This window comes from Urocitellus parryii, chromosome 10 (assembly GCF_045843805.1).
Source record: "Urocitellus parryii isolate mUroPar1 chromosome 10, mUroPar1.hap1, whole genome shotgun sequence".
NCBI lineage: Eukaryota > Metazoa > Chordata > Mammalia > Rodentia > Sciuridae > Urocitellus > Urocitellus parryii.
In genome coordinates, this window is record NC_135540.1 from 46916380 (window position 1) to 46988468 (window position 72089).

General features: G+C 35.1%; 2 protein-coding genes across 6 annotated transcripts; both read right to left on the minus strand.

The window, feature by feature from the left end:
- Nucleotides 1–1996: 1996 nt before the first annotated feature.
- Nucleotides 1997–47733, minus strand: Dnajb14 (DnaJ heat shock protein family (Hsp40) member B14). Of its 5 annotated transcripts, none has more exons than XM_026398128.2 (8): nt 47478–47733; nt 32856–33027; nt 25244–25389; nt 13803–13988; nt 11840–11934; nt 10816–10925; nt 9709–9881; nt 1997–6569 (listed from the first exon to the last, which is right to left on the minus strand). In XM_026398128.2, the coding sequence occupies exons 1-8, from the start codon at nt 47608–47610 to the stop codon at nt 6445–6447; spliced, it is 1140 nt and encodes a 379-aa protein (XP_026253913.1). In that variant the 5' UTR covers nt 47611–47733; the 3' UTR covers nt 1997–6444. The 5 variants fall into 5 exon arrangements, with proteins under 5 accessions (XP_026253913.1, XP_077659548.1, XP_077659549.1 ...); XM_077803422.1 differs by lacking the exon at nt 47478–47733 and adding an exon at nt 35111–35191; XM_077803423.1 differs by lacking the exons at nt 1997–6569; nt 9709–9881; nt 10816–10925; ... (1 more) ...; nt 13803–13988; nt 25244–25389 and adding an exon at nt 26159–26231.
- Nucleotides 47734–49078: 1345 nt separating this feature from the next.
- On the minus strand, nt 49079–51286 carry H2az1 (H2A.Z variant histone 1). Its single transcript, XM_026398112.2, has 5 exons — nt 51142–51286; nt 50637–50714; nt 50244–50357; nt 49773–49902; nt 49079–49520 (listed from the first exon to the last, which is right to left on the minus strand). Exons 1-5 carry the CDS (start codon nt 51142–51144, stop codon nt 49459–49461), a joined length of 387 nt encoding a protein of 128 aa, XP_026253897.1. The 5' UTR covers nt 51145–51286; the 3' UTR covers nt 49079–49458.
- Between the last annotated feature and the right edge of the window lie 20803 nt (nt 51287–72089).

A 72089-nucleotide genomic window follows, 5' to 3' on the forward strand; every position in this document is an offset into this window, starting at 1 on the left:
GGGCCTAATGTATCAGTGTTTTACTTGTGAACACATTCTAATGAGGATCCTCTACTGTAACCAAATTGATTACCTCAAACTTCCATTACTTTCTCATGCTTATGCCTAGACTGTTAGGCTGCAGAAAATTCATACAACTGTCAACAACCCACAGAAATCCTCTTTTTTGCTAGCCAAATTATCAAACTCAGTGCCTCACACATGCAAGGCAAACGCTCTACCACTGAACCACAACCCCAGCTCAAAACTGGAGATTTTTAAGGGAGGAGTTACATGATCAGATTGGACTTTTAGAATATCATTTTAGTTACCATTGAAGACTGGGGGCAAAAGTGAATGTAAGGCAGGTAGAAGGTTTTTGTCAAAGGAGAGATGATAGTAACTTGGACCAGATCATCCAAATCATCTTCACTGTCCGCTTCTGCTCATCACTTTCCCCCTCCCCCACTTCACATGCTTTCAAGAAACCTTAGGCATACCATTTCATAACCACTACAAACCTACCAGCATTTAAATTTATCCTCTGTGCATTAACTTTTTGAAAGAATGCTGGTGCTCTCTTAGAAAAGTTAATTCTTACATCTTTCAAAGGAGTCTATATATCCTCTGACATACCAAGTTCTTAATGTTATTACCCTCTTTTTCTCTATCTTCATTTTCAATTTTGACTTGCCATTTTCCAGTAGAATAAAAAAAAATTGCATGGTAATGAAAAAATAAGAGTCTTCTGGAGAAACCACATTCTCTTCCAGTTACATCATTCTTCTCTACTCTCTTATATAGCCAAATGTTTGGAAAAATTTAGCCTGGTTCTTAATTGATGTCACCATATTATCCAAAATCCAATCAAAGAGTTATGTTGATCTATTTCCTAAATACCTCTAAAAATTATTCAATTATATTTACTCCTTCTCTGGTCCAAGTTACGATCATCTCTCTTTTGACAAAACCTTCTAGCTGCCTTACAATCACTTTTGCCCTCCAGTCTTGTAACTAAAATGATATTCTAAAAGCCTCAATCTGATCATGTAAACTCCTCCCATAAAAACCTCAAGTTTTGAGCTGGGGTTGTGGTTCAGTGGTAGAGCGTTTGCCTTGCATGTGTGAGGCACTGATTTTTATCCTCAGCATCACATAAAAATAAATAAATAAAGGTATTGTGTCCATCTACAACTAAAAAAAAAATCAAAGTTTTTGAGATAGTGTTATCACCATGGCTGGTCTTAATGAAAATCCAGTCCCTTATTTTAATTCTCTCTCTTACCCGGGAATCCTTATGTTATAATCATGTATTTGTTTTCACTTCTGAAGTTTCTATGACTTTACCAGCTTAGTATACACTCCGCCTGAAATACTTCTCTAGCATTCACCTCACTCCTACTTACTTCACATTTTGTGTCAGTTGAAGCTCACTTCCTCAGAAGAACTTTTCCTGATACTCCCAGAATAGTTTAGGTCATGCATGCTGGCATTTTATCTTGTAATTTTGTATCACATTTATCAAAATTATAACTATTTACTTGACACTTATTTTCTTTGCTACGTATAAATCTCATGAGAGTCTTTGTCCAGTCTTTCATATGAGTCATGTCCAATGATTAATTCCTTGCACCCAGCTGATTACCTGGGATATAGCAGGCATTCATAATTTATGGCTGAATAAAATAATGAGCATATTATGAGGCTGAGACAGGAGGATCATGAGTTTAAAGCCAGCCTCAGCAACTTAGTGAGGTCCCAAGCAATTCAGTGAGACAGACCCTGTCTCTAAATAAAAGACAAAAAAGAGCTGGGGATGTGACTCAGTGATTTAGTGACCCTGGGTTCAATCCCCAGTACAAAAAAAAAAAAAAGTATAAAACATAATAAAAATGAATCTTTACAGTGAGAACAAACCTTTTTATTAATATATTGAGATAAACTACAGAGACTAAAAGACAAAAAATTCATCATAAATCATTCAGTAGAACATTCATTAAAAATCAAATGCATTTTAACAGTTCTCACACAGAAAATTTTATTTTATAGAAGTCTGATATAACATTAAATATTTTACAAATCAGACATTTCATCTAATTATATAATCTTGAATGCACTACAAATAAAGTAATATCTCCTTTACCAATTTCACTTCACTCAACTTACATAAGGCTTCCATTAAAAATTCCATCAAACCTTGAAAATTACCTGTAGCTTTTTAAAACAAACTAAAACTAAACTTTAAATAAGAAAGTCTTATGTAGCAATCTAAAAATCAAAACAAAGCAAAAAAGGTAAGAAGCATTTCTTAATATAAATTACAAAATATCAATTACATTTCTTATTATAGTCATCCAATCTCACAAACAATTCATTTTCAAAGCAATGATTAAAATACTCCAAAGTCACTGAAAATGTTTACTATTTTAATGGTGCTCTTAAATGACAAAGTAGAATATCAGAACATATAGAATCTTGTGAAGTAAATGAGACCCGTATTCATGCCAGCTGTCCATCTGCTATGCAGTTACTAGACATCTTGGCAACTAATCATCCCAATTTTTAATCACTGACTAAATTAAGATACTTTAAGAAACACTTCTTACCTTTATATATTTCCAGATTGCTAGATTTAGAAAGATAGAATTATATTTGAAGTATGGGCCTTACAGTAGGAATTTGCATTAAAATATGAAAAAGATCAACTGAAAGAATTTACACCAATGAAATTCTGTGGACTGATTTTCAAATTTAGAAATATGAATATCCACTGCTAATGGAAGCCCTGCTATGTGCAAATGTAGTGTGGTATATATATTATTAAACAATCACACATCTGAGGTATTAGCTGGAAGAAAATATATATATACTTATACAGGTACACATCCACAGAATATTCACAAATCTATTGGCCCCAACACCAGCAGATAATCAAATTAAATGAAAAGGAATCACATACCAACAAGAAAAAGGAATTTACTTTTAAAAAATGTGGTTACATAATCCTTAATATAAGGAGTATGTTTTGAGGAATTATCTATTTAATAGTCATGAACCAAAAAGGAAGCCTAAATTCTAGGACTGTGTTGCCTGCCAGATTATTAAAGGGGCATGCAAGAATGAAAAGCCTCATTTTAGCCATAACTGAAAATCTGAATTCAGGAAAATTTGAAAGTTATTGCCAGACTGCTCCTTTCTCTTTCATTAATTGACAGAGAATTTTATGTATTTTTGATGAGGCAGTAGCCCAACACAGCCAAAAGACAAGGTTTTCAGCTATTTAGTGAAGATTAAAATTCAGATTTGTTATTCATTTCACTAGTTGTTCAGATGAGAAAAAATGTTATGAATTCCCTTTCAGTTTGCTTCACTTGGATGAAGATGGGTAAGTAATACAGGTAGTAGTGAACCCAAGCTTCACATGCAGAAGCTAAGTAAATGTACACATTCTTCTCTTTTTAACCATTTGGTCCCTTGTAATAATACTTGTTTAACTGGAAAGATGGTTCCTTTGGTCCTCAGGTCATTGAGAAATATTTCATTGCCTTCACAAGGTATGAGTTTTTTTTTTTTAAATCAAACATAAGAATACAATAAGTAATATTAAATATCTGCAATTTAAATCATTACAGATCATCAGAAGGGAAATCAAATAATCATTTCTTTTTATTTTACATACTAGTGTAAAAGATTGAACAGGAAGAAAAATTAATCATGAAAGTGCAATTAAAGGTAAAGACTAGCATTCCATAGTCCTGTTCCTATGAACACCTGAGCTGACACAAAAGTAAAGTCCTTTAATGTGTTAACATAAAATGCCTTAAAGATTTTACTTTTCTCTACAAAACCTTTATAAATCATAAAGAAACATGTAACAATTATGAAACAAATAATTAAAAATTCCAATATAATCTGTTCCCCAAATCAGTTATATTCACTTAGATTATTAGATAAATAACTGGAAATTTCTCATTATTGAGAATTCAGTTGTCTTATTTGATCAAAGTAAGTTCTAAAACTTACAAATGACTAAAGACTAGCACCGATCTGAGAACTAAGGAAGCCAAAAAGAAGAGGAATGATACTATTTCCTTTTCCTCAAACCCTCACAAGGACAGTAGTGCATAAAAAGGAATAAAAAATGTTTGCTGCCAAACTTCCAAAATGTCAGCTAAAGAAGCTAGTTAATAAGCAAAATCAAAGGGCTTTTAGGTGATGATTAAAATGATCAAATCAAATTATTTTAAAGCTCTAGCTAAAAAAAGATGGCAGAATACTGGGAGTTTTATCATAAAGGAATAAGAAACATGAAAATCTGAAATCTCAAGATATCTAAAATTTTGGTTTTAAAGATTAACCCAAAATTTTAAGTACTTATTAGGTCTTTATACCATGATATAGGTAATATTAGGGACTCAATCTTTACTTACATACCTTATATGTAGCTTAAATTGTCAGGCACTCTATAATCATTTTCCACAGTTGATTTGAAAATTTAATTTTTAAACACATTTCCCCTAACAGATTATCAAATAGAATGTAGCAATAAACCTGAAATATAATACTGTCTGAAAGTCATGTATAACTTTATGATGTAAAACTTAATTTGATAACTTCACCTATCCCCTCAAAGCAGGGATTTAAGGAAATAAATTAGTCAATAAGAAGTATCAATTACAATAGTGTAAATTTTACATTAACACTGGAAAAATAAAGGTGAAATTTTTTTCATTAAAATTTTTATAAATGTCTGATACATATGAGCTTTCAAAGGTACTTAGGATGACTTTTTTTCTTTACTCATTCTACATGCTCAAAAAATACTTAAAATTATATATATATATTTTTAAAGCACTGTTTTTGTTTTTTTTTAAAGGTCACATCTTTTAAGCAAGTTGTGTAAGTTGTCCAGGTTTCCTAGGACAGCATGTTTAGTTTAATGTACTGATTTAATTAGGCATTATCTATTGATTCACCTGGAAAAGGGGAAACAAGAACATTTTTAAGAGAATATCATTTTAGTGATTTTATTTAACAAATGTCATAAATCAAACATACCCAGAAAAAAAGAAATCCTTAAATAAAAGAACAAAGCCACTCATTCTAGTATTCTCTCACTCACAAAAAAACTACCCAAAACTGTTCATGTTCCCTTAACTGAGTACGAAAAAGCATCAAAATATTATACCAAGACTAGAAATCAAAATAGTTTCATATTCAATATATAGGCACCAAAAACTTCAATTTCCAGCTGTTTTTTCTCTAACTTGTATTATGGATTTAATTACAAGGAGCTTATTCCTACATAATTAATTACTCAATGGTTAGAGTAGATTTTAGCTCAGAATTTCTTAAGGATGACTTGCTATAAATCACTATTCTACCTGCTACTGTATTTCTGCCCACTGTTGCATGTGGCCATAAAGATCATGCTCTGATCAAATAAGTGAATTGTGATCTACTTACATGTTTCAGAGTTGGCAATAGGGTTAAAAGGCACAAGGCTATAATTTGGTAGTAATTTTTCTTACTACTTATTTGTAGAATTCACTGACTTTTGGATCCTGCATTTTTAAATGATTACTAAGAAACTTAAGTTTCCATAGGGGGAAAATTAGGTGAGTTCTCTCCATAAATTTTAGCAGCCTTCAAAGACATACAAACGAACAGTTGGGGCCTTTTAATTACTGGACTTGCAAATGGCATAACTGCAATTTACTGTTGAAGACCCTTTTAATTTAATATTTATAGCCATTTCCTCATATTTTCTTTAAAATCTATCAGCACAGCATTTCATTTCTATGCATGGATTAGCAATTCAGAAAACTAAATAGCAAACTGATACATTATACCAGTTCATTTATCTCAATACATATTTTGGAATATAATGGCAATATTAAAAATATCAGTTCCCTCTAAGCTGATAATGCTATATAAGATTTTACATAAAGTTAAATAGTTTTTGTTTTCTTTCTTTCTGAAAAAGTTTCATTGTTTAAACTCCACATACTCAACACCTGACAGGGAAAAGTTGTGTCATATAACATTTATTCCTCCAACTTAAAGGAAGTGTCTTATGGAGCTAAACACTAAAAGAATTTAAATAAAAGGCAATAATCTGTATGTACACAAAATGATCATTCCATAAATATTTACATGAGGGAAAAGGTAGAGAATCACTAAAACTGAATTGCTACAGGTATGAGAATCCTTTCTCAAGACATATTTAGTTAGGAATCATATAAGTTTTTAAGATGAAAATAATTGCAGAAACATAAATATTAATTTTAGTTGTAATTTCTTACTATTTAAAGGAACCAATAGGTCATAAACAGCCCAAGATTTCAGGAACCAACTATTCAGTTCAGTTTTTAATATCAAATCTTTTTCTTCAGCTCTCATGATGAAATTAAATTTACAGAAGAGATAAAGAGCACGCTGAAAGGTATAAATAAAAATTCCAGTTCATCCTCCTTTATAAAGGCTAGTCAGCCGCTCCAGTTCTTTACAGTTGTCCATGCTCAAGGCATCTGCCTTCCTTCGGAGTCGATCATCGCGGTATACTTTTGCTGCATACTGCATATCTGTTTCTGTTAACAAAGAAAATATTTTGCTAATTAAATAAACAATTCACATCAATTGCATAAATTCAAATCATGCTTCATAGAAACCTTCAATACACTTCTATTAGCTTTTTTTAAAAATAAATACAAGTTCTATTTTTAAAAGCCATTTTAGTAGATAAAATTTTCTCTAAGAAATGACAATTTTACCTAAAGACTAGCATGTAAAAGAAAAGAAACAAGAATAGAAACCTTGTCAACTCATGTCAGAACACTTTACCCTCACTCCTAAACCCAAGTATTTTTTTTTTAAATCCTGCTCTGAAGCATCATCTTTGCCTTTTATCCCCAAAATATCATATGCTATTCAATACTAATGATTGTTCTTGCTGTGATGTTTTTGTTACGGTTTCGGATAATCTTAAAATTTAAGTAAAAAAACTAAAATCTTGCTCTTAGTTTACTCAAACAAATATATAATGTTACTGATGCAACAGAGGAAAAATGCTATTGTTACATGAGCATAATACTGATAGACAACATAAGCACTTCTGAGGTTTCCTCCAGTGAGTGAGTAGCACAGTTACTAACAGGAAATACATGGACTACAAATGAAAATTATCAGTTAAGTTACTCTCAGTCCTTCCATTGTTTATTAATACTGCTAAAGGATGGGAGAACTTAGAGCTATGTTAATTTTTTAAAAAAATAAGTCACTTTGTAGAAAAAAGTGGCCAAGTAGAGGCTACCTGGTCAGAACCACATTTCAAATATACTCACTGGTAAAAGTGTAGTATTTCATATGTAATAATCTCCAGAAACAAACTTTATTCAATCAACTGGGCTAAGAATTATTGTTCAAATAATATTACTCTATACCTTTTACTTACACATAATAATGTACTTATAAAAGTCATTTGCTGATAACTCTTCCCAAAACTTAAGAATTGTTAAACCAAAGTTTACATTGCTAATGAATGACAGAGTCTAGATTCAAATACAAATCTCCAACTTCTATACTAACATTCTTTTCATCAGAACATTTCAAATTATTGCTTGTATAAAACATATATTTTTCAATTTATATATTAGAGAAGTGACTCTGAAACAGCGGGAAAAAACTGGCAAAAGAATATCTGTTGGCCAAAATGGTTTTGATGACTTAATTTATAAAACTACTTTCAGGGCTGAGTGTAGCCCAGTGGTACAGAACTTCCCTAAATGTATTAGGCCCTGAATTTGATCCCCAGTACTTCAATGAAACAACAACAACAAAAAGATAATTCCTTCTAATCAATGAAGGAGCATTCAATTAATGAACTGAGCTCTTCCCATTTTCATCATCATTCAAAGCCCCAAACTTACAAATGTACTGAATTTCAGTTTTATTTTGAAAAAATCTCAAACCAACACAAAAGAATAGTACAGCAAATATCTGATACTATCATATTGGACCAATTTTTCAGAGTTTTAATCTTTCTCTCTACGATAAAGGCTTTAATCTTTCTCTCTACGATAAAGGCTGTTGTTAACTGTTCTTGTGGCCTTTTTGCAGAACTACTGAGAATATAATGCCGATATTATACAATATTTCATTCTTACACTTCAGCATTTTTCTGCCTAAACCAGAGCATTCTCTTATATAGATACAATATAATTATCAAATTCAGGACTTTAACTGATACACTACCATTATCTAATATATTATCCATACTCAAATATTACCAGTTGTACCAATAATGTCCTTTTTAGGTACCTCTCCCCAACTAGGATCCAATCTCTCTAGTGATGTCTTTTAGCTGTGATGTCTCTCTAGTCTTCTTAAGCTTCAAAGAGCTCTGTCTTTTCTGTTTGTTTGTTTGTTTGTTTGTTTTTCCTGAGTGCTGGGGTGGAACTCAGGGGCATTTTATCACTGAGTACATCCCTATTCCTTTTTATTTATAGTTTGAGACAGGGTCTTGCTAAATTGCTGAGGCTGGCCTCCAACTTAAAATACTCCTGCCTCAGCCACCATGCCCAGCACAAAGAGCTTTGTCTTTTATTTCATTGACAGTTTTTAATAAGAAAGCTGCTTTGTATTTGAATAGCATTAAAAACATTGAATTAAACTTCCAGTAGAAAATTTAACAAACACATATAAATGCATACCATATAACTGCAGACAACTTGGTTAATGGACAGAATATGGGCTGAAGGATCCTATTAATACTGATCCTGCCAGAGTGCTAACAGATTAAACTAGATTAAGTCAAGCAAAAACACTTAGAATACTATGAAATAAACAATAATAGGGGCTGAGGATGTGGCTCAAGCCGTAGCGCGCTTGCCTGGCATGCGTGCGGCCCGGGTTCGATCCTCAGCACCACATTCAAACAATGATGTTGTGTCTGCCGAAAACTAAAAAAGTAAATATTAAAAAATTCTCAAAAAAAAAACCAATAATAAAATATTGAATACCTATGGGTAACAAGACATTATGCTGAGTGCTTACTATAGATTATCTGTTCTCAAAAAGGTTAACTGAAATTTAAATAATTTGGTATATATAATATTGTTAGAGCCAGTTATTTTGTGAGGCAATCCCAGAACTGGCACTTTAATTACGATATTCACTTTTTTGACCAAATATTTATTGATAACAACAATAACACAAGTACCACTAAGTCCTTACTATTAACCAATTACTGGGTTACTGGATAACCACATGTATATAAAACACAATACAGTCATCCCTCAGTATCCATGTTACATTGGCTCTAGGGCCCCCCCAGATATCCAGATATAAAATGGCACAGTGTTTGAATAAAACCTATGCACATCCTCCTTTATACTGATATTAGGCATTATAAGCACACTACTTATAATGCCTAATATGATAGAAATGCTGTCATTAGTTAGTTATATTGAATTGTTTGGAGAATAACAAGAAATAAAGGCTATACAAGTTTAGGATAGACAGTTTTACCCTTGAATATTTTGATGGATGACTGATTAAATCCACAGATAAGAAACCCTCCACAATAAGGTACTGACTATATTTCATCTAAGTACTGAGCACAGATAAGGTCCCAGGTAATTCCAGAACATTCCTTGAATAGGGAAATCTACAGTGATCAATTCCAAAGACTGAATAAGTTTAAAAATATTAAACATTTCACAAACTTACTTTGCTGTCTTTCTTTCCAGCAATTATTTCGAATATTAGTCACATAATCTTCTTCTACACTCTTTTCTACTTTTTGTAATAACATTCCTTTATATTCATTTTTAAAGTCCTTGTTGACATAGTAAACAACGCCCAGATTTTCTGTTTGCATTTTAATGGTTTGCCCTGATCCACTGTAAAAGAGATGATGATTGTTATTTTAATTAAAATTAGACATACTAATATACTACTATAAAATGAGGTAATAAAAATTATTAAAAAGTTAATATTAGTAATATTATACATTTTCTCAAATTACTTAAAACTGATTTCATGTTATAAAAAAGTAGCCACACTTTTTTTTTTTTTGGTACTGGAGATTGAACTCAGGGGCACTCAACCACTGAGCCACATCCCCAGCCCTTTTTATTGTTTGTTTTGAGACAGGATCTCACTAAGTTGCTTAAGGCCTAGCTAAGTTTCTAAAGCTAGCCTTGAACTTCTGATCCTCCTCCCTCAGCCTCTCCAGTCACTGGGATTACAGGCATACACCACCATGCCCAGCAAGTAACCACACTTTTAATGTAATATGCTCTAATAAAGTCCTCTCAATTTTTAGTTAATAAAAGTCTTGTACGTAAGAAATGATAAGTTATTTTAAGATCAATCTTGATTCTAATACTGTAGAATCACTGCCAATATGATTCCTTTATACTCAGTATTTTATATTAAAGTTGTCTAGAATTGATGTTGTATTAAATTTCCCTTATGTACTGACCTCTTAAAATCATTTTCCCCTTAATGACACAAATCTATATAAGATCAATTATTATATTTTTATCTTTATGGTATTCTTGATTTTCAGTTTTTGTCCCTAATACCAACATATTTCCTACCACATTAAATTCAAGTTCAAATATATAGAGCACTGTCCTTATTTACAAGTGGAACAGAAACGTAAATGACATCATACAAATTTATCACATATATAGCTATTTTAAAAATCAGATATTTTAATATTTAATACACTTGTAATAACAGATTTGGCACTTTAAAAGAGCAAAGGAAGGCCCTTTAAAGGAAGGGGGATAAGACAGCAACAATAATTTTTTATAAAACTTTACTTACGATCTGGGATATAAGGAATAAGGAGGATTGGAGACCATCAATTGGCTTAATAATGACACAAGGATCAATACGATAATGGGCATCAGCTGGATAAACACAGAAAAACCTCCCTATAAAAAACCATAAAAGAATAACAAATTATAATATAACTGTAGTGGCCAATTATCCAATAGTTGTTATACATAATTAAGAGGAAGAAAGGACATTTGAGATCATTCAGTATAATACTTTCAAATCTGCTGATTAGATTCTTGAAATTGTAACTTTCCAGGAACATCATCAAGAGATAGTGATTTGAAAAACACTAACAGAATCTGATCTCACTTTATAGATAACAAAGTCCTTATCTCTCTCACACACATACAATAGAGATTACCAATGTGCTAAGGATTGCAAAATATTTTACCCTGGATGTGGGGGTTAAGGATAGAAATTGATGAGTGGCAGAGCTGGGGCATAGGCATTTCAGTTTCTGTTCTAGTGCCCTTTCTGTTTACCTTTCCAACTTGTGACCTAATTGTTATAGGCAATTAGGCATAACTGCATTACAGAGTAAAGCAAAGTTCCTTCTAATTTAAGTATTTTTCAGGATGAATTCTAAATTTATTAGAACCAATAACAAATAGTTATCTTCAAAACATGTATGTTACATTTGTATCCTCTTTAGAATCACAGAACACCAATCTGAAGGGGTTATATTGCCTTAACAACCAATATCATTACCTCCACCCCTGTTCCTACAATATCACAAAAGGACTGGGGACATAGCTCAGGTGGTACAGTGCTTGCCTCACATGCACAAGCCCCTGGGTTCAATCCCCAGCACCACAAACAAACAAACAAAAAACACATGAAAAAATATCACAAAGGGATTTTCTAGTCTCTATTGAACACTTTTGGTTGAAAAAAATATATTACTTCCTAAAACATCTTGCCCTATATTTTAGATAACTCTAATTGCTTTTCCTAAGCTGAAATTTGCTGAATGAATATTTTTTGATTTTTAATCATATCATAAACATACGTCTCCTCTCTCTTCTTCTCTTTCATGTCCACTATGTCGATGCTGATGTTGATGACTATAACCAGCTCGGCCATTTGAAAATGAATGTACACTACCTAGAAAATTAAAACCAAGGTTAAATTAGGGAGAGCAAATATGATAAAAAAAATTACATTGTCCTTTACATATATTAATTAATAGGTGTTTATCTTGAGCAATGAATGCTTACTGCCCTCTTTTCTTGTGAGTGAGGTATGGATAGAAACAGGAATAATTCTTTCCCAACTCTGCCTCCTTTAAAGTAAGGCTGAAGTTTCTTACTTATGAAATATATTCTACATATCTAGAAAACTTTTATTATATAGTTGGTTATTTTTACAAATCTTGGATCCTTACTCAGAAACTTTGATTTCTGTATTTAAATGAATCACAAACACCTCTAGAAATCAAAATATAGCACTCTGAATATTTTTTTAAAAAAGCTATTTAATATTCCATAGAATGTGTGACATAACTTACTCAAAAATTTTCTTGCTGACAGATATCAAATTGTTTTTAAATACGGCGATGAACCAAAATTGGCTATTACTGACAAATTTGGCAAATTAAGCTATGTTGTAACTAGCAAGGAACTGCAAATTAACTACCAAAAACATTCACAAAGGCCTGAAAGATTTCTGATTGTTCACAGCATATTTTCAGTCAAAATTATTAGTTTTAATAATTTTTCAGTAAAAGAAATTATGTATTCAAATATGTCAAAATAAGTTACATTCTTAATTAATGTATATTTATACATCCTCTTTTCTTCAAGGACACTTTGCAAAAATGTCCTATCAATAATGATAATCTTTCTCACTAATATTCAGAAGACCACCATGCCAAATTATACTGCTTGTTCATAAAAGATTATCCTGTTTTTGAATAGGATGTTTAACTCAACACATTAAGTAAATGCTGTAAATAAGCCTGGAGCTATAATTTTAACTATCTTAGAGGAGATACTCTCAGGGCTGGGGATATAGCTCAGCTGGTAGAGTGCTTGCCTCCTAGGATTCAAACCCCAGTACCACACACACACAAAAAAGAGATACTCTCAAAGAAAATTAATTTCCACATAAAAACTCATAATAAATGTAAGCAGAGTTCACTATTACTTATGTTAGCACTGTAAAATCTATTCATTTAGTGGTCACTACAATATTTCATTTTGATAGCCTAGTTTAAGTTATTATTTCTATCCTAATGTTAAAACAAACAAACATGAGTCAGGCATAGTGGTACACACTTATAATCTCATCTACTGGGGAGGCTGAACAGGAGGTTCCCAGTTTTGAGGTCAGTCTGGGCAATTTAGTGAGACCTCATCTCAGGAAAAAAAAAAAAAGAGGAAAAAGAAAAGAAAAAGGCAGGAGGAAGAGTGTAGCTCAGTGGTAGAGTACTTGCCTATCATTCACAAGGCCCTGAGTTCAATGCCCAGTACTGGGGGTGGATGGGGAGGAGGCAGCAAACACTTTTATGTATAAAATGTGATACAACTTTCTACTATTTCATTGGAAATACCTCAATATATACATCCAAATTAGCAAATTTATAATTTCCTTAATAAAATATTTAGAAAGTTCTCCAGAGAACCACTGCCAAATAGTTATCCAGGCTATAGGATACATCTCATAACTATAACAACACTTACCTGAGACACTGCCACTAGATTTCCTGCTTCCACCCACTTCCTTCACCTTTAGATAAAATACTTTAAAATACTCTTCAACTAATTTTTTTTAATTCAAATATGTTCTAGGAAAAAGAGAGGCTATAGTAAAAGTAGTTATCCTAACATTTTTCTCCTACCTTCATGGAAAGCCATCACAGGAGTCTAGCACTATGAGAAATGCAGGGGAGAAAGCAGATAAATTTCTAAATAGCCTAATAGGAAGGATCTCTTCTTCATAAAATGTAGTATTTATAATTAATATTAATTTACCTGAAGGAAATCCACCACCAAAAAATATATTAAACAAGTCTTCTGGAGTTATATCAGCTTCACAACCTCTATGGAAATTAAATCTGCCATTGTTTTGGTGATTACATGCTTGGTCTTCACTGCCCGTGAGATCATACTGTTTTCGTTTTTCTGGATTGCTTAAAACAGCATAAGCATTTCCAATCTCTGAAAAAGGAATGAGTAAAAGTTGGTAAGCGAAGTTCTTATTTTATAAAAGACTGACCCATAAGCTACTGTCACCTTAAAAAAATTACTTTCGTGGACTGTGACTGTGGATCAGTGGAATAGTGCTCGCCTAGCATGAGTGAGGCACTGGGATCAATCCTCAGCACCACATAAAAATAAAATAAAGATACTGTGCTCACCTATAACTAAAAAATAAATATTAAAAACAATTACTTGAGCTGGGTGCGGTGGTGCATGCCTGTAATTTCAGTGGCTTGGGCAGCTGAGGCAGGAAGATCACGAGTTCAAAGCAACTTAGCAAGGCGCTAAGCAACTCAGTGAGACCATGTCTCTAAATAAAATACAAAAAACAGCTGGGGATGTTGCTCAGTGGTTAAGTGCCTCTGAGTTCAATCCCTGGAAACCCTCTAAAAATTTTCACTTGAAACTAATGAAGATTATAAAATACTAACTTTATAATTTGACAAGTATAACATTAAATTATTAAAATTAATTTTTAAAATATTTTACATTGTTTGAAATTACATATATTATTATCTTTCTTTTTTATTGTCATCTCTCAATACAACTTTTCATACTTGCCAGGCAAGTCTCCCTACTGCTTTGTAAAAAAAGGAATGACCATCTACCTTTCCTAATAATTAGAAATATCCTATTCCTAATATTTCCTAATATTCTCTAAAATCTTGTCTCTTCCTTTCTGAGTGCCCTACTAGCCATTCATCAAGATTGTTTAAGACAATAATAGCAGCAGTATTTATCATTTATGATGTAGCTATTAATTCTGCACCCCTACCTTACTGCATTATCCTTTAACAACTCCACTTTACAGATGAGAACTTTGGGTCTCAAAATGGTAAATTTGCTCAAGGCCAAATTCTTCTCAGCACAATGATATACTTTCACTACTCTATGAAACCTATACCACAAACATTTATTTTACAGTACTGCCCAGAATGAGCTATTCTTTCACTCTATTTCTGAATGATTTATCTTCCTTAAGACAGTAAACTCTGTAAGATAGGGCCTGAGTCTGTTTTTACTGCAATGTTCCAGGATCCACATACAGTCTAAATTAATTTTTGAATAATACACATAGTCCTCAGTTTTCCTATCTCATTTTGGTAATTCGTATTTATTTGTAGAGGTTTCTATGTCCCATCTCCTAATCTCAAGTCCAACAAGCAATGGTACATTAGTTATGAAAATGTATTCTTGTAGCAATTAATAAAAGTTATAATGCTACTTTCCTCTTCTCATTCTGACACTAATCATTTCATAAATGCAGCTTAATTCTTTAACTACACTATATGCCACTTGCATTAAATATGGAATATTAAAAAAATACTTTTGTGATCTATGTGGTGGCTGCTTTAGGTATTCAAAGAAAACTGATGCTCATTAGGTAGTTGGTTCGAGATAATTACAAATTACACCGAAATTAGTTACACACATATAGTCTGGAACTTTTCCTGATATGGCTTCCTAAAACTGGGATACAGAGATGATAGCTTTCAAGAGATCTGTGAACCTTGCCTGATGAAAAATTAGGTGGAAGGCCATCTACCTGAGGAGATGCTCTCAAATATCCTTCAAATCCTCAAAGAGATCTGTGACTTAGAAATGTAGCCACCACTTGTAATGTTATTTCAATGGAAACCATAATAAGAAAGCAAAATAATGTACTTACGAACAATACACAGTATTAACCCATATCTAAAAAATGAAGTGTATCTACCCATCTCTGCTAAAGTTGTACTTCCAGTAATGGTATCAGTTTTAGGATTTAACATCAATAAACTAAATTTCATAATGCTATTACTTTTGAAACTATTAATATGTAGGTAACCCAATTCTATTTTTAAAACTTCTCTTTTTAAAAAATTATTTCTAAACATTAAGATATTTAAAAGATATTTGTGAAAGTCATAATCTACACATAATTGTATCCATAAAAAATTTGCTTTATACACTGTGACCAAAGTAATTTTCTATTCATTTATTTTGTGCTATAGGCATAATCAAAAGTTTTTTTTAACAGTTCCTTATTATCTAAAGAATTAAATCCAACATTTATTTGGTGTTCAAAAGCCTTACAAAATACATTTCTACCTCACTGTCATTAATTATACCAAATGGAATAATATATAAATGGGACTGTATCATAACAATTATGTAAATAGAGCAAAACTTTTTGGAATTGTTTTTTTCAGTCAGCATACTTCTCTAGAGATTGAACTAGGATGTTCTATGTCAGTAACTTCATTCCTTTTTATTAATATAATATTTTATGGTATGAACACAGCACTGTTTGCTCAGCCATTCATCCACTGAATAACATCTGGGTTGTTTCTAGTTTTTAGCTATTGCAAATAAAATTGCTAATATACCTTTAAACGTAGGTTTATGTATACACAAATTTTTATTTCTCATTTCTGATGGTTGTTTCTTATGAAACTTCAAATCTGTTGTACAGAATGTGTCATTTTACATCCCATCAACAATGTATGAGCAATCTATTTTCTGCATACATAGAAGCATTTGGAATTGCCATTATTTTTTTTTACTTCAGCCATTACAATAAGTATACAGTGATACCTCATTTTGGTTTTACTTTGCATTTCTCTAACAGATAATGAGTGATGTTGAAAATCTTTTCATACACTTCTTTACTATGTGTATATTAGGTGAAATGTCTCCATCTCTTTTGTCCATTTTCTAGTTGAAGAATATTATTTTATTTTTGAGTGTTGGGAGTTCTTTATATATATTCAAGATACTAGAACTTCGGCAGGTATGTGCTTGGTAATTATTTTCTCTTACTTGTAGACTGTCTTTTCATCTTCTTAGTAGAGCAAACTCTTTAAAAATTCTCAAGTCCAACTGATCAACTGTTCCTTTTAAGAATTCTGCTTTTGGTGTCATCTTAAGAATTATCACTGGTCAGCCCTGGATCCTAAAGATCTATCCCCATAATTTTTTTTTTTTTGCTAAAAGTTAAAAAGTGTTGTTTTATATTTACCTTTGTGATCCACTTTGAGAAACATTTTTTGCATAAATTATGGTTTCAGTCAAGGTTATTTATTTATTTGCCTATGGATATGCAACTATTCTAAAATCAATTCTTTAAAAGGCTATTTTTCTTCCATTAAATTGCTCTTGCACCTTTGTCAAAAACCAGGATATATTTTTATGGATCTACTTCTGGACACTCTATCCTGTTCTATTAATCTATATGTCTATTTTCTTCCAGTACCACACAATTTTGGTTACTATAGATGGACCGTAAGTCCTAAAATCAGGTTCACTGATTAGTCCCACTCTTGTTCTTTCAATAAATCATTTTAGCTCTTCTGAGTCTCTATTTAAATTTTAGAATAAATATTGCTAACTGCAAAAAGGATTAAGACAGAAATTGTGATAAATCTGCATACCAACTTGGAGAAATCTGGCATGTTTTCTATGTTCAATTTTCCAATCCAGGTACATGATATTTTGCTTCATTTATTTAGGTCTTCTCTGATTTCTTTCATGAATATCATGTAGCTTTCACCATAAGTTTTACTAAATTTTCAGACAAGCATTTACTTTTTAATTAGTGATTGTGAATGTTAATGAATTTTAAATTTCAGTGTCTCCAAGTTGCTAGTATATAGAAATACAATTGATTTTTATGTTTATTTTGAATTCTACAATCTTATGAAATTCACTCTTTTTTTTTTTTTTTTTTGGTACTGGGGATTGAACCCAAGGCCTTAATGCATGCACTCTACCAACTGAGCTATATCCGCAGCCCTGAAATTCACTTTTATTAGGGGGATTTTCTGTAGATTTCTTGTAAATAGTTACAATTTTCTCTCTTACTATATCTAATCTGTAATCCTCTTATTTCTTCTTCATATCTTAATGCAATGGCTAGAAATCCCTACACTAAATTGAATATGCATAGTAAGAGGGCACATTTTTCCATCACTAAATATGTCAGCTGTAGATGTTCAGGAATTAGTCTTTATTAAATTGAGGTAGCCCCCTTCTATTCCTACTTTTCTGACAGTTTTTGTCATGAATGGGTGCTGAAATTTTTAAATAATTTTACTGCAACGAATGATATAATTGTAGGGTTTTTCCTTCCTTCTTTAGCCCATTTACACGGCGATTTTATTAATTTTTAAAATTTATATATAATAGCAAAATGCATTACAATTCTTATTACAAATTTAGAGCTCAATTTTTCATCTCTGGTTGTATACATAGTATACTCACACCAATTCGTGTCTTCATACATGTACTTGGGATAATAATGATCATCACATTCCACCATCATTAATTACCCCATGCTTCCTCCCTTCCCCTCCCACCCCTCTGCTATTATTACTATTATCATTATTATTTTGGTGGTACTGGGGATTGAACCCAAGGTCTTACACATTTTAGGTAAGCACTCTACCACTTAGCTACATTCCTACCTGCTAAATTACATTAATGTTCGTATAGTGAACAAAATTTGCAACCTTAGAACAAACCCCACTTGATGTTGTAGTGTATAGTTCTTTTTTAATATTGCAGTATTTTAATAAGCATATTTGGGCTTATTGTATAAATGAGATTAGTCTGTAAATTTCTTCTTTTGTAGTGTCTTTGACAGGTTTTGATAGCAAAGTAAAATATTTTGTCAAATGAATTGAGAAATATTTTCTCCTATATTCTGAGAGAAAATATGTAGAATTACTTTTAATTATTCTCTAAAAATTAGGTAGAATTTTCTAATAAAAGCATCTGAGCCTAAAGATTTCTTTTTTAGAAGACTTATAAATTTAATTTACTGAAAAGTTCTATAGGATTATTCACATTTTCTATTTCAGTTGTTATTATTTTTTATTCTTTATAGAATTGATCCACCATATCTAACATGCAAGTTTGTATATGTAGAAGTATATTACTCTTATTATCCTTTAGATGTCTGCTGAGTTTGTGGCGATATTCATGTTTCTTACAGCATTTCTGATGGTGGTCACTTCTAGCCTCTTTTTTTCTGTCAGTATGTCAATTTTATTGATCTTTTCAAGAAATTACCTTTTACACTACTGGTTTTCACTATAGTTATTTTGTTTCCAATTTTATTGATTCCCATTCTTACTTCCTTTCTTTTTCTTGCTTTGGGTTTATTTTGCTTTTATTTTTTTTAATTCTGTGAGGTAGAAAAAAAGAATATTGATTTGAGACTGTTCATCTTTTCTAATATATACATTTAGCATTTTCTAACATATAAATTTTGCATATAAATTTCCTCTTAGCATTGCTTTAGCTGATCCTCTCAAATTCTGGTATTTGTATTTTTATTTAGTTCAATTTATTTAGTTCAATTTCCCTTTGAGACTTCCTCTTTGATCTACAAGTTATTTAGAAGTACACTGTTCAGTTTTCAAATGACTAGACATCTTCTTATTTTGTTAACTGACTTTTCTTTGATTCCACTGTGGACATACAATGTGTTTGTGATTTCAATATTTTATCAGTTAAGATTTATTTTCTTCTTCTTTTTTCTTTTGTTAAATAAATGTATGGGACTGAACCAGGGGCACCTTACCCCTGAGCTACATCCCCAGCCTTTTTTGTTTTTCACTTTGAGATAAGGTCTTGCTAAGTTGCTCGTGGTGTCAACTAAGGTACTAAACCTGACCTCAAATTTGTGATCCTTTTTCCTCAGCCTTCCAAGTTGCTAGCATTGCAGGTATTCACTACTGTACCTGGCTGTGAAGGTTTAATATGACCCAGGAAATGGTGTATGTTGGTCTATATTCCATGGGTACCTGAAAAGATTATGTAGTCTGATACTGTTGGATAGTGTTCTGTAAATACCGATTAGATGCTGTTGGGCGATGGTCATGTTTAGTTATTCTATAGCCTTACTGATCACTGTCTAATTGTTCTATCAACTATTGATAGAAAGGGGTTGAAGTCTCCAACTGTAACTGTGAATTTGTCTATTTGTCCTTCTAGTTCTATGAGTTTTGGCTTTACATATTTTGCAGCTTCGTTTCTTAGTGCATACACATTCATATTGTAATGTCTTTTTGGTATGTTCATGCTTTTATCATCATATAATGTACACCTCTGGTAATTTTTTTACTCTATAAAAACTCCTTAATATCCACAGTGCATATACTATAATCCCAGCTAATTGGAGGCTGTGGCAAGAGGACTGCAAGTTGGAGGCCAGCCTGCGCAACTTAGGGAGACCCTGTCTCAAAATAAAAATAAAAGGGATAAGGATGCAGCTCAGTGGCAAAACACTCTTATACTGAGGGGGAAAAAAAAAAAGAATATACTAACTTCTACTTTAATATTTACATATCTTTTTCAATTTCTTTACTATTATGAACAAAGAGATTTTGTAACAGACAATATTTAGTGACCTTGTGTTTTCTTAATTCACCCTGCTATTTTTTTTTTTTTTTTGGTTGTGTTAGGGATTGAACCCATGTACATGAAGGCAAGCACTTTACCAACTGAGCTATATCCCAGCCCACTAATTTATCTTTTAATAGGTACATTTAGATTATTTACATTTAAGGAAATTACTGGTAATTAGGCTTTATGTCTGTCACTTTTTGGTTTTTCTTCTCTGTTTTCTTTTTCCTTAGTTCCTGTGAGTTACCATTTTTTAGAATTCCATTTTGATTTGTCTCTAGTGTTTTCTGAGTGTTTTTCTTCTAAACAGCTCTTTAATGGTTGCTCTGGGCATTATACACATAACATAATGATTTTATTACTTAGAAGTATAGAACCCTTATTTCTCTTCACTTCATCTTTTCCCCTTTGTAACACAATTGTCTTATATATCTTGTTTACATTTATTTTACACACTTTTATCTGTCTATGAGGCTGTGTCTTTTTTTTCCCCAGTGTATTCTTTGTTGTTCAGATTGGATAATTTCCATTTTTCCATTTTCTAGCTCATCAGTTCTTTCCTCTATCCATCCTATTGTGGTTATTTCAATTATTGATAGTTTTTATTTAATTGTAATATTCCATTTTCTTCTTTGTTGAGATTATTTATTTTTTGCTTGTTTCTGGCTTATTTGTAATTATTCAGTGAAATGTTACTTTGAAATCCTTACTGGGGGGGCTGGGGTTGTGGCTCAGAGGTAGAGTACTCGCCTACCATGCATGAGGCACCGTGTTCGATCCTCAGCACCACATAAAAATAAAAGATATTGTGTCCACCTATAACTAAAAAATAAATGTTTAAAAAAAATCCTTACTTAGCAGTTATAACTTTTCTGTCATCTTCATGTAGGTATCTCTTGATTAACTTTTTCTTGAGATCCTGGTTCTTGGAATGACAAGTGGCTTTCAGTTGAAATATTTATATTGGCTATTATGAGATTCCGGGTCTTAATTTAAACTTTGTGTTTTAACTGTATTCCTCTGACAGCACTCTGGGAGAGTATGGGGGAACATGATCTCATTACTTTCAGGTAGAAATAGTAGTTCAGGCTTCCCTCTTGGACTCTGATGACAATCCAAGCAGGGCATGGGGGAACCCCTCATTACTGCTGAGTGGAGATGGAATTTCCAGTTTCCCATGAAGACTCTACTTATGTCTACCTGATTAGGAAGAGAAAGGCTGCCTCATTACTGCTCTCTATGTACTTCAGTGATACCATAAGTATATGGCTTTGTTACCTCTAGATGGTGGGGAAAGTCCTAGCAATCCACTAGGCCACATCTAATACCACCCCAATGGGAAGGACAATGATCACCATTGAATCTCTAGGTAAGGGCAGAAGTCCTGAATCCCCTAAGTTATCTCTACTAACACTGTGAGGAAAGAATGGGAAGAGTGAAAAAGGTGGGAAATTTTCTTACTGCCTAGCACAGGTGAAATTCCAAGTTCTCAACTCATTTGTCTGTCACCACCCCTGCAGGGGGAGTGGGTGTTAGAGCATCTCATTACAGCATGGAGATGGTGGGTGGTCTGGGATCTCTACTTAGCTTTGGTCATTATGGATTAGATTAGGGTCAGATTTGTCTGCTATGGAGTTACTATTATTTTTCTTTCTTGGCTGTACCTTTCCTGGTAATTTGGCGGAACAACAACAACTTTTACGGGGCTTTTTTTGGTCTATGCTCATTGGTGTTTGGGGGTTACCTGATCCTCCAACACCCAACCTGGAATACAAGGGACAAAAAAGAAATAAGCACCCAAGCAGTTCACTGCCATGTTATTTTTTCTAGATATTATTAAGCTCAAGACCTAATACAAGCAACAGCACCTGATTCATAAATATTTTTCAAGAAAGCACTTAAGCAATTAATGCCCTGTTACTGAGTTCACATAGATGCTAATAGGCAGAGGTACTATTCAAATAATCTCTGAAATACTTGAGAGTCAGAGATAATATAAACTGGTTGTCTTTTTGTTTGTGTTGACAGTGCTGAAGATCGAACTCAGGGTTTTGCACATGCTAAGCAAGCATTCTATTACCGAGCTATGTCCCAAGCCTGAGCATGTTTTAATGGCATCTATGTCAGCGAGAAAGGTAATATAAAAAAAACTGAATACATTTAGATATATTGTGAAAATCACTCTATATGTAAATAAAATCGTTGCTGCTTTTGAAAACTTACAATCCTAACTGGAATGATCAAACAGCCACATATAGTACACTTACCTTGAGAAATCTTTTATTTTCAAAGCTTCACAAAAACATACAAATGAAACATCTATCTATTTTAATTCCCTAAATCAATTACTTCTTCCTGTTCTTGGAGAAGACGCAAATCAAGTGGTTTACGTTTTTTATAAAATAATCTTTCCAAAAGCTATCAATCTACACTTTAACTTTCATATAAAAGAAATGCATATTGCCTCTACTTAGAGATAGAACAGTTTGGGCTGGGGATGTGGCTCAAGCGGTAGCGCGCTCGCCTGGCATGCATGCGGCCCGGGTTCGATCCTCAGCACCACGTACAAACAAAGATGTTGTGACCGCCGAAAACTAAAAAATAAATATTAAAAAAAAAAGAGATAGAACAGTTCGATATTCCAACACCAAGTTAACATCAAATGAAGTAAGATGATTCAGAAAATAATGACAAAAATCCTTTGTGCTAAATTAACGAAACCTGTCATTTCTGTATGATGATACTAGCTGAATGATGTTCAAACTATATCTGCTAACCCAAGCATGGATTACAACTTGGGTTTTCTATCTAGTTTCTACTTATCAGCCAATTCCCAATTCTGATCCTCTTTGGGACTAATAAATTGGCATGCTGGCTTACAGATAATCTCTTGTGTACTGAATAATGTAAACCTCTCCCCTAGAGATAAAGCACCTTTCAGCATGTTGATAAGTTTCTCATTTTGCAAAAAAGAGCATTAAAACTCTGAAAGACACCACTCCTAAGCACAACCACCTTTGCAAAATCCCGTTGAACTGGATGTAGTAGTACATGACTGTAATCCCTACTACTGAGAAGGCTAAAGCAGGAGGATTGCCAAGTTCAAGGCCAACCTCAACAACTTAGTGTCTAGTGTGCTTTAGGCCCTGGGTTTCATTCCCAATACTGTAAAACACAAATTAAAAACAAACAAACAAAAACAGCCCACTGAAAATCTAGGTGGCTTCGTGGAATGACATTTATGCAGCTCATCTCTTTAAAATGTAACTCCAGTTGTAGAAATATAGGTGCATACACTTAGTATTAGTCAAAGACCATAATGCTAATATGACTTCAATTTAGAAGTGGGAGAAATAAAATATTTAATGTTCTTAACATTAATGAAGAATTAATACTGATATCACCTAGCAGATCACAAACATGCAAATAATCCATTGTCAAATATTTTTAAGATTTTAAAATTAAATGCTCTTATAATGTGGAACTTTTAAATTGGGGGTAACATGCTAATAAATTATTTAAAGATGCCAGTGATTTCTCTGGTTAACTTCTATATATGTGATATATATTTTGTTTACTAAAATTTAAAATTCTTTGTAAAAATTATGCACCTTCAATAAAACAAATTAAATATTTATTCTACTTGAAAATTTTACCAAAAATTTCCCAACTTTTTGTACTGTTGAATGAGAAAGTAACCCAAGTGCTATTATCTGTGTTATTGCTATTTAATAACATAAGGTCTATATTTGCAAGACAGAAAATAACAGCCCTATTTTCTGGATCCATTCTTTAGGTAACTGACAGAAGTATGATTGTTAATGTTTCTGAATAAAGGAACTTTTCCTGCACTTTCAACATGCCACTTTTAATTGAAGGAAACAAACCAAGAAGGCTCTCCCTGTCACTGTGGTATTTTACTTTCACCAGCACCACTTTGGCAGTGCTTTTATTGGAACTCATTAGTAATTCCCAAATGTATTTTCTTGGCAACTTCCTCCAAGAAATAAAACTATTTTGTAAACAATTTTAATAGTATTTTTAAAACACTAAAAAAAAGACTACCTCCTTTCTATTATTATAACGCCCCATCATTTTATTGAAAACATAATACACCTATTCTAACACCTCAAATTCACACAAAAAATCACAAATTTAAGCATTTTCACTATAAATTATTAGTGAACTACAAATAAGTTGTAACAAAACACAAAATTATAAAATAGTGCTGACACTATTTACCAAATTGACCCAAAAACAAAAAAGAACCTGAAAGAATACTGAAAATAAAATAAAGAAAAAATGAATTGTAGGAAGGAGAAAAGAAACCAGTTTTTAAAAAGTAGAAGAAAATCACATCAGAACTACATACAAAGACTGCAAAAGTGGCCGGGTTTAATAGAAATATAAGAATACTAGAGAGAGAGCTATTCTAACCAACACCTGAATTCTAGACAGTCTATAGCAAAAACTCAAAACTACATTTTGCTTTTAGTTGACTTTAGAACCAGATGGCAATATGCTAAAAGTGCATGCAAAATTATCACTCTACTTATTCACAGTAAACTAGAAAGCATGCATGGATACCTAAAAAAGTTACTTTGGACTATGTCAAAACTGGCACGTAGCTTTTGTGAAGCCAAATCTGCATTTGTTTGACTCTACATGAAATAAGTTGATACTAAAGTTTTAAAGGGTTTGCAGACCCATGCTTATGCTGATTTCTAAACGCACCAGTCTAAAAGCAGAATTTAATATTCTGAAACACTGTCAAGTAAAATCTAAAAAAGCTTAGTAAAGTTGCTTTAAAAAGTTTACTTTACTTTTAAAAGCATCTGTTGCTCCAGGTGCATGGTTTTTGTCTGGATGAAACTTCAAAGCAAGCTTTCTATAAGCTTTTTTCAAATCTTCATCACCAGCATCTTTTGTAACTCCAAGTACTTCATAGTAATTTTTACATTTGTTAATGCTGTAAACAAGAAAGTGTATTACAATGTAAATTTCAAGGAAGAATGTCAATATAATATCTCTAATTTTCAATTTATTAAAATAGTATAAAGAACTATCTGTGAATTGTTTTCTCAAAATCTAATGATGGCTTATCCCTTTAAGGGTTGGTTTGCTTCATTCTCTTGACTGGTCATAGACCATTCCTCCAATCTCTTTTCAGTCTAAGGAGAATGATCCATGAGAATGTCCTTAGTGCAATTTATCACAACTAAAGAGAAGTAAAGCAAAGAACATAACTGTAGATGAAGGACAGCACATTCATTGTAACTAAAATGGAAGAGTAAGAACAATTTATAGTACATTTCGATGGATTAAAAAAAATTCCAAAACTGCCCAAAAGTATGTCAAAGCTAAAAATAAATATACATTACATTCCAAGAATTTTGTTATTGCATAATGTAGATCTAATGAAGTATCAGTGCAACAGTTTAGGTATGTAAATCAAAGAAGTATCCTATGGTTTATTCCTGAAGGTACATTAATTCAGCATGATTATGCTAATGAGAATTTATCTGAAACTCTATGAAGAAGACACTGGGTCTTTTGTAGATAAAATACAACAAGGGACTAAAAAATGTTTGTTACACTTCATTTCCACTGTGATGAGCACACTCCTAAAGATGATTTACATAGTGTATACCTGAAAGATGAAATAGACTTAAGCCTATACTTAAAGTACATTAATAGCTGAAAAAGAAAACTCTGAATGGAGTAAGACTGTTAAGTACCTTGGTATGCCAGCATTATCACACATCCGGAGTTGTAGATCAGTGGTAGAGTGTACACAGCATGTGTGAGGCTCTGAGTTCAATCGCCAACATCAAAAGAGACATGGTACAGTTTCAAAATTTTTTGTACTTTGCAACTTTAGTTGTGTTCTATGTATGTATGTCTTGACAGTAGTAGTAATGGGTAAAATAATCTGAGGCATAATTGGTCACAGGTAACAAAAGAACTTAAAAGACTGACTCAGAAAAGACACAAGGCTCATCTTTTTAATTAACTACTAAATTTACTTGCCATCACAGTGCTTGTTAATGGAAGGTTCTCAGATATTTTTTTTTAAGTGAAGGTGCCTTAGCTCTCCTTTAATAATGAAAGCATTCATTCTCTGTTATATGAACTGAGGTGTTGGCAAGGGGCAGGAGGAGGATGAGTGGGAAAAGGCATTATATATAAGAGTATAGAAATGTCTAAAATTTTTATAATCACACCAACAAGAATCTGTTATACCACCTTCTTTATAAAATTAATAAAAATTAAAATTCTATTTTTTTCTACTTTAGATACTTAAAATATAAACACAAGTCAGTTTTACTTCAAAAACACAACACTTCTTCTATTCAGTCAATCATACTTAATTGAATAGCAACTATGCCCCAATGTTCTAGGCACTTGAAATACATTAGTAAACAAAACAGAAATCCTCACCTCTGGAGACTCATTTTCTTAGATATGTTTAGCAACTATTTAACAGGAAATAAAGAGGGGAGGGTGGCACTCACCCTAATATCTATATTCATGGTTACCTAATACCTATGTCCATAAAGCTTGAAAAATTATTTTAAAACCTGACTTGAATTTATTTTAGAGGCAAAAATCTAACCCAAAATTAATGTGATGCATAATTCAGTCTTCATTTATCCAATTTGGGTGAAGAGTTGCATGTTTTGCTGTCAAAGTGTTGCTACTTGTATATGGTATATGGGCTGCTGCTCCAGATCCTGCTGTTATATAATGTCTATAATTATCATTAATTTTCTAAAAGATGAATAATTCTAAGTTCCAAACTATTTGGTCACAAAGATTTCATATAAAGAATTAAAGGAGTTTTATTGTGCTGATTATTTTATACAAATTACTTCATTTATTATTACTATTCCTATTTTTAAAAAATATTTTATTTTTTTTTAGTTGTAGTTGGGATATAATACCTTTATTTTATTTATTTTTATGTGGTGCTGAGGATTGAACCCAAGGCCTCTCACGTGCTAGGCGAGTGCTCTACCGCTGAGCCACAACCCCAGCCCCTACTATTCCTATTTTGCCAATGAGGAAATCAAGGCTTTGAATGGTTGAATAAGTTGTCTAAAGTCACACAGCCAAATAATAGATGAGCATAAGGATTTATTTCTTTAACAAAAATTTACTGACCATTTACTTTTAGCTAGACACTGTTTCAGATGCTACAATGGTGAATAAACCAGTCCAAAAAAAAAAAAAAAGTCTCTAGTCTCATTAACATTAGAAATGGGAGAGGATAAGCAAGAAAATAAATACATAAGTAAAATATAAAGTACATCATATTGTGATAAACATTTGGAGAAAAATTAAGGGGTAAAGAGTAATATAAAACAAAGGGGTAAACTTGCTATGGTATTTTATTGTTGGTACTGGGGATTGAACCCAGGGGTGCTTTACCACTGAGCAACATCCCCCAGACCTTTGTTTCTATTTTGAGATAGGGCCTCACTCAGTTGCTTAGGTCCTGGCTAAATTGCTAAGGCTGGCTTTGAACTTGTGATCCTCCTACTTCAGCCTCTGGAGTAGCTGGGATTACAGGCATGTACTGCCAAACCGGCTAACCTTGCAATTTTAAAGAGGGTAATTGAAGAAGCCTCATTTTGATTCTGTTTGTTTGATTTTAAAATCTTGCTGTCTCAGAACCAGAATAAAAAAGACAAAAGAGCCCCTTCAGACTCCACAGTGACTCTCCTCTCCCTTTCCACTTCCTTCTTATAATCATTACTCAAGCAGACTCTCTTCCCTCCTAGATATTTACAAATTTTCTTTCTTGATGGCCGGAATGCTCCATCTCTGCCTTTGTTTTGGCAATTTATTACTGAATCCAGGGCCTCAGGAATGTCAGGCAAGCACTCAGCTACTGAGCTACATTCCCAGTCCTTTTTATTTTGAGACAGGGTCTCACTTTATTGCCTGAACTAGCCTCAAACTTGCAATTCTCCTGTCTCACCCAGCCCTACTTTTTTCTTGTTTAGTTTCTACAACTTCTTCAGACCTCAGTTTAATTCTTTTTTCCCAAGATACTGATAAACACTGAATAAACCTAAATACTTAGGTTTGGTGCCTCTCTTAAATACTTCCAAAGCCCTCTAAATTTAGTTTTATCCCAACAATTACCACAATGTATTGCCTGTTTACTTTTCTGACTACTCTTCTAGAATAGAGGCTCTTTTAAAGGCAGCGATTATGTCTTGTTCTCTATATGTGTTGGATGATTGGACAGACAGGATGGATGGAGGGATGGAAAGATGCTCAGATGGAATGGATGGGTAAAAAGAACAGAAATGGTGATGAATGCTATAGTGAAATGTAGCTGCCAACAGAGTCAATTTGGAATAGAGAAGAAGCAGTTAAAAGCAGACTGTGCAATAAGAAATAGAGCTAAGAATACAGCAGAACTACCCGAATGCAGAAAAGATAGTGATAAACACTGAAAAATCCTAAAGCCATTACAATTTGACTTGAATATATAACTATATTCCAGATTAACACTCTAAAATTGTTTTGTTGATAGTTCCTGAGCATAAAAGGTTAAGCAATGGAAAAAGCCAACTGGGGAGAGGGTTGATAGATTGTATAGGAAAAAATAGGATATAATTCTCAATGTTCTAGATATACCTCATAAACCTAAGACTTGACAAGAGAGAAAGTCTAGACAGGAAAAACAATTATTTCACTAATTCTTAGCTGTATCCAGCTCCACCATATCTTTCCTGCTGTTAATTTTTCATGACATATTGGAAGAAAAATTCTTGAGAAGCCAGAACAAAGATGTAAAGTCGCTAATGGACGAGATGACAACTATGTATTTCAAAACTATGTATTTCATTCACCTATTTTTTCACATCTGAATAAGAATTACCATTCACATATCTACTTTCTTAGTGTTGTTCATCATGATCTTTCTCACCATCTATATGTATTTGTCACAATTTTTACAGTCTGCTCCTTTCTGAAAGATTAGAACCTTCTTCAACCTTACCAAAGAATAAAAAATAAATTAAAAAGGGGTAACTCACACATGCATGCTCTGTCTTTTGCCACATGATGCCCCGTGCTGCTTTGGGACTACGCCAGCAAGAAGGCCATCAATAGATACAGCCTCTCAACCTTGAACCAGAACCATAAACCAAAATAAACCTCTTTTCTTTATAACATAAAAAAAGTGAAACACAGGGACAACCCATTACCTATTTTGGAAGGGAATATTGCACAAGGCCAAAAAGATCTGCATGGAGATTAATAATGAGAAAAGTATGTCCAGTCCAGCCTTTATGTGAGTGAGAAAGGAGGGTCATCTTTCAATTCTCTTTTTTTATGTGTTATACCTGATTATTTAAATAGGCTCCAAATTTAACTGGTGTTGGAGGAAATACTTATTTCTGAGACAAAGGATTATTTCTTTTACAAGTTTAGCAAAATGACTTATTTTCTTTTCATTTAAAGAAACAGAGCTTAAGCCAAATCTTAAAATTCAAATCCCTATAATTCTACTAAATTAAGAGTTGTACAGAAATGTTCTTAGATAAATATAATAGCTCTATTAATGATTTCATGCTAATCTTATACTTTTAAATAAAGATGGGTCTTTTTCAATTATATATTAATAGCTTGTTCAAATAAGATCCATGATACTTTCCTCAATTATTTTTTAATATTTTGACTCAAAAACAACAAATACAGGTTAATTTCACAGTATACTAGTTAACTAAGTTATAAAATTTTTCTTCAATCTTACTATAAGGTAGCTCTTACTTATGCAATGAATACAGTATTATTGCATGGCTTTTCCCTATTGAGTCAAATTGTCACTGAGCAACTTATTTGCACAATCGTACTCACCAACAAGGTAACATGCTTTTGTGAGAAAAATCCCCTGTGTATAGGTAAAACAAAACACAAAACCATACAGCATGTGTTTGCTTTTCTGTTCCTCACTAAAGCAATGCTTATGAAAACTAACACAATGAATAAGTACTATATGATTCAGAAAAACAACTTTTTTTTTCTTTATAAATTTTTAAAATTTGTTTTAATTGGTTATACAAAACAGTAGAAAGCATTTATGCACTTTGATATATCATACATTAATGGGGTATAATTTCTCATTTTTCTGATGGTACATGTTATAGAATCACATTGATCATGCAGTCATATATGTACATAAGGTAATAATATCTGTTTCATTCTACTATCCTTCCTATCCCCAAATCCCCTCCCCTCCCTTCACTCCCCTAGCAAAGCAACTCTTAAGTAAGATACTGACTTAAATATTTTGAGTAAGCCTGGGATGCTCCTAAAAGAATGTTCCAACCACATCAGTCCTAAAGGGAAAAAATACATATTTGTTAAATAAAAGAATATAATAAAATTACTGAGTTAGAGAGTAAATCTCTAATACAGATATAATACTAAACTAATTTTACTACCTATGAGGAATTCATGGCCTCAAAGTGTCTGCACCTTCAATGATAAATCAGCAGTCTTTCCATTCCCTTTGCTTTCTTCTTTGCATACATCTCATACTTCTACTACACCGTTCAAGCTTTCAACCTCTCTCTTCTAACTCTTAGAAAACAGAATAGAAGCCATCAGACAAAAACTCCCTCAATATTTTAAGTCTGTCTTCCAACTCTGACAACACACAGAGTATATCTACACCCACCATCATCTTTTATTCTTCTAATCTCAGGATGTACCTAGACACACCTAAAACCAAGACCTTTGGATTTAGGAGAAACATACACATATAAAATCAATCAATTCTGAAACAAAGGTATAAAATATCTCTTCTTTATTTATTTCTATCACACCTTGGGCTACTCTCACCCTCTGACATTAGGGTAGAAGAGATGAAGAAATAAAGATTTTTAAAACTAACAACAAATTTAGAAGATTATTTATTCCCCAAAACTTTGAACTACAGTTTTCTCATGAAACTTTCAAACATGTAGATAATTCTATATTCTAGGACGGGAAAATAATAACCCCCAAAAAATTGCATAAAATGCATCAACTTTATTCTGGATCCTTCATGAGAATATGCTCTACCAACACAAAGTAAACGAAAATACAATTTGTTTTAGGATGTGGTTTCCAGGAATGTTTCATCACACTGCTTTCCTAAAGCTTTTTCTGAAAAAAATCCAAAAGCTGGTCAGTCTCTTACTTATTTACTTATCTCACTTATTCAGCCATGTCTGACACAGTACTATAGTTAGAAAAGTGCTTAGCAGCATTATGGATATTCTCAAAGTACATACAAATCAAATACCCTTTATCATGGCTTTACCATGACTAGGGGGTCCTTTTTTCCTTATGACCACATCCAGATAAAATATTATAATCCAGCTTTACATTTAAATATAGATAGAAAAAAAAACAAAATACAAACACATTGATATTTGATTTATAAGGCATGGTGACAAATCACTTTCCTTAATAAATAAAGCTTGCATCTCAAATATACTTTAATTACTAATTACGGTAAGTAAACAAATGAGAAAAAAAGGACTATAAAAGGAGGAAAAAAAGGATAAGAGAGGAAGAAAAATTTAAAAAAGAGAAATAGGAAATGGCAAAAGAAAAGGATTTAATCTAACTAGTTTTAACTACTATTCACTTAAGTTATGCTATAATTCACTCTCCAGAGAACTGATTAATCACTGTTTGGAGTCAATCATCTTTAAACTTTAGTTTCCCTAGGAAAGTAACCTTGACACAATATCAATACAACTTCCTTTAAGTTGTAGCAGGAAACAAAACAGTCTATTATTCTGTGTTCTTTTTACTACCTGAAAACCTTGCCTTATTTATAAAATCAGTAAGACCAGATCTCCAAACCTCAGTTCATAATTTTTCAACTCTACCTAATTCTTCTGCTTTTCATAGAAGTGTATCATGAGGTAAAAATAAAACAGAGATAGAATAATCTAAGTAAGAAAAAAATATTAAAAGAAGAAGACATTATGGTGGTTGCACATATTTGAAGACAGCCTTGAAAAAATATAAATAGAAAAAAATCCTTCGTTAATATATGTAGGAAACTGAAAGCTGTTGATATTGCTCTCAGTTTTCCTCATATGAAATTCTCCCACTGCATTTATATATATGTAAGACCAAACAATTCTTCATCTTCTTTCAGTATCATGACTTCAACAATGTACTGTGTAAAAAATTTGAAACAGTTTTCCTTTAAAAAAAAAAGAAAAAAAAGTCTGAAGCAGCTTTGTAACACAGTTAATTTAAAAGATGGAACCTTCCATAAAGCTGAAAACTTTACAGACTAATTTCATAAGGATATGAAGCAAAAAACACTGTAGTTAATTCCTTTGTTCTGTTGGAACATCAAAAAATTACATTGGTATCAATTATAAATTGAGACATAAATCATATTCCTACCTGAGAACTCCATCTATTTGGTCTTTGGTATAGCCTTTTCCACTCTCACCACCACCAGGTATGCTGTCCTTTGTGCAATTGGGTTTGCTCTGATCACCAGCACCTGATGGTTTTCGGCAATGAGGGCTATTTCCAGCAGTGCTTCCATTTTTCATAATTATCTCCAATAGTGCTGTACAAAGATAAAGTACGTTATGCCGGTTTACATCAAGCTGCATATATAAGATCTTAAGAAGAAAGTTTTAAAGCAGACAAATTACAAACTGTGTACTCCAAAAAGATCTGCCATAGGGTCTTCTTAAATAGCAAGTATTCCCTTACATACTTAACTATTTATTCACCATGTAAAAACTGAATGTTAAGAAATTTTAAGTTAATAACTTGAAATTACTATTCTTCAATTATTTATGACAAACTTTTATTTGTTAAGTAAAACTACAGAATACCAAAAGATAGTCTTTAAGTAGCTAATGAAATTATCCAGAAAGAAACAGAAATTAGACTTGTTTATTTCTCAACAGCAACAACAGGAACCAAAAGACACTGTATTATTTTCAAAATACTCAGGAAAAAAAATAACTGTCAACTTGCGCTCTGCATTAGTCTTCCATAATGTGCACAAGATAAAAACATTTTCACAAAGAATGAGAAACTTTATTGCTAAGAGTTGCACTGGATAATACTGTAATATTTACATTTCAGACAAAAGAAAAATGTTTCCAGTTAGGCTGAGGTACAAAAAGAATGGTGAACAAATATTGCAGTAAATGTGTAGTTATAAATCTAAACAATGAATGTATGAAACAGCAATAATTGTGTTTAGGATTTTGCTTTAAAATGATCTAGGGAGACCTGGGTTCAATCCCCAGCATCACAAAAAAAAAAAAAAAAAAAAAAAAAAGATAGAAAAAAATGATGGGGGGGGGGAGAGAATCAATAAAAATTGGAGTTGAGCAAATGTACGAACTCAGGTTGGCTGTATATATTCAAAGTGGTTAAGTAAATGTGTGAGTCAGGCACAATGGAACACTCCTATAATCCTGACGACTTAGGAAGCTGAGGCAAGAGGATTGCAAATTCAAGGCCAGTCTTAACTACTTAGTCAAACCCTAAGCAATTAAGTGAGAACCCATTTCAAAATAAAAATAAAAAGGGGTAGCATGTGACTCAGTACTAAAGTGCCCCTGGGTTAAAGCTCTAGTACAAAAAAAAAAAAAAAAAAGATGAGTGATATGATAATATTTTCTTTCCTTTTGTATATGCTTGAAATGTTCCATATTAGAATTTATACTACATTAAAAGTTAACAAAACTAAAAGGAAAAAAAGAAAAAATTTACCATCTTAATTTTTTTTTTTTTGGGGGGGGGGGGTGGACAGGGTTTTACTATGTTATCCAGGGAAGCTTTAAATTCCTGGTCTCAATTCATCTTCCCACCTCAGCCTCCCAAATAGCTGGAACTATAGGCACATGCCACCACATTCTGCTTTGTTGAAGATTTTAACACATTTCAATTAATAAATGACATAAAGTAAATTCAACTGATGAATATTCATTTTTTCCTGGCACACAGAATGAAAATAGATCATATTATATCCAGGCCATAGAGATATCTTTTGAAAATCTCTAAGAACTAGTGCCATATGTACCACAATCTATAAGCAAAATACATTTCAGTAAAAAATCAATTATAAAACTTTAAAAAACACACAAATGTGATGGAAATTAAAAAAAATCCACAAAACTCATCAAAGAAATAATCATCACAGAAATTTGAAAATACTTAAAAGAATAACAATGAAAACACTGTATCTCAAAACTTGTGGGTCAAACAGATATCCACTTGTTAAAGAGTTAATTTGGGCCCCCTACATCACACCATACTAAAAAATTAACTCAAAATAAAGCATACACTTAAAGGTAAATAGCTAAAACTACAAAACTCTGGTAAGACAATATATGAATAAATATTTGTAACTTTGGTTTAGATAAATACTCTTACATGCAACATCAAAATTGCAAAGGAAAAAGTAGGCAATGTGCATTTAATCAAAATTAAACACTTTTGTACTTCAAAAGCTATCATCAATAAAGTGAAGAAAATCCACAGAATAGAAAAAAATATTTGAGAATCACATCTGATAAAAGAAATGTGTCAGGAACATAAAAAGAAGTCTTACAATTCAATAAGAAGGCAAAAAAAAAAAAAATACAACTTAAAAGCATGGGGTGAAAGTCCAGCAAGGTGATGCATACCTATTTCCAGCTACTCAGGAAGGCTGAGGCAAGAGGACTGCTTGAGCCCAGGAGTTGAAGACCAGCCTGAGCAACATAGAGAGACTCTGTCTCAAAAGGAAGAAAAAAAAAAAAAAAAGCAACAAACAAAAACTATGGCACAAAGAACCTGAAAAGACATTTCTCTAAGAGATTTAAATGAATGACCCATAAGCATATGAAACAGTTGCTGACTGTCATTAGCCACTACAGAAATGAAAATCAAAATCACAGTGAGATACCAATGCACATTCATTAGAATGGCTTTAGTCAAAAAGATGGACAATAATTAGTGCTGACAAGGATGTGCAGAAATTGGTACCCTAACTACACTGCCTGTGGAAATGTAAAATGGTGCAGCTGCTTTGAAAAATTGGTAGTTTTTCTTAAAAAATTACCATTTGACTCAATCTCATTACTAGTTATATACCCAAGATAAATAAAAACAAATATCTGTACAAAACTGGTTCATGAATATTGACAGCAACATTATTCATAACAAAATAGTGGAAACAAATAAAAACTTTGTGAACTATCTAGACAATAGTATATTATTTGAAAATTTAAAAAAAGGTACTGGGTACATGTACAACATGGATAAATTGTGAAAACATTATGCTAAGTAAAAGAAGTCAATAACACACAAAATTGCTGCATGAAATGTCTATGCTGTATATCTATTTATATGAAATGTTCAGAACAGGTAAACTGAGTTAGAAAGATTAGTTATTGCCAATTGTAGAGTATAGGGATGGTGAGGAGAGTATAATTGAGAAATTAAATGTGATGGCTAATGAGTATGGGGTTTCTACTTCTTTTTGTTGTTGTTGTGTTTTTAAATATTTTTTTTAGTTATAGTTGGACACGATACCTTTATTTTTATGTGGTGCTGAGGATTGAACCCAGTACCTTGCTCGTGATAGGCGAGCCACAACCACAACCCCATCTTCTTGTTCTTGAAACAGAGTCTTACTATTGTTGCCCAGGTTACCTACAAATTCACGATCCTCCTCCCTCAGCCTCCTGAGTAGCAAGCAGTACAGGCATACACAACCATGCCGAGCATGGGGTTTCTTTCTGAGGTGAGAAAACGTTCTAAAACTAATTGTTATGGCGATTGCACAATTCTGTGAATATACTGAAAATCCACTTAATTAAAGTTAACTATATACTATAAATGGGTGAATTATATGGTATGTGAATCATCTCAAATAAAGCTATTTTTGTATGTATTTTAAAAATTCCAACAGTGCTGTTAGCAAATATGTAAATATGTAGATATTTATTATTTATATAAACTTTTCTACCATTCATTTTCCCTGGTTAATAGATTTAAGAAATCAAGGACATAGGAAATTTAGTTCTTATAAAATCTATTGTTATAGATGGTAGAAAAATACTAAATTTAGACAGCAATCTTATAGTTACTAACAACAGAAATACAATACATAGTCAACTATTAAGTGTAGTTTAGTTCGTACTTAATGCAATCATAAGGGAAGTCATCAGTCTAGTAGGTAGTAGTTCACAACATTTAAACATGAAAAATTTGGGGGGAATTCTGGGACAAAGGTTGTGACAGCCAAGTTAAATTTTAAATTTCTCCATATTCCCTCATAAAATCAGAGCAATTAAATAACAAAGTCAAAACTTCATACACAAAACACCCAAATACAAGGTAGGGACTACCACCAAGCTAAAAAGATCTGCGGGAATATTAGAAATGTGTGAGAAACAGAAAATAGCAATGGGGCGTTTGCCAGCCAAAAGAACAGAAAAAAAAACTCAAAATAAGCAACAGGCAAAACTGAGCAAAGTGTGTTAAAAAGAATGAGTTTTATGATAGCTATAATATAAAAATAGCATCATAACAGCACGAGTGCAAGGGTCTACAATAAAGACTACAGGCACAGAACACTCCAGTTACTACAAACTGATAAAACCAATCAATCAAAATTCTCTTCCAGAACAAGGAGAAACTGCTGGGAACAGGACCTAAACTGAAGAGGATAGAGACAAAGGGAAAAAAAGAGAAACTCCAGATTAAAGTGGTGAAGGAGAAAGGAATGAAACATTCTCAAATAGCAAGGTGACATTCTTAAACATTATACAAAAACTGAAGGATCCCTGTGTATTCAGAAAGGCTAAATTAACATCACATAAAAAAGAATAAAAGAAAATTGTGGAGGTCTAATACAAATTATTATAAGGAAAAAAAGAGTAAGTATAAACAAATCTCTAAAGACAGTGATGGAACACTACACAGATTTTCTCATCTACTAATACTTCAAAACAAGATCAAGGGGCTTTAAGAAACAATACATGATATGAAAGGATAAACATGAATAAAAATTACAACCACCTCAGAAATTATCTATCCAGAACTTAGGTGCAAAAACTCAGGAAAAAGTCAAAATAGAAGAAATAAAGTCATAAAAATACCAGAAAAACTTATGAGAAAGAAGATATAAAAGGATGGAAATTTTAAAAATTAAAATATTTTAAATTAGAAAAATTTTGAGAGAAAGTGACAAATACTAAGGGTATCTGAAGAAGATCCAACATATGTACAACAAGTATTCTGAAAAAGAAAAATAATAAAACAAATATAACAATAATATACTAAAACATCTAAACTATACAAGGCTAAATCACACACCTAAGAGTACTAAGAATAACTAGCATAGCAAAAAGACACATTCTAGTAAAATTAACTCGGCATCTAGGCAAAAAAGAGCAAATGATAAAGAAATAAAAACTTAAGACTGGTGTGGTGGCCATGCCTGCAATCCCAACCAGTGGGGAGGCTGAGGCAGGAGGATCAAAAGTTCACCCTCAACAACCTGTCTTGAAATAAAAAATAAAAAAGGATTAGGAATGTAGTTCAGTGGTAGAGTGCCATTGGGTTCAATCCCCAGTACCCACAAAAACAAAGAAGTTGAGGCAGGAGAAGCATTTGAGACCAAGAATTCAAAGCCAGCCTAGGCAACGTATTAAAGATACTAAGTCCAAAAAGAAATAAAATAAATATCCCAGTTACCAAGAAAGTCAGAAGCTAAAGGCACAGAGGCTGGCACAACATAACCTGGGTTCAATTTAGAGCCCTTCTTTTAAAAAAGAAAGATAGATAGATAGTCATTAGATTTTGCTCATCAGTAATACTTGCAAAAAACAATGGAGTAACATATTTAGATACCCAAGGAAAGAAAATGTGGGCCAAGGACTCTGTATCCACCAAACTAACAACATGGAGTAAATCCACAGATGAACTGTTTTCAACATTCTAGAACTTAATGAGCATAGTTCCCATAAACCCTACCTAGGAATCTACTACAAAACAAATTTCAGGAATCTAAAATAATTTATATATATATACACACACACACACACATATATATACACACACACATATATATATACACACACACACACACGTGTGTGTATATACACATACATATATATGGACTGATGTTGAGCATTTACTCTATTAAATACTTATAGACTTAAAAGACTAAATGATGGTTGAAGAGAGAATGTGTAGTATGTATGCTACATAGTAATGATGTTATGTTCTGACACTATAGATATAGTTCAAATATCTTAAGAATGGTGAACTAAAAAAATTATTGGGTGTCTTGCTTTCCTTTCTCTTTTGTCAGCTGGGGTTGACAGAACCTAAGAGGCTTGGACCAAGAAAATTTATTGGGACCAAAGAGGCAGTCATAACTAAAAATATAGCTAAGCTTGATAGGGCCTGCACTAACAGTTAACTAGGCAACTTTTCAAATACAGGGGAAAATGAATAAGTAAGTAGGGAACCACTTTTCTCATTGACAGAGAATAGCAATACAAAGAGGAAAATGCAGAGGCTTGAATAAACTCTATGGTACTACACTGAAATGAAGTTTGTGAACACATGTGTGTGTGTGTGTGTGAGTGTGTACAGACATCAAAATTAATACTGATCAAATTACTATAGATGTATGTCTACATTAAACATAGCACACGTATGTAGAAATGCATATCTACACACACACACACACAAATTCACACATACATGTATTTCCTAGTTCTGTCCACTCAGAGGATCAGGAGCAATGATATCTGTACAGCAATGAGGCCTGTCTAATGACGGAATCTTAGTTTCTAAATACAACTGTCTCTTAAAGGAAACAGCTCCTTGGAGAAATAGCTGATTTCAAGGACAGAGAAGTAAAAAGAAAGTACGCAAATTGTTTTGTGCCAGAAAGTAAAAAATTTCAAAGAATGATGAAGACATGTCAAAAAAGACACAGAGCCAGGCTCAATGGTGCACGCCTGTAATCCCAGTGACTTGTGAGGTTGAGGCAGGAGGATTCTGAGTTCAAAGCCAGCCACAGCAACTTATGGAGGCTCTTAGCAACTCAGCAAGACTCTGTCTCAAATAAAATATGGCTCAGTGGTTGAGCACCCCTGGGTTCAATCCTTGGTACCAAAAACAAAAACAAAAAGACACAGGAGCCAGGGTGAAGAGGTGCATTATTTTGTATCAAAACAAATAATGATAACAGATTAAATGGGAATCTATGAATCCATCCAGATAAATAAGCCTAAATGCCATTTAATATATGTGGAAGGAATGATAGAATTAGCAAACTGCCATTTGGCAACCATCAGAAATTTACTCAGAAAAGAATAATCAATGAATGTTACAAGGATATGGTAAAAGTTTGTTGAGGGAAAGGATGTTTATAGTTTCAAATTATTTCCCCACAAAGTATACATTAATTACCACAGAGAAAAAATAAACTTCATAAACTTTATAGTAGAGAAAACAGGCAACCACCAACTTAGCAAAATCATCAAAGTAATCTCAGTAGTAAGGACCAAATCAAAAATTGTGTGTCTCCTGATGTGTTACACTAAGAATAGAATACAACTTGTATGGTACTCCTAACAAAAGTTCATATGAGGAAATATAAGTCAAACCCAAATAGAGGGAAATTCTATAACTGGCCTATCCTCATCAAAAAAGTAAAAGTCGAGAGAGAAAATAAAGAAATCATGATATCTTGAGGAAAAAACATACCCACCAAATAAATGCAACACATGCTTTTTTGTCATAAGGGACATAACTGAGAAAACAGGCAGAATTTAAATGAGGTACATGCATTAATTTCCTAAATTTGATGGTTATAATGTAGTTAAGAGTGTCCTTGTCTTAGAAAATATACACTGGCCAGGACACAGTGGCACACACCAGTAATACTAGCTATTCTAGAGGCTGAAGCAGGAAGATCACAAATTCCAGGCCAGTCAGGGCAACTTAGTAAAATCCTCTCTCAAAATAATAAAGACTGGAGATAGAGTACCCGTGGTGAAGCACCCCTGGAATTCAACCCTCCAATATATGTGTGTACAATATACACACACATGCATATATAAGTATGTGTGTGTGTGTGTGTGTATATATATATAGATATATATATATAGAGAGAGAGGGGGGGGAGAGAGAGAATGAGAGAGAGAGAATTATTCAGAGGTGATAGGACATCATGTCTACAATGGAACTATTAATCACTTCAGGAAAAAAATACAATAAGAAACATTGTGGGTGTGCGTGTATGTACACACATGTACTTAGCAGTGGGAGGTAGAAGAGGAAGAATATGATAAAGCAATGTAGTAACATTTTTTAAAAACTGAAAAACTGAAATGTATATGGGAGTTGGTGCTATTCTTTGTATGAAGTTTGCATTATTTGTTAGTCATGCATTGCTTAACAAGATTTCAAGAGAAATGTATTGTTAGACAATTTCATCACTGTGAAAACATAGTATACTTATATAAACTAAGACAACTGATATAACTAGGTATTATAATGTTGAGTATATGCAACCTGCAGCTGATCAAAATGTAGTTATGGCGGACATGACTGAATTTGTATAAATCTGTTATTACTGTGACTTCTGTAAGTTTGAAATTATTTCAAAATTTTATAAAATAGGAAAATAGGGAGAATATATGTAAAGAAAACATAACTGTCTTCAATAATTATATTAATGGGTAAGTACTGATAAATATTACTATGAAACGATTATATATACGATATGGCATGAAGCAAATAATCATGGTATATTCTATAACCTCCCATGTCTTTGAGAATCAGGATTACAAATGAGGTAGAAAGGAGATAGAAATATAAATTTTTAAAGTTTACATAAAATCCTGAGGTACTTAGCTGAAATTAGAAGTAATAGTATAAACATATAAACCATATCATCTTTAAAAATAACACATTCACACATAAATAATATATATTTTCTACTTCTGGGCACTGAAAAAGACCCAGACAACGAACAACCTAGATGTCATAGTATCCTTAGTGCTCATATTATGATGGAAGAAAAACATTTTCCACTTAAAAAAAAAAAACGGTTTATAAGAGATGTAGATAATTCCAGGTCTGCCACAGAAAAATGTCCTGAGGAGCTTGAACATTTTGTTATACCAAAGAATAAAGTTAAGTATTAAAGACTACTGGAGATTTGTCTACAGAACTCGGGAACTATTATCATAAAGGGGATCCCACTGGCCAAAAACCTAATAAAATACCAACAATTAGTTGCTTTTAGAGAATAAAAGGTAATAGGCTCCCTTTCTCAAAAAATGATAACAAAATAAAACAAGCATTTATTATGCTTTTCCTATTTGGTTCGTACAAAACATAAGCATAAAACAGGTGAGAGTAGAGTGCCCCTTTATGGAAGTATTTTAGCTAATACCTGAAGAAATTATTTTTAAAGTATGAAGCCAGATAAGAAAGTGATTATTTATTTTTAATATTTACAGATGACCACAGATCCTATGAATGTAGTTAGAGGCTATCTGTAAGTCCCCTTTCATTTTTAGCATAAAGAAGTTCTTCTAGTGTTCTAGTGACATCATCTGTACTAATAGCTGCATTCTGGATATTACTAAAGCAGGATCATGAAGTTGTTTCACATTTTCAGGAGTTATTATGACACTGAAAATTTTGTACAATTTTCTACACAGGGTCTCTGCTTAACAATAGCTGTTTACATACATTAGTTTACACTAAACTCTTTTAGTAAAACTCTCAACAACTGATATTATTTGTGAGCTTCAAAAAAAAAGACTAACTGTAAACAAAGACGAATGGGGGGAGAGAAAGGGAGAGAGAAGGGAAATGATATGCAAATGGTAGGAGACCTTCAATGATACACAAAAGTATAAGAGGTTATGATGGGCAAGGGGGGGGGGGAAGGGGAGAGAATTGACAACAGCAGAGGAGGCAGAGAGGGAAGGTGGGAGGGGAGGGGAGGGGGGATAGTAGCGGTTAGGTAAGGTAGCAGATCAAGACAGTCACTAATATGCCATTATGTAAAAATGTGAGTATGTAACAGATGTGATTCTGCTATCTGTATTTGGGGTAGAAATGGGAGTTCAAAACCCAATAGAGTCAAATGTATGAAAGATGATTTATCAAGAGCTCTGTAATGTTTGGAACAATCAATAATAAAAAAAAAAAACCCAGTTTCACCTTATAAAAAGTGAAATCAGAGTTTTCTGTATTAACAATTACTGAAATGAATGCCTGAAAAAAAATAACATGATTCTTCTAATATACTGCCAGAATTTAGAACACACTGGATTTTTCTGATTTATGTAATGTCATCAGTCACATGAAATCTCATTTGCAGTAATGTACAATATCATAAACAACAGTTGTGCAAACTACTTATAAAACAAAGTTCATTTACTTTTTGGTTTTAAAACTCTCCGAGTTCATTTTTTGCATTTACCTTCCAGATACACTGAGATTTTAACATAACCTGCATTTAACTAATACACATGCTTGGTTCATCAAAAAAAAAAAAAAAAGAAGAAGTAGTAGTAGTAGTAAACATTACTTAAAAATCCCACACAAGAAGAAAAAAAAACATACTATTTTCATATTTTTAACTCTAGTCACTCTCATTGGCTGGCCACTCAGCTTTACAGACAATTTCAAATGAAAAAAAAAATGCATCTGTAGCTTAACTTTATTCTATTGTTGATATACTGTGGATATTCTTTTATAGCAATAAATATAGTCCTCAGCATTTTTAATAGGTAAATAGTATATAAGTGCAGTGAAACTTATTTTGTCAATTCCCACTGATGGACATTTACATTCTTCCCAAATTTTTGCTCATCATAACCCTTAAATCTGAATTTTAAACACTTAGTGTGGTTATTGAAAAGCTTCATTACTGAAAGTGTTAACATGGAATATCATACAGTTATAAAACTCTTATTTAGTTATTTAACAAATCCTCTTTATTGAGAATTGTAAAATTTTATAAATAAATATCATTCCAGAGACCTGTACATGCCACAAGTATATGTAAGACAGCATTAGGTATTATGGTAGTGAAACGAACGAATGATAAAAATCAAAATGGCTCAAGACTTCTAAGGAATTTTTAATCTAAAAGAGGGAGAGATTTTATACAAACAATAAAGAAATGAGGGCTAGGGATGTAGCTCTGACACAGCAATTGTTTTTCACATGATTTAAGGCCCTGGGTTTGATCCCTAGCACAGGAAAAAAAAAAAAAGCAAAAACAAAAAACAAAGAAATGAAATGCTGCATGGCAGAACTAAATGCTAAGTAAAGCATAAAATATGGAGTTCAAATCCCAACTTAAATTAATCCTAATTTAAAGGAATTATTTTGTCCTCAAATAAGTACTAAAAAAATGGCATGAGACAAATAACACTGTGAACTGCAAAGCATCATGCAGGGTGTTTTTATTTTTTGCCATATGTTTTTATTGTTTTTATTTTTTGCCATACATGACAGTTTTATTGTAATTAAGATAATAAAATATCCTTACAATAACCCTGTGAAAACTGAGGCTCAGGAAAAGAAGGAGGAAATGACAGTAACCGAATCATTATTATGCCCAGTAGATACTTAACATTTCCTCTAGAATATAAACTTCAAGAAAACAAGAACTTTTGTCTTATTATGCACTGAATCCCTAGTTCCTAGAATACTGCCCAGCACAGAAAAATATATATTCAAAAATAATCTCCATTTTATAGATGAAGGAAGTAAGTTCAAGAAGATTAAATGACCTACCCAAAATCACACTACTTAATAATTAAGATTCAAACCCAAACTCAGTATTCTTCTTTCAACTCTAATGTGCAAAATAGTTTTGACTACTAGATGAAATTTGGAAATAATTTTGCAACACTTAATTTCATCATACAGAAATAACTTTAGAATAGATAATCTGTACTAATAAATTTTAATTAAGTCAAATAGAAATAAAATGCAATTATTATAAAAAGAATAGGTTGGAAATATTTCAGATGTATGCTTAAAGTGCTTTGCTTATTACTATGAGACAAAAAGGGAGAGAAATTTTCATTTTTATTAGATAAAATTTTAAAATAATATAGCAAAAAATAAAGGAGGAAAAATTTACATGTTATCTCTCACATGAGTGGAGGAAGGGATTACTTTAATTGCTACAGTGCAGACAGATGCTGTGAATTATAGATAATCCATTCGTTAAACTTACCTATTCATTAAAGTAGATGCAGAATGGTCTTTTATGAAGCTATAGGCCACCATTTGATTCAATAAACAATAATAATGTTTTCCTTTTAAAAAAATAATCTATAATTTGTCCCCCTATGAAAGACTCAAATACTAAACTAGCAATGTAAAACATTAAAACAGTGAAACTATAAACCTCTACCAAAGTCTAAAACATATCAACAATTCAATAAACATACAATCTAAGAAACCAAAATGTAACTTACTTTCCGCCTACTAAGATTATTTTTCCAGAAATTTATTTATCCTGTGTGGTAGCTATACATGTATATTAACACTCCCAAACCTAAACTCAATTCATTGTATAAAAATATTTAAAAGTTGTACAATTCAAGAAGTTCACTGCAACAAGTACACTGTACAATAATACTGTCAAATAAAAACATTGAAAGCAACAATGTCCTAGATCCCTTTGGAGATCAAGTTTTTCCTCAAGGAAAACTCTTACCAATTTTTTGAAGAGTTTTATTAATCAGACTTCTTACCTGACAAGAAAAAAATTTTAAAAGGATAAAAATCCTGCAATTTATTAGTATTCAGTTGCAAGTTTTTCCATTTACTGAACTATAAGAATAACAGAAACCATACTAAATACTTTCTTTTGCCTTAGTACAGGTACATCCAGAAGAACTGAACTTTTTTTTTTTTGGGGGGGGAGGGGTAGTGGGGATTGAACATTGAGCCACATCCCCAGCCCTATTTTGTATATTTTTATTTAGAGACAGGGTCTCACTGAGTTGCTTAGTGCCTTGCCATTGCTGAGGCTGGCTTTGAACTCATGATTCTCCTGTCTCAGCCTTCTGATTTTTTTTTAATATTTATTTTCTAAAAAGTTTTAGGAGGACATAATACCTTTATTTTTATTTGGTGCTGAGGATTGAACCCAGTACCTCACATGTTTTAGGCGAACCCTCTACTCCTGAACCACAATTCCAGCCCCAACGATTCAATTTTCTGAAATACAAGAGTTTTATGGTAGTCTAAAGTAGGTAATATCAGGGATAACATTTTAAAATCTCAAAACCAACAGCTCTAGTTTTCTTCTACACTAATTTTTTTTATCAGGGTCTTCCACAAATGTTCTAGATCGTTCTCTGTCCTGAATTCTTAAATTATTCCAAAAAATATCTTCTGAGAGTATTTGACATAAAATACTTTTCTAAGTACTTGTACATAACTTTATTCCAGCTCACATCAACCCCGTCATGACATTTCATATATAATGAAAGCTAAGAACCTTGTCTCTGGTTACAAGATGTTAGAGACACAGTCTGCATCTCTACTAGGGTTTTCAACTACCCCAACATCATACCCTATCAACTTTACTAGATAACTACAAAATGCCCTTATAGTACATTCATATCACTGACTTTCACACTTATATATCTTAATTTTCCCAATGGTTATGGTCTTTAAAAGCAACAACTGTTTTGTTGTTATAAGATGAAAAAGTTCAGAATATCCTTTACACCACGCGCATATATTTGATGCTACTAACTCGTACACCAAAAATGGGTAAGATGGTAAATTTTGTGTTTTTAAAATTTAAAAAAAGCTCCTTTCTTTTTCTTCACCTCCTGTATTCTGATAAGAGTTCAATTATAATGTTAATGCAAAGGATAGACAGAAAAGCAAAGAGCACAAGTGTTTCAACAATGTAGAAAGTACCAATAAAACAGGTAGTCCCACATTCTTCTTATCAGTAATTTTGTTCTTAACCTGGAAATATTTTGAACCTCAACCAAAATATTATCCAGTGAGTAAGGCAATAAAGGATAGTGGTTAAAGGCCTTTTGGAATCCCAAAGCTCAGCTACTATTCTGACTTTGCTACTAAGTGTTGTGTGACCTTGGTAAGATACTTTCATTCATTCACTCAGTCGTTTGTTTACCAAAAATATTTTCATGTGGGTAATAAACCTGGGAAAATAACTCCAGTACTTAGGTATAGGACTGTTCTAAGGAGTAAATAATTCACATAAACATGCCAGGCACAATTATTGGCACTCTGTAACTTCGTGTGTGTGTGTGTGTGTTAACTTTGAAGTCTACAGAGTAGGACAATGAATAGGGTAATTTCAACTAAAATAAGTCTAGTACACTGTTACTTAAAGATTAATCTATTTTGTCGAAATTATGGTATTATCAAGTCAGATGCTATTTAGCAAATCATTGCTGTCTCTTGATCAATCTTTCAAAGTGTATACTCCTCTCTTTTAAAGAATCCGTCTCTCCCAGGGAAAAGCAATGTCATCTCAGGTATTCGAAGATGTTTGCTATGGAGACAGCTTTCTACAAAGCCCAGAAGATGGTGAAATCTGAGATTAGCCATCAGAGTTCCTTGATCCTCTCACTTCATTAGGGAACTAGGCCTTATTTGGGAGAGAGGGGACCACATAATCAAACACCCATATAAAACTGCCCTACGGTAAGACTGGACCAGTCTCCTCCTGGGGGAATGAGGACTGGGCATTTTCGAAAACGGTTCGGGGAGCCTACAACTCTTGCGGTCAGCAGAGCGGCGGCGACCCGCAGGCAGGCTGGTGCAGAGGGAGTCCTATTTCCAGGCGGGCCCGGGCCTGGCGACCGCCGGACCGCAGGCCTGCTCTTCCCCAGGACCCCACGGCGGCTGGCAGGCCCGGGCCCCGACAGCCCCCTCAGGCGCGGTGGGGTGGGGGCGAGCTGCGCGACGGCCAGGCCCCAAGGCAGGAAAGAAGGGGCACTGAGGTCTCACCGCGGGCCGAGGGCAGAGGGTAGAGCTTCTCGGCCTTCTGAAGGAAGCGCTGGGCCTTCTCGCGGTTGCCGGCATTCAGGGCCTCCCGGGCGATCTCAACACATTTCTCTGCCTCATCCCGGTTCCCCTCCATGGCTTGCGCCTGGTTCCCTTTCCTCGGGAAGAACAGCTACGACGGGGAAGCCGCCGCCGCCGCCGAGGAGGCGAGGCCAGCCCGGGTGGGGGCGTGCGGCGGCGAGCGGGGAGGAGCACAGGGGACCGTAGCGGCGGCGGCCCGGGCGCACGGGCGGGCCTCGCAGCTCCGCCTCCTCACAGCGGCCTCCCCGCCCCCCGCTACGGCGCGAGCCGCATCTTCTCCAGCCCCGGACCGATCTCCTGGGCCTGGGCCTGGGCGTCCCAGCCCACGTGGCGGCCGATAGAAAGAACCGACTGGTTCAGAGCCAAGGAGCCCACCACAGCCCGCGGGCGACAGCAGCCCCGCGCGAAGAGGGGTGGGGACGGGGCCACCGGCAACGAGAGCGCCGTGCCCCTTGACCTCCGGGCGCGGCCGGCGTAAATAGGAGCCCGCCCTGCGTGCGGCCGGGACGGCGGGGTAGGGGAGGAGACTCAAAAAATTCCCAGGGAGCGAGGCCCCGCCTCTGGGCCCCTCGTCCCTGGGAGGATTCGGTCAGGTGAGGATCACCGTGTCAGTCCCACACTTGGCACTTCCGGCACGTCAGAGCTTCGTTGGACCCTAACCCTGGGGCTTGCTTTACTGCCTCATTCCAGACTGTATCTGTAGTTCTCCAAAAGATACAAATTTAATCTGGAATTTGCAATTATTCTGGTGAAAGCAGATCCAAGCAGCGGTAATCCTAGGCCAAGATAAAAAGGACCAGCTCTTTCACCTATTAATACTTCCTTTTCCATTTTTATAACATTACCTCTAGGAAGTACCATGCCCTGTTGATCTCAGTGATGGGAAAAGGACCACTTAGAATGTTTGGCAATGTCCATATTTAAAGTTAAAATTTTTTTTTTTTCAGAACTTGTATCAAAACGTTAAAGATCCACTGCAACCCAACCATAATTTTTACATGTTGAGTGGGTCGAGCTATTGTTAGCAGCATCAACTACTATCCTTACTACTTACAAAGGAATCCTCATTATCTATAAAAAAATAAAAACGAGTATATTCCCAAAGTTATTACTGATTAACTTTCAGACTTCAAAACAGTGCCTGGCACCCAGAAAGCAGTAATTCTACCTATCCTAAACTGAAAAGTTCTTAATGTGGAAGTAGCTATGCAGATAACTTCCCCACCTACCCAAGTCCATCAGTTAACAGTGCAATGATGTAGTGCTGTCACATACTGACAAGCACAGGCAAGGCAAACAGTGCAAGAAAGAGCAATTATCCCTCTCCAGTTCCTGCCAAACTTCTAAAATCTTTTAAGAGCTCATTATATAATATTAAAAAAAAAATAATAATACAGTTGGTTACCTGACTTTGGTGATCTAGAGAGTGTTTAATTCCTAAAGGAAAAAAATGTGCTTGATTATTGCTGGATGAGATGTTCCAAAGAATCATTTCTATTACAATCAAACAATTTTAGAACAACTAGTTTGGGATATGACCTTTATTGAACTTATCCACCAGAGTGGAAATAATGTCTGTACAAAACCAAATGTTTGTTACTATAACTTCTGCATCACAATTAAAATCCAAACAGTTTTTTAAAAACAGTCAACTCAATCAAAACCCACTACTTCAGAATCAATAGCTTCTTTGAAGCCACAGTAACACTTAAATATGGTTAAGACTCGAATGCAGAAATTTGGTTGGTTGGAAAGCTAATTAAACTTCCAACTTGCTCAAATAGAATTACAAAAAGGCAAAATTGTGTTTTTTTTCACAGAGATACAGTCCACTGGAATCACCAACACTGGACAGCTGTTAAGAGTATTAGAGTCCTGAGATAATAAGGAATCCAGGCATCCTTTAAACAGTCTTCTGTTGTCCTTTCTTCCCAATCAGAGATTTGTGGATATGAGGGATGACACCTAGGAGAGTGACATGGATTAATTCTTCTTTCAGTATATTTTTTAAATGATAGTATTTGAAACCAAGGCAGTTGACTGCTCAATTGGTAGTCTTTAAAAACTTAAAAGTTCAAATATTGAGTTATACAAAAAAACTCAAACCATACTGCATCAATAAAAATATACTTAACATCCTCTTCCAGACTACAATCCAGTATTAAAACTAAAAATTCTCTCCTTCTCTAAGTTTACTTAAAAATTTGAATTACATACCACCACCAGCAATTGTAGCCTTGATGAGAGAGTCCAATTCTTCATCTCCACGAATAGCAAGTTGCAAGTGACGAGGGGTGATACGCTTTACCTTTAAGTCTTTTGATGCATTTCCTGCCAATTCAAGTACCTAGAAGGCAGAATCTAATCAATCTTCCAACTTTCCTCAGCCAAGATCCATAAAGCAGTCAAAATTTTAACGAGTGGAAATCTACCAAATTTTCGAAGCCTCCCCCAAATAGCCTGAATGGCAAGATATGCAAAAGCTAAGGGCACGCAATTATATTTCCAAGAGCAGCAAACTCAAGCTCAGTAGGATCCTTATTTAGCACCAGCTCCCTCTAGCGTTCCCTTTGGTTTCTCGCCGCGCTTAGGGCCTGGGAGTTTTCTTGCATCACTTTCCTCCTTCCCTCACGCTGCTTTCCCCCGCCCCCTAAACCTTTTCCAGATTACAGGCGTACACCCATTTACCTCTGCGGTGAGGTACTCCAGGATGGCTGCGCTATACACAGCAGCAGTCGCGCCCACACGTCCATGGCTGGTTGTCCTAGATTTCAGGTGTCGATGAATACGGCCCACAGGGAACTTAATTTTAAGCACACAAACAAATGCATAAAGATAATGAGTCAAATACGGGCAAATTACACGCGCGCCAAAGCAAGGGGCACGGACACTGGTGCAGCAACGCGTCCTGGCACCTACACACGTGATCGATGCCCCCCCATATTTATCGTATCCGAAAGCTTAAGTCGCGACACCCCATCACCCACGCAAAGATGAAACGCCCATCCAGAGCAATGATAAACAAGAAAGGAGGTGTAAAGAAAAAGCCATGGCAGTCACACTGCACAAACAACTACTGACCTGCAAGCCGGCTCTCTGCGAGCGGGAAACCGCCTTTGTCTTGGCCTTTCCGGAGTCCTTCCCAGCCTTACCACCAGCCTGCAGCGCGCAGACGCCCGCGAGCGGAGGAGGAACGGAGAATATAGAATTACCAGGGCGGTGCGCCCCTCCCCCATCGCGCGTCCCGGGCGCGAGCGCGTCCCCGCGCCCCGCCGGGGTCTCTGGCCCGCCGCGCACTGCAACGGCGACCCCGCCCGCTGCCCCCCGCCGCGCGCCCGCCGCGGCCGCGCGCCTCCGCCCGCTGGCCCCCAGCGGCGCTGCGCGCGCCACCCAACCCCAACCGTCGCCGCCCGCCGCGAGATCGGGGGCTGCTCCGCTTGCAGCCGACAAAACACCTCCCCCCGCACATCCAAATCCTGTCTCCGCGCGTTCCCAACCGTCGCCACTTCATTCCCATCCCCGTAACGGGTTTTTCCTCCCGCCGTCAAAAAGCCGCGGAGTCATCGAGCGTCTCTTCGAAGTTTACCATCTCAAATTCTGCTGAAGCTCAGACAAGCAAGGCAGAGAAAAGGCGAGAAAAGGCTAGTCAGACACACAGCGAGATCCCACCACCTACTCCTTCGTCGCACCGCGATTCAAACTGCGCTGTCTCCCGCCTTCCCCGCTCCCTTTATACTGCAGAATGTTCCCTCATCCGGGAACTCGGATTGCTCATCCCACCAATGGCTGCCACCCGCCCTCGGGACGCGTCCTTGAGGCCTCAGCCAATGAGAAAGCGAAGAAAAGGGCGGAGGGGCGGGTGCTTCAAAACTCGAGCCATGATTGGGGCATGGGGAGGAGGTGGGGGAGGGCGGAGGGATGAGACTTGGGGAGAAGAAGGGCACAGCGGCGGGAGGAAAGAAACAGAGCGATCTAGGCTCGGTGAGCGCGGAGATCAGCCGGTTGCTGTCACGTGTCTGAAAGGAGGAGCTGAAAGGCTCAGGGGAGGAGCACGCGGTAGCGTCTCCTGCCCCGGCCCTGGTCCTCTAGAGGAGTTCTGGTGACCACGTGAAGTTGCCTCAGGGTCTAGCCCACCCTCTTCAACTCTTAACCCCGAGCTCCTAGCCAGCAAAGATCTGCTTCCCCGCATTCTTCTTGCGAGACCCGGAGCTCCAGGCATGCTGCTCCCCTGTCCAGTCTCAATTCCCGGAGGCTCCTCCTGTCTGACAGGTGGCACAGACATGTTCAGTAGAAGAGCTCAGGTCTGCCCTGACCCAGCGAACCACAACCTTGAAAGAGATTCCGGGTGCCCCCGCCACACACAGGCGAGTCCCCTGCCACCGACTGCACTTCATTTTCTGCTGAATCTTTCACCCTTTCTTTCCTTACAAATAGTTCCGCAGGAACAAATGGTGGAGCCAAGTCACCTCGCCGGTCACAAAAGATCATTGTGTCTACCCACAGGAAGCTTGGGGTGAGGCGGTATTTTGTTTTTCCTTTAATCAAATCATGAACCTTGTTTTTCTGGAGACTACACATCCACGGGTTATATCAATAATGTAGTGTCTAAAGTTGATTTAGTGAAACCTCAAAGCTATTATGTGTCAACTTTTCTACACTAAACATTTTGCTACATGACAAATGTTCGGTAAATGTCAGTGGGGTAACTAACATGATTCACAAGCAGTTACAGATGGTCCATGTAATCAATTACAAATGGTGGGCTTAAAAAATAGTACTGTACTCACAGTGCTATCATAATGCCTGCTACAGGGCCAACTAATAGATTAATAACACCTGCATATATTTCAAGCTGCTTGGGGACAGTAATGATCTATAGTTTTCGTATTTATTGTGCTTAATAGTGCATTACACTTTTAATATAATCAAATACTTTCAACGTGGAGAAAATTTTGAAAGGAACTCTGAAGTACTTTAGATTCGGTTTTAATTTGAAATTTAATTTTATCAAAGAATCTCCCCATATCTGGGAGATAAATTCTAGAGAAGAGGTTCCCAGTAATTTTTATAATAAGATTTAGCGATTCTTCTCCGTGGAACTAAGGAATTATTATGATGTCATCACTAGCAAGAATGTAATGGCAATAGAAAGCTGTGAAACGTGATGTAATAGTTAACCTTGGCTCCATTGAGGCTTCATGATGTATAGCTCTCTAACCAAAGTTAGTATCTTCTCCAATTTAAACAATTATTTATGAGCTCTTTTCTTTGAAGCCTAACTAAAGGAATTCACTGTGGCCTCACTGAATAGTTGTTGAGAAGCTGAATTCAGGTGCAGGTAGTCATGAATTGTGCCTCTAGCTTCTCCTGCTTCATCTTAGTTATTAACCTTTTGGAGATTCAATTCCTCCTGCCACTCCCGCCCCCACTGTGGGTGTGTGGGTGTGTGCCCCTGCACACACCCACACACACACCAGGGATTGAACCCAAGGGCACTTAACCACTTAACCATATCCCCAGCCCCTTTTTTTGAGACAAGTGTCTCACGGTGTTGCTTAAGGCCCTGATAAGCTGCTGAGGCCGGCTTTGAACTTGTGATCCTCCTTCCTAGGCTTCCCAAGCTGTGGGGATTACAGGTGTGTGCCACTGTGCCTGGCTCAAGACCTCTTTTTTTTTTTTAATATTTATTTTTTTAGTTGAAGTTGGACATGATACCTTTATTTTATTTATTTATGTGGTACTGAGGATTGAATCCAGGGCCCCACACTTGCCAGGCAAGCGCTCAATCCACTGAGCCACAATCCCAGCACTCAAGTCCTCTTTTGAAATAGGTATAGTATGACCTATTTTCCACATAGTTGTTGAAAGATTAGAGAGAAGGTATACAATGTATGAGTAGCATGTAGTTGGCACATAGTAAGTACTTGATAAATAACTACTATTCTGTTCTACATTGGATTCCAGAGAGAGATGAAATAAAGTATCTTTTATTCCTAAATCTTTTTTCCCTGACTAGTATATTTGCTTCCACTGATTGAAAGTAGCAAACCTGAAACCTATCCAAAATATACAAAACCAAATCACTCAACATCCAAAAATCCAAAATTGGTTTAATATACCCAATAAATTTCTTTGTCCTTGAGATAACAAGACAATATCTGTTTCCCCACTTTTCAGAGCAGTTGTATAATAATTTCCTATTTCCTTTCCTGCCCTGGAAAAGGTATAATGCAAAAATGTTAATATTCTTGGCTTACCTTCTCTCTACTTGTATTCATAATAATACATGTATTTGTAATAATACATGTATTTATAGTAATAAATGTATACATAATAATATATGTATAATATACCAAAACTATGTAATTCTATTTGTTCAATGCCATATCAAATTAACTACTTAATGAATTTTCTTCTGTCATGAGAAATGAAAAACTAATATGAAGTAGATGCCCCCACTATTATTATCTTTAACAGCCTTTTCCTAACATCCAAACTTTCTCTCAAACATATTTGTTAACTACTATTGTTCATGACATTTTCTGTAGAGAATTGGAAATTCTCAACTGGGGAATTTTTAATTTTTCAACTATGTCTTGCATTAAATACCTCTTTTTAAGTAAATAGGAACAGATTTCCCAGTTACGTAAAAGGATTTTAGTTATATTTACATAGCTATAGCATTCTTCATTAAAATCAACTTAGAATCTTGATTCTTGCTGAATGCCACAGTACAGGCCTAAGTTCTCAGCCATTGGGAGGCTGAGGCAGGAAGATCACAAGTTTAAGGCCAGCCTCAGCAATTCAATAAGACTGTTTCAAAAAAAAATTTTTTTTAAAGACTGGGAATGTACCTTAGGAGTAGAGCACTCCTTGGTACAATCTCAGTACCCCCTTCCCAAAAAAACCCTTATTTTCACTTAGAACATTCACTAAAAATGTGCTTTTGAGGATTCATTCAGAAAATGAGCTCCAGTGTGATATAATACAAAATATTAACCAAGAATAAAAGAATTGGGATTAAGTCTGGGCAGCTACTCACTAGCTATATGCCCTGGAATAATTTCAACTCTGAGCCACAGTTTTTTCATTGATTGGATAAACTAACCTTATAAAATTGTTTAAGAATTTCATGAAGTGAGGAGAATACAAAGCGTGATGTATTAATGTGTGACACAAAAGTCATTCATATTTCTCCATGAATTCTTCACACAAATATGACAGTAAGATAAGTCTCTGAATTTAATTGTGCTAAAACCAAGTCCATGTGTTTGAATTCCATCTGCACCTCCTCGACCACAGATGACACACACTTGGCAATTCCAAAATGCTAGACATAGAGTACAAAAAGGATCAACAGACTCTACTTATCCCAGACCCACTGCCATTCAGGAAAAGTAATTCAAAGATTGTGTGACCTAATACCTCTTTTATTACAGCACTAACTTTTTCCACATCTAAAAGTCCTCAGAATTTTTGGAAATATAATGTTTTGACATCAAAATTCAAGGGTGTTGGGCTGAGGACATAGTTCAGTTGGTAGAGTGTTTGCCTCACATGCACAAGGCCCTGGGTTCAATCCCCAGCACCACAGGAAGAAAAAAAATTTCAAGAGTATTACCTTCTCATATTATTCTTTCATCATCTATTGTTGATAGATATCAATATTGATCTTTAGGATTTGGGGAATTGGTGAAGTAAGTCTATAAATTGATATTGTTTTCCCAAATATGATCTTACTTGACTGTATCTGTATTTTGTAAGACTTATCTGTCCAGCTAACATGCAAATCGACATGCATAGTGATATCCTCACCACATTTCTAACAATCAAATTGTTATAGAAATTTGTTACAGTTTGGATCTAGAAATGTTCCTTGAAAAGCCCATGTTTCAAAAGCATGATCCCTAATGCAGAAATGTTCAGAGGTGAAATGATTAGATCATGAGAGCTGTGTGAAACCTCATTAGGGGCTTAATCCATTTGATGGATTAATAATTCAAATAGACTGTATGGTGGTAACTGTATGCAAGTGTGGCATAGCTGAAGGAAGGGTACACTTAGGGATCATGTCTTGTTCCTGGCTCTTCACTTTCTTTCTACTTCCCAGTTGCTATGAGCTGAGCAGTTTTCCTTTTCCATGCCTTCTACTGTGACTTTCTGCCTTAGGCCAGAGCAATAGAGTCAACTGAACATAGACTGAAGCTCTGAAACCGTGAACCCAAAATAAACTTTTTCTCCTATAAGTTGTTCTCGTTAGGTATTTGGGGCACAGTGATGAAAATTGACTGACACAACATTTAACATTTTTATTATCATATTGTCTTCTTTTGTCTTTTGCTGTATATAACCAAGACAGAATATAATACCAGACACTATAACACATTATATATAATCACTCCCTAATAATGTAATCACTCCCTAATAATTATTGGTTCTATCAGTCTATTAAGTAAAATAGAGCATATTCATTCAGTTGTTCTTGCCAGAGAGTGTGCCGAGCAATAGCAATTAGGAAACAAGATATGAAGGTCTTAAGTCCTTCCCTCAGTCTAGCTTAGACAATTAGTAAAACAAGGCTTTACTCATTAAGACCACATTAATGAGCTATTATAAAGTGAGTATCAGATTAGCTGCCAAATTGACAGTACCTTTAATTTAAAAGACAGACAATTGTAGACTGGAGTGTTTTGAAGAGTTCATGTTTAACTAGACTAAGAAGAGAGTTTGGAATATCAAGTTGTTATAAAGTAGTAGCAGTTAGAAGGTAGTTATGACAGAGATTTCTAGTTATTATCCTACATCCACTTTTCCATCTCCCTCAGTATCAGAAAGTTTGAACAGGACTCATGGTTTCTTAATCCATTCTGTGCTACTGTAGCAAAATGCCTGAGGCTGGGAATTATAAAGAGCAGAAATTTATTTCTCACAGTTATGGAGAATCAGAACACTCAGTTGTCTGGATGAGGGTTACTCTTTGCTTCTGAGATGGTGCCTTGATGCTGCATCCTCTAGAGGGGATGAATCTATATCCAGTGGATAGAAAGGTAAAAAGAGATGAAATCTTCTCAAGACCTTTGGTACATTGGTGAGGATAGATCCCTCATGATTCAGTCACCTCATAAAGGCTGCCCCTCCCAACACTGTTAAGTTGGGGATTAAGTTTCAGCTTAGTTTTGGAAGGGACAAAAATATTTAAACCACAGCACATGGTCATCAGAATGAAACTGAATTTGGTCATGAAAATAAGCTTTTTCCCAAAGGTGAAAGCAGCAGTGGTAAGTGCAACATACAGAAAATGTCCTTAAATAAGATAAGTCAGTTCTCCTTTTCTTCTTTTTTTTTTATATTAGTAAGCATTTTTTTATTTATATATGACAGCGGAATGCATTACAATTCTTATTATATAGAGAGAGCACAATTTTTCTTATCTCAGGTTTTATACACAATATATTCACACCAATTTGTGTCTTCATACCTGTACTTTGGATAATAATGATCACCACATTCCATCATCATTAATAACTCCATTTCCCCTCCCTTCCCCTCCAACCCCTCTGCCCTACCTAGAATTCATCTATTCCTCCCATGCTCCCTCTCCCTACCCCACTATGAATCAGCCTCCTTATGTCAGAGACAACATTCGGCATTTGGTTTTTTGGGATTGGCTAACTTCACTTAGCACTTTCTTCCTGCCGCAGTCTGGCTGGGCACAATTCAGGAGCCACTTGTCAAAAGAAATGAACTTTATTTTTAGAACCACACAGGCCAAACAAAACAGCTCCTCAGGAAAAACCCTCAAAGCCCAACTGCTACCACCAGCTTCCCACAAGCCTCTCACACCAACACAAGCCTCACCACCTCCCACAATCCTCCTGCTCTTGAGGCCAATTGGCTGGGTCGTGTGGGCGGAGCCAAAGAAGTCCCCCAATGAGCATCACCGCAGAGGAGCCAATCAGCTAGATGTTGCTGGGGCCGCTGTGAGCCAATCATCAGCTGGCAGTTTGAAAGTTTGCTGGCAGCTGGAAGTTTGCTGGGGCCCCTTCGACTGTGACTCTCAACATCTCCCCCTCTGTTTAAACAACAAGCATGTGGCTTAGGGACCGTGCCTGCCTTAGGTTGTCCATTAGTACATATGGTCCTTACCCATTATCGGATGAGCTGACCTCAAGGCGTCAGCCTCCTGTCTTAGGTTGGTACCACTGCAATTGGATCTTACCCGTCACTGACTACCGGTCCAGTATACAGCCACACCTGTGGAGAGGTCTTTGTACCAGCAGGGGGGTGAGGTTCTTTGCCTCACCTCTATTGGCCCCCAAATTTTAGCTTAATGATCATGACAAGCAGAAGGGAGGAAGATACACCAAGCCAATTGACGGCTCCTTTTGGAAAAATTGTACCACCGATGACATCATCAGCAAAAATACCACAACACTACCACAAGTCGCTGCACCAACAGATAGTTCACAAGGCATACAGGTGAATTCACAATGCATACAAGTGATACTTCATCTTCCTGTATTTCCTTCACCTCTTCTCTCTCCTCCCTCACTTCTTCAGCAGGCTGGGTCTCAGCTTTGCTCACTGAAGGTTTTCCTTCCTTGACTTCCACCTTAACCTCCTGGTGTTTACTCTGAGCAGTTTCTTCAGCATCCTCTTTGGCCTGTCTCTCTTCTTCTGGAAGGGAAACCTCTTTATCTAAAATCTGTTCTTCCACAACAGCTTCAGTTGGCTCTTTTTTATCACTTCAGATGCAGAGCCAACTTCAGTAGTCATGGTCACGGCTTATACTCCAGGTCACAGCTGTATTCAGTGCCATCTAGGAGGGTCACTTTACACTGGACAGTTTTGGTCTTCTTGGTGGCTTTCTGAGAAGTCTTCTCTGCTTTCAGTTCATTAGTTTGCCCTTCCTTGGTCTCCCTTGGTGCTGCTATACTTTGTTCTTGTTTTTCTAATCTTTTTCCTTTCCTAAAACCTTGTCTAGTCATAATAGTGGATGCATTTTGATTGATGTTATTTGTTAATGTCAAACCTAATTGATCTAGGACATCTCGTCCCCATAAATTTACGGGAAGATGATCCAATACATATGGCTGTATAGTTCCTTCACATCCTTCAGGATCCTTCCAATCTAATACCATTGCACTTCTATGGGGATTAGTCGCCACTCCTAGGCCTCGAAGCGTTTGAGTGGCTTATTGTAATGGCCAATGTTTTGGCCATTCTTGACGAGAGATGATGCTGAGGTCTGCACCTGTATCGAGTAGCCCATTAAATTCATGTCCTTGAATATTTAGTTTTAGCATGGGGCGAGAATCTAAATTTAAAGAAAGCATAGCCCAATCTGCACCTGTGGAGCCTAATCCCTTGGAACCTCTTTCTACAGCATGACTGGAAAATTTATCATGTAGGCTTGGTATTATTAGTAACTGTGCTATTCTATCTCCTGGTGAAATTACTGATATACCCTTTGGAGAACTGGCTATAATTTTTATTTCACCTTCATAATCGGGATCAATTACCCCAGGACTTATCATAAGTCCTTTTAGAGTAGAAGAGCTGTGTCCCAATAATAAGCCTACTGTTCCCTGGGGAAGAGGTCCTTTTACCCCTGTGGGAATGATTTGAACTCCCATCTCTGGAGTTTCCTCAAAAAGCCATGGGCTACATTTTTGTATTGTATCAACGTATGCCCTGACTGCTCTTGATTTTACTGGGATGCCTCCTTCCTCTAACAATTTACTTAACACTCTTTTGGTTTGTTTTTTACTAATTTCTGATCCCATATTTCTACTATAATACAACCCAACAAGATAACACCAAACAAAACCGAGACAGAATGAAATAAAAATGGAACAACACAAAATCATTGTAGCCTTTCTATCCTCCTGACATGTGCATCTGTCCTTTCTCCCTATCTGTTCCTCAGACGCAAATAGTTTTTCCTCAGATGTGAGCGGTTTTTCTTCTGTCTCACTCATCTCCAGGGACAGGCAACTTAAAACAAAAGTGAAGCAAAACAAAAGAGGAATCTTAAAATGGCTTCCCATCCTCTCGCCCTGCCCTCAGGGGTGAGCAGTTTACCTTATCACTTACCCTCAGTCGCTCCCCATGGGAGCCACCAAATGCCGCAGTCTGGCTGGGCACAATTCAGGAGCCACTTGTCAAAAGAAACGAACTTTATTTTTAGAACCACACACGCCAAACAAAACAGCTCCTCAGGAAAAACCCTCAAAGCCCAACTGCTACCACCAGCTTCCCACAAGCCTCTCACACCAACACCAGCCTCACCACCTCCCACAATCCTCCTGCTCTTGAGGCCAATTGGCTGGGTCGTGTGGGCGGAGCCAAAGAAGTCCCCCAATGAGCATCACCGCAGAGGAGCCAATCAGCTAGATGTTGCTGGGGCCGCTGTGAGCCAATCATCAGCTGGCAGTTTGAAAGTTTGCTGGCAGCTGGAAGTTTGCTGGGGCCCCTTCGGCTGTGGCTCTCAACACTTCCCTAACTCCATTACTAACTGGAATGAAGACAAAGTTTGAGCACCATTTTGTACCATGAAATGAATTTGGGAACATAGGTCAAACATGAGAGAATGATAAAACAAAAGGGTCAATGGTCTTTGATATTATGGAATATCAAACTTGCCATGGATCTCCCTGAAATTTTCCTTTTGGTGGTGGTTAGGGATTGAACCAGGGCCTTGTGTATGCTAAGAAAGTGCTCTAGCACTGACATATCTCCTCAGTCCTTTTTTAAATTTTGAGACAGTGTCTGACTAAGTTGCCAAGACTGGCCTCAAAGTTGCCATCCTCTTGCCTCAGCCTCCCAAGTGACTGGGATTACAGGCATACATCACTGCACCTGGCTGTTTGAGCCCCTCTTATTTTGGTTTGTCTGTCACTAGCAGCTAAACTCAATTCTAACTATTTGTAGTACAGAGGATATGTTCTAGGACTCCTAGTGGATGCCTGAAACCACTGATAACACAAAATTCATCCTCTAGAGGGGATGAATCTATGAATTGTTTTTCCTCATACATATATACATACAAACCTATAAGAGCATTTACTTTATTTATTAGACACAGTAAGAGATTAAAACAACAATGAAATAGAGCAATAACAATATACTGTAATAAAATTTGTGTGACTGTGGTCTTTCAAAAATATTGTTTTATACTCACCTTGTGATGATGTGATATGATACAATGTCTAGGTAATGAGAATGAATGAGGTAAATGATGTAGGTATTGTGACATAGCATTAGGCTACTATGTAAGCAGAATGTGAACACAATCATGCAATCCCACAAGAGTTACTAAGGGACTAACTTGGGAGATGTATACAATGTGAATATGCTGGACAAGGATAATTCATGTCATAGGCTGGAAGTAGCAGGAATTGTAAGATTTCATCACGCCACTCAAAATAATGTACAATCTAAAATTTATAAATTGTTTATTTCTGGAAATTTCCACTTGATGTTCAGACTGGTTGATTTCAGGTAACTATAATCACAGAAAACAAAACCACGAAAAAGGGGGGAACTTCTATACATCAACACCCTAAATACTTGGAGAAACATAGCAGTTTACCTTGAAGAACTGAGAAATCTAATATTCCTGAGAAGGGGAAAATACAGTGTTCCTCAATTTTAGCACACCATGGCATACAAAGAAAATTGTAAAATAAATTTTTTGTTATAATGCTGGCAATGTTGACATTGCTTGGGTATAAAGCCAAATACTTGCATAACACTTAAACCAAGAGAAGGTTGTAAAAGATCTTGAAGGAAAAAATGTAAAGATTTAGTGACCATGACTTTTAGGAAGGTATAGTGGTAGATATTAAGGACATAGTATCAAAGAAAATACCCAGGTGTTTTAGACTGGTGGTCTGAAACATAAAGTGGGAAAACCATCTATAGAGACAGGAAAATAAAAAGGGTGGATGTGAATGGATAGAGAAGAGAGTGAGCCAGAGAAGTTGTGAAAAGGACTGACAGTGGAATCCAGGTGAAATTTTCTGGTAGTATTTTGGCAGTAAAGGAAGGGATGGTGAAAGGAATCAATTTCAAACATATATCTCCCAGTTAATGTTCAGTGAAGACAGAGAAATGATAGCTGATGGTAAAAGAGTACAACTGGATAAGAGGAAAAATTTCTATGGCACAATAGGATAACTATGGTTGGCGAGTTAATTGTGTATTTCAAAAAATAGCTAGTAGGATTTTGAATGCTCCCAACACAAATAAATAATAATGTTTAAGGTTGTGGATATGCCAATTACCTTATCGGGTCATTGTACATTATATACATATTTTGAAATATCACACTGTATCCCATAAATATGTATAAAAACTGCCGATTTGAAAGTGCTTATAAAAGATATATGCTGAGGAGTGTTCTGACAAAAAGTTAGATGATCTTGTTACCACAGATGAGAATAGCAAAGAAAAGAATGACTACAAACAAAAGCAGAATTGAAGCATGATTTCACTGTGGGCCCAGTGACTGCACACTGAACAAGACAACTCCTTGTGGTTACACCATCTGATAAGATTCTGTTCAGAACATTACCACATGTGCATTGTTAGCTCTGTGTGATTCATATTAATCTGATGTTGATCTTTAATATACTCCTCTGTTTACTAAAAGTGATAATATTGCCATAGATTCTGTGACTCGATCAGGTATCATCAGAACTTTTTGTTGTTACATAAATCTCTTAATACTCCACATGACTAGAGAATGACAACTGAGAAAAGCTCATTGGCTAAATGCTGTAACTGTGAAATTCTTCACAACTTGTTAGTATTATAAGGAATCCAAATACCTCCTTCATTCTAAGGAGGAAAAAGAGGCCCCACAAAAAGACTGGAGGCTGAATATTCTCTTATTTGTGGATGCTAACCTCAAACAGAGGAGGTTAGGGAGGGGAATAATAGAAATAGATTGGACTGAACAGGGGATGATAGAGGGATGGGGTTGGGGAGGGGAACAGCAAGGACAATAGAAGTAATTGGTCATAACTTTCCTAGCATTGTATTTGTATACACCACCAGATAACTCCACATTATGTGTGACCACAAGAGTGGGGACCTAATAGAATAAGTTATATGTGTATTCTGCCAAAAATACATTCTACTGTCATGTATAACTAAAAATAAAAATTAAAAAAAATTTAAAGACCAGAGTTTATAAACATTGATGGGTTGTGTCACTGCAGTATGCTAATTTTGAATCCTTTAGGCATATACCAAGGAGTGGGATAACTGGATCAAATGGTGGTTCCATTCCATTATAACAGCTAATTCACAATAGCTAAGCTATGGAATCAGCCTAGTGTCTTTCAACAGATGAAAGAATAAAGAAAATTATATATATATATATATATATATATATATATATATATATATATGATGGAATATTACTCAGCCATAAAGAAGAATGAAATAAATTATGGCATTTCAGGTAAATGGATGAAACTGGAGGCTATCTTACTAATGGAAATAATCCAGTTCCCAAAACCAAAGCCTGAATGTTCTCTCTGATAGGCAGATGCTAACACACAATTAGGGGAGGGCAGGAAAGATTAGAAGTTCATTGAATTAAACAAAGGGGTTGAGGGAAAGAAGGGGAATGGGAATAAGAAAGACCATAGAATGAATCAAACATAACTTTCCTATGTTCATATATGAATACATGACCAGTGAAACTCCGTATCATGTACAACCACAAGAATGAGATCCTAATTAGAATGTTATACTCTGTGTATGTATAATGTCAAAATACACTCTATTGTCATGTATATCTAAAAACAAATAAAAATGTAAAAAAATAAACCCAGATTTTATACTTAAAAAAAAATAAGAGTTTAAAAGAACACAATGTATACTTCACACCCTTTCAGAGATTCAGCCTTAGGGTAAAAACCATATAAAAGGTGGGGCTATCACATTATTTATGAACCCCAAAACAGATGAACATGACTACCTAGACCTCTCAGTTGGATGGAAACGGCTCTGAGAAGAGACTCAGGTTTTTCCACACCCATAGACTTTCTGAACTCTGGGTGTGTATGCATGTGTGTGTTTGAGTGAGTATGGTGAAGGAAAGTAAATCATTTGTTAATACAGTATGACCTAGTCAAAGCTACCTAAATATGGCTGTCAACTCATCTAAGAGACATCTTGTTAGATATTGGAACTATTTAAAGGAGTGTATCCCAGTTGGATAGAGAATTACCCTTATTGGGATTTAATATTGCCAGGGTCCATGCAGGGGATAAAAGAATTGTTGAATAGCGCGTAGGAATAGATATGTCAGCAGGTTTAGATTATTTAAGACATGTTATTAAAGAAGATCAACTGCTCTAAAATACTTCCAAGTGATTATTTACTTTTCTAAGGCATTTCATGAGTTTTCAGTGAACTTGCATCCACAGTCTCATTTCCACCTGCAAACATCTAAGGCAGGCAGGAACATGACTTATCTCCTTTTTAAAAGACAAAGAAAGGCTTCTGGAACATTCAGACACAGAAGATCAGATGAGGATCCTCCATGTTCTTTCTATAGACTTGTACTTTTGAATGGAAAACTTCTCAGAAGAGGATTTAATTTAAAATTTGTGTCCATACAGAACTGTGATTTTTCTGTGTCTTAAAATATGTAAACTCTTTCTCTGAACAACCTTAAGACTTCAATGCTATTCTTTCTAGATGGGTACTGTTTTCACTATCTTCTCGTGTCTTGATGTTTTGTGAAAGTCATTAATTTCTTCAATAAGCCTTCTCAACTGCTCAAAATCTCATCAGGAAACAGAGTAGATCTCTTCCTCCATTAATAGATTAGTCCAGCAACTCCAGGCAAGAGCTGTCCAAGCCATTTATCATATTTCACTACAGGATATGGAAATTTACATGTTGGCTCTCTGTTTAGTTTTTTATTTCCTGTTTTAAAGTTAAAATAGTATACTCATCTTAATTCTCCAAAATGAAGCAAGCCACTTTTTCCTCTAAGCTGAAAATTCAATAATTTTACAATATATGTAGAGAAAGGACAAAATCTAATCAGTGCTATTGTGTATTATTATAATGTGGAAGTACTTGCTTCACATCATTAATTTTATAATGTAGTAAAACTTTACTGATTTGCAGAAAAAGCTTGATCAAATTAATGAATATTTTAAATTATAGAGCACTTGAAGATAGAGTATGTACATCTATGAGCTGCATAAATATATAACAGATTTATATACTTTTGCATATGAATATCTAAAACTCCAAGGGGCTGCTAACCAGTGTTGCCAAGAAAAATACTAGTAGATTCTCTTTAAAAAAAAAAAAAAGGATTTATAAACCAAGTGCAGGTGGCACACACTAGTAATCTCAGTGACCTGGGGGGCCGAGGGGAGGATCACAGTTCAAGGCCAGCCTTGACAACTTAGCAAGATCCTGTCTCAAAAAAGAAGAGCTGAGGTTGGCTCAGTCGTAGAGTAGCCCTGGGTTCAATCCCCAGTACCACACACAAACACAAAGGACTTGTAATAGCATTTTTGAAAGTATATCAAAACTCAAGAACTTTTTATTGTTTTTTTGTTTGTTTGGTTTTGTACTGAATATTGAACCCAGGGCCACTTAACCACTGAGTTACATCCTCAGTCCTTTTTTGGTGTTTTAGAGAGAGGGTCTCACTGAGTTGCTTAGAGCCTCTCTGAATTGCTGAGGCTGGCTTTAAACTAGTAATCATCCTGCCTCAGCTTCCTAAACCACTGGGATTACAGATTACGTGTGCCACTGAACCCAGCTCAAGAACTTTTTAAATGTATGTTTAGGAGTATTTGTGTTCTCATATTAAGATGGTTTATAAATATTCTTAATGGATAGTTCAAATTATAGGTCAATTTCCAGTGACATAAAAAAACACAGATATACAAGATGGAAAATGCTACCGCTCTACTGTTGGTTGGCTGTGGTAACTTGGCCTCAAAGTCTGGGGAACATGGCTTGAAATTTCATCTACATAGCAAGCACATTTTTCTTTACACTGCATATTTTGAAGGTAGCCAAATCTCCTCAAGTCACCACTAGGTGCTGAGATGTTTCGCCTTGAATGATAACTCATGTACAAATATAAACATAAGATTGCACCTGTTGAGAGTTCCCTTGGTCAGTTTGCTTCACACACTTCCAAAGACTGTTTTGAATGAGTGACAAAGCACCATTTCACTTATGTGCTCTCTATATGGATTATATATGTGTGTATAAACACTAGGGTAAATATGCTAAAGAATATGAAGTAATACTCTTCCCAAGACTCATTTCTACCTCCAGAACATTCCACCAGAGATACTACTGCTTCTCAGAGAGGGGCAACCATGTAATGGATTCTCATCAATGTATGTGGAAGTAAAGAGTCATTTCTAAGTCAAGGCTCTTGAAAAGTAGGAGTGCTTTCTCCCTGCACTTTTTCTGTGTTGAGTACTGCATGCATATGACTCCAAAGCAGGAGAGGAGGATAAATCCACAAGATTGATCACATAAAAGAATACCTGACAAACAGAAATACCAATGCTTTTGTTGTGTTGAGTCACCACAATTTTCTTGTCTGATTGCCTCAGCACTTAGCCCTCCCTAAATCATAAAACTTATTTAGGGTCACAAAATAATGTGAAAATATTTTTGAAAAACCTATATTGCAATGCATGGTGGCACAGGCTTGTAATCTCAGTGACTCCGGAGGCTGAAGCTCGATGATCACAAGTTTGAGGCCAGCCTCAATAATTTAGAGAGAACCTGTCCCTTAATTAATTAATTAATTAATTAATTAAGCTGAGGATGTACCTCAGAGGAACAGCACTGCAAATAAGTAAATAAATAAATTAATTAATTAATTAATAAAACCTCTATCTACGTAATCCACTACTATTAGGATGCCATTATGGTGTGGATATGAGATATCCTCCCAAAGCTCTTGTGTTAATGCAGGAATATTCTGAAGGGAAATGATTAGATTTATGAGAGCTATAACCGAATCCGTTCATCCAAATTTGATTGGAATAAGTGGGTGTGTGCAGACAGGTGGGGCCTGGCTGGAAGAAGTGGGTCACTGAGGGCATGTCCTGGAAGGGTTCATATTCTGTGACCCCTTTCCCTCTTCCCCCTCTCTCTGTTCTGGTCAATCATAAATGAAGCAGCTCTTCTCCACCAAGCTCTTCCACCATGATGTTTTGCCTCATCTTGGGCTTAGAGCACTGCCCTCAATCAACCATGGACAGATATAATTTCCCTCCTCTACGTTATTCTTGTCAGGCCATTTGATCACAGTGATGAAAAGACGACTAACATGGACACTACTCTTATTTGTTAATACTGTACAATAGAAGCACTTGCCTAACATGCTAAGCCCTGTATTTCCTCCGAGGAATTCCAGCTAATAAATACCAGGGGGAAAAATGGTAAAATTGGAAGAAAATTTCCATTTTCAGACTCTAAAATTAATCATTTAGAGGTCATCAATCCATTCATCCCTTGTAAAGTTATTAGGTGAAAGATTGTAAGGAAATTTATAGTGGAGGAATATGGCTGTAGCCACCTGATCAATCTTCACATCACTAAAACTAAAACAACCAGATATGCTGTATGCCTTCTAATGTAATCTATATGAAAATTTATACAGTTTCACCTAGGAGACCACAGGAAAAAAAAATGCAACTGTATCTATTCAAGTTCTTAAAACTAATATTTTAGCCAGTTACTAACAAAGACAGACAGACAATGCAAGAGAATATTGGGCCACACCAATAGTGTGGGAAATTGGCCTGGTTTCCTCAACAAAGTAATAGCATAAAGCTGGGGAGAGGGGATACTACGGTGGGTGGGGGGAGCTTTTGACATGTGATAAGGTCTGATTTTTAAAAAAATATTTTAACTAAGGTTTTTTCTCCCCTTTTTATTAGCGTGTTAAATTTTTAGATAATGGTGGGATTTGCTATTACATATTCATACATGCCCACAATATTACAATATAATTTGGCCATTATCATTCTCCAATATTTCCCCTTCCCATCCTTTCTCCCCTGGTCCCTGATCTCACTTCATTTTTCATGAGTCAGCCCTCTCTCAATACATCTTTCTTTTCCTTCTTCCTCTGTAGCTTCCACATATGAGAGAAAACATACAACTGTTAACCTTCAGAGTTTGGCTTATTTCACTTTACATAATGTTCTCAAGTTCCCTCCATTTTCCTTCAAATGACATAAGTTTCATTTTTCTTTATGTCTGAATAAAACTCCATTGTGTATATATACCCCATTTTCTTGATCCATTCATTCATAGATGGACACCTAGTTAAAGCTGGTTAAATAGTTTGGCTATTATGAATTGGTCTGAGTTCCATAGTGGTTGTACTAATAATCCCATCCTCTCCAGCATTTATTATTATTTATAGTCTTTCTCCTCCCTCCTCCCTCCGGTCTCCCTGAGTTGCTTAGCATCTCACTTTTGCTGAGGCTGGGTTTGAAGGATCCTTTTGCCTGAGCCTCCTGAGTCACTGGGATTACAGATGTGCGCCACCACACCTGGCTTATTATTTTTATTTTGATGACTGCCATTCTGACTAGAGTGAAACGAAATCTCAGTGTAGTTTTGATTTGCATTTCCCTAACTGCTAATGATGTTGAACATTTTTTATATTGTTGTTCATTTGTATTTCTTCTTTTCAGAAATGTCTGTTTAATTCGTTTGCCCATTTATTAATTGAGCTATTTGTTTTCTGAGTTCTTTTTATATACTGGATATTAATCCTCTGTCAGAAGAGTAGTTAGCAAAGACTGTCTCCCATTCTGTAAGATCTTTCTTCACATTCCCAGTTGCTTCCTTTGCTGTGCAGAAGTCTTTTAATTCAAAACCATTCCATTTGTTAACTTTTGGTGTTATTTCCTGAGCTTTAGGGGTCCCATTGAGAAAGTTGTTGCCTGTATCTATATGTTGGAGTGTTGACCCTATGTTTTTGTCTAGGAGTTGCAAAGTTTCTGATCTAATTCCTAGGTCTCTGATCCATTTTAATTTGATTTTTTGTGCAGGGTGACAGATAAGTGTCTAGTTTCATTCTTCTACATATGACTAACCAGGGGAAAACTATTTTAGATTATGAGATTAAAAAAAAAATTAGGGACAGAGCAACTAAAACTGGGAACCATATTTGGAAACTGGTGTCATTAACTTCCCAATTTTTCTCTTTTAGATAATTGAAAAAAAAAATTGAAGGGCTATAGCTCAGTAATAGAGCTCTTCATTAGGAAGCTTGAGGCCCTGGGTTCGATCTCCAGCACCATCAAAAAACTTAATATGTGCCGGGCACAGGCACCATACTGCACACTGTAATCCCAGCAGCTCAGAGTCTAAGGCAGAATGATGGAAAGTTCAAACCTAGCCTCAGCAATTTAGCAAGGCCCTAAGCAACAACTTAGTGAGACCGTGTCTCTAAATAAAATATTTTGAAAAAGATCTGGGGACATGGTTCAGTTATTAAGCACTCCTGGGTTCAATCTTTGAATCACAAAAAAAAAATTAATATGCATTTAACATTAGGTAAATGAAGGGATCATTGATAATATTATTTTACAAAACAATGACATTTTGTTATGTAAAAAAAAATATAAGAAAATTATATTATTTTTAGCTGGGCATGGTAGCGCATGCCTATAATCCCAGTGGCTCTGGAGGCTAAGGAAGATCATGAGTTCAAAACCAGCTTCAGCAAAAGTGAGGCACTAAGCAACTCAGTGAGACCCTGTCTTTAAATAAAATACAAAATAGGGCTAGGGATGTGGCTCAGTGGTCAAGTGCCCCTGAGTTCAATCCCTGGTACCCCTCCAAAAAAACAAAATTGTATTAATTTTAAAGATGCACACACTAAAATAAGGGTACGATGAAATGACTTCTGTAGTTGTTTGCTTTACAATGTTGCAATAAAATAAGAGATCCATCTGCTGCCCTATACTTAGGATTGAACCCAAGGGTGCTCTACCACTGAGCCATCTCCCCAAACATTTTGATTTTATTTATGTATTAATTTATTCTGATTTTATATAACAGTGGAGTGCATTACAATTTATATTACACATATAGAGCACAATTTTTCATATCTATGGTTGTATACAAAGTTTATTCACACCATTCATGTCTTCATACATGTACTTCAGATAATGATGTTCATCTCATTTCACCATTATTTCTAACCCCATGTTCCCTCCTTTCCCCTCCCACCCCTCTGCCATATCTAGAATTCATCTATTCCTCCCATGCTCCCCCTTTCTACCCCACTATGAAACAGCCTAATACTAGTTGTTTTAGTGAATCATAATAATAACCATTATTTATCAGGTGGTTAGTATCGGCCAATACTGTTAAAACACTTCATGAACTAGATTTCTTGTTAAACTCATGTTTGTTGAGATATAATTTATATATAGTACAATTTGCTCTATTTAGTTTTTTAGTTATATGAATTTTGACAACATAAATTTAAAAATGACTATATATATATATATATATATATATATATATATATATATAGTACTACAGTCAAGATACAGAATATATTACCTTGTTCTCCTTTACTTCTCTTTTTTTAAACAATTAGAGAAATTAATTTTAATATATTTTCATTAAACCCAATGGATTACCAACATAATTTGCAAAGAAATAATTGTTAGTAAGATATTTCATGTTCATTTTCTTTGTCCTAGTAATTCTTTAGAATCTAATGTCTATTTAACACATAGCACACCTCAATTTAGACTAGACACATTTCAAATCTCAGTAGCCTCATGTAACCAATGGCTGCCATATTGGCTCTTTTCTCCATCTTTCATCTTTTGGTGAGACATATGCTGTAGGCTGTATGATAAGTCCCTTTGTTATGTAGTTTGTTGTTGAGTTCCATCAAAAAGAACACCAAAGAGATGAACTTAGAATATACAAGAGTAGGGTGATTTATTCCTTCCTATAAGGCTCTATTAGACTGTGAGTTGGTTTCTTCATGCTTTTGGTGGGAATAACTTCAGTTAGGTCACCTTCTCCCACAAGTTTTTCATAATGGCTCTCTCTTCTTTCACCTCCTACCTCTCCAAGTCTACAAAGGAAAGGTGCTTCACAAAATTTGTTGGTTTCCCTCAACCTTGCCCTTACCTTTAAAAATACCTTATTAAACAATTTTTACCCTGATTGATCTTTTTCATCATTGAATTTTGAATAATTTTTTTTAATTATAAGAAATATAATATACATCATCTCATATCACAGGCAATGTATATACACATACCAAATTAATTATGTATTAAAATATAACATATAAAATGCTAAAACTTTTTAAGAAAATATTTGTGTAACTTTGTGAAGAGAAATAGAAAACAAAAATATAAAATAAACAAAAACCTGAAAAATTAGATAATACTGTAATAAAAATTTTTATGTGTAAAAATTTATCCAAAAGGGTTGAAAGAGACATGAATTGTATTACCAGTCATTTTTGTTTATTTTTAGTATTTAGCTTGACTTGGTTTCTCCTTTGATTGGTTTTTCCTTTATTGTAATTCTTCCCTTTGCAGATTTTCATTGTTGTTTTTCATTTCTTCCTCATGGAATATTTCCAAGAATATTCTGTAGTACAGGCTTTCTTGCTGTAAATTCTTTTAGCTTTTGTTAGTTATGGAAGGTTTTTATTTCATCATCAATTTGAAGCTTAATTTTTCTGGATATAAGATTCTTGGTTGGCTTCCATTATCTTTTAGAGCTTAGTATATGTTGTTCCAGGATCTCCTGGCTTTGAGAGTCTGGGTTGAAAAATCTGCTGAGATCCGAATTAGTCTATCCTTATAGTTAACCTGCTTTTTCTTTATTGTGGCCTTTAAAATTCTATCCTTATTCTTTTTGCTAGGCATTTTCATTATAATGTGTCTTGGTGTAGATCTGTTGTAATTTTGTATATTTAGTGTCCTATAGGCTTCTTATATATGATTTTTCAGTTCATTCTTCATGCTTGGGAAATTTTCTGACATTATTTCAATTGAAGGGATTGTACATTCCTTTGGTTTGAATCTCTGAACATTCTTCTATCACAGTAAATCTTAAATTTGATCTTTTGATAGTATCCCATAATTTTAGATATCCTCTTCATGGTTTCTTACCATCTCCACTGTGAAGTCAACTTTATTTTCAATATTGTATATTTTGGCTTCATTGTCTGAAGTCCTGACTTCCAAGTGATCTAGTCTATTGGTGATGCTATCCATTGAGATTTTTTAATGGCTTATTGTTTCTTTCATTTCAAGGATTTCTGTTGTTGTTGTTGTTGTTGTTTTCAGTATCTCTATCTCTTTCTTTAAGTAATCTCTTGCAACCTGTATTTGTTCTCTTATCTTTTTGTTGGAGTGATTGATTTTTGCCTACATCTGCTCACTTAGGTCGTTCTTAAATTCCCAAATCATTTTATTTATGTATGTTCTGAACTCCTTCTCTGACATTTCACCT

Excerpts from the sequence above, each read along its gene's own strand:
- Dnajb14 (XM_026398128.2), bottom strand. The coding sequence starts at position 47,610 with ATGGAGGGGAACCGGGATGAGGCAGAGAAATGTGTTGAGATCGCCCGG. Across the intron at positions 9,882-10,815 it reads TATTCCTTATATCCCAGATC|TGGATCAGGGCAAACCATTA; the intron begins GTAAGTAAAGTT and ends TCTCTTTTACAG. Across the intron at positions 6,570-9,708 it reads CTGGAAAGAAAGACAGCAAA|AAACAGATATGCAGTATGCA; the intron begins GTAAGTTTGTGA and ends CTTTGTTAACAG.
- H2az1 (XM_026398112.2), bottom strand. Across the intron at positions 49,903-50,243 it reads TGGAGTACCTCACCGCAGAG|GTACTTGAATTGGCAGGAAA; the intron begins GTAAATGGGTGT and ends TCTGCCTTCTAG. Across the intron at positions 49,521-49,772 it reads GGCTACAATTGCTGGTGGTG|GTGTCATCCCTCATATCCAC; the intron begins GTATGTAATTCA and ends TCACTCTCCTAG.